This window comes from Sparus aurata, chromosome 18 (assembly GCF_900880675.1).
Source record: "Sparus aurata chromosome 18, fSpaAur1.1, whole genome shotgun sequence".
NCBI lineage: Eukaryota > Metazoa > Chordata > Actinopteri > Spariformes > Sparidae > Sparus > Sparus aurata.
In genome coordinates, this window is record NC_044204.1 from 30,230,049 (window position 1) to 30,290,996 (window position 60,948).

The window sequence follows — 60,948 nt, forward strand, 5'->3', positions numbered from 1 at the left end:
CATCTCTGGCTAACATTGCGTGTAAGGCTCGTAAACACAGACATCAGCAATATACAAAGCACACTGACCGCGGATGCCACCGGGAGACACAGTGGAGATGAGTCAGGAGGGCCGGAGGGCGGAGAAAATGATGAAGGGCCAGGAGGGTTAATGCTGAAAAAGAGCACACATTGCTTTTATATGAGATGCAATTACAATTTTCAGTGATGGTTCAATGCACTTCTAATAAGTTCTGGTTGCTAAATGAAGGTAACGCCATGGGATTTTATACCCCACTGTACCTTTGTGTTGTTTTTACCCAAAAAGAAGTAGGGCAACGTTCCTTTACATTTAGTTTAAACTGGCGAGAGAAAAGTTATTAGCTTTAATATATTATTATGAAGTAAATATACCTCACTTTCAGCTTCTGGGTACAAATTCCCCCAGTAAAATTAGGGCTGACTGATCGAGTCAGACTGTCACCTTGGCTGCCCTGGATTTCTATCTGCTTCCACATCTCTATTATAGGCTGAATTAATAGATGAACTTAAAATACGTTACGTAGAGAGCTAGACAGCCATTCTTCAGCAACATAAATAGACGGAATAAATAGATCAATACACTTTGATAAACCTAGAGGGTAATTTACATTTATGGTACCATAAACGTACTCAATGACTCAATACTTAAAATAATCAGAGAGAAAAAATAATTATCCATCTATCAATGATGACAGCAGTTTCCAAAATGCGTAAATCTCTGACCCATTTCCATGAACGCTTCTCTCTGTGTTTAACATCAAGATACACTGATATCGCTTACAAGACATCTAAAATTAGCAAGATTATGTGATTTAATTTTCAGTCACTATCGTTGGTTTGGATTAAGATGCAATGTTTTAGAAAAGCAAATGCTTAACAGTTAGCTAACATTAGCTGTCTGTCTGCAGCACATTGATAATCATACATAACAACCTGCAGGTTGAGTCAGCTAATGACCAGAGAACACTTTACTGACACATTTAGTAAAACTTCATAAAATAACCTTTCTTACCACAGTGATACTTAGCTACAGTCACAATCTCTATCTGCATGGCTAATATTTTTGTGAGCTAGCTAACTTTAACATTTACATTTCGGTTGTGTTGGACTGTATAATAAACCACTTATACTTAAGTTACATGACTTACAAATCAATGTGTTATCATTCAAATCAACTAAACGTTTTTTCTTGTGTTTGGAAAGTTTATTTCAAAAAGTAAAGACTCTTACTAGTTAACATATACTCAGCCGTTAGCATCTGGTGTTAGTGAAAAATGTTTGTGATAGCTTTAATGTTTATAACTATTTTTAACAGCTATTGTAAGTGTCAGACATTGGTAATACGGAGACAATATTGCGTTACTAAAATACTCACTCAGTAGTAAAGTGTCCAGGTGTTCCTCAGTAGGTTATTCCTTCTTGTCGTATGCTCTTCATCCTTGCTAACGTTAGCTTTAACGGTTAGCAAGCGCGCAAGATGGCGTCCGTTTTTCCGTTTGTCTGAAAGTAGAGATTTCCGTTCTCCCTCAGAGGTTGACTGACTTAAAAAAGGTAACCTATTAAAACTCTGAAATAAAATACAGTAATTCAAGCAGGATCCATTCTGAAAAGCTGAAGACATCTTGTTCAGAGCAGAGAGAGGCGTTCAGGTGAGCTTCTTGACACACAGAGGAGATAATGGGGAGCATTCAAGCTAGCTTATCTGTAACGTTAACGTTAGCTTCTTTACAACTTCACCACCAGTGAGATTTGAAATTTGTATCTCATATGAATAATGTTGCAGAGAAAAACATCAAATAAATTAAAGAATGTATTTGATTTTTATGACAGAGTTTTTTTACATTTTATTTAGATAATAAAGATGTTGGCTAACTCTTTGTCTTTGTTCTGTATAAGTATAATATACATTGAAAAACAGCACTCCACATTATTATTGTACCTATAAAAATAACAGAAACAGAATGGGATGAGAATTGAAAAGACACTGCTGTGCTGAAGTCACACTGTATTATTTTACCTGATGACTGACAATACTGATAGATAACCATCATTGTTAAAGAAACACATACTGTAACCATACCAACCAAATATGAGAATAACTGTACCAAATGAAATGTTTGACATAGAAACTAAATGTAAATTATCGCAGAGGTGTTTATAAAAGGTTCTGTGATTGGACAGATCCAGGATCAGATTTTTGTAATGCTTTATTGACACGTTTAATGTACAATTAATAATCAGACTGTTACCAAATCAACTCCGAATCACTCCACTAAGGAAAAAGACTGAAACTGTGGCGTGTTAAATGAATCATGCAAGACTAAATTACTGTAAACATTGTGTAGTTGAAATCCGCCTGGCAACAACTAACTCAGAAGGGAAGAGACAGCTGTTGCGTGTGTTTCTTGCCTTGAACAAACTGCCATAAGAACACATTATAAATCCTCTGTCCTACATAATAATGAAAAATTCAAATTTAAACTTCATTGTCTCCACTACGTGACGGAACAGAGCACTGACATCCAGCCAGGACGTGTTCCTGCTTCGCCTGCAGCAGGTAAACATTACACACTGCATAGATCAACCCACAGCCAACCAATCACAGGGAGGGACAGCAGAGGGATATCCAGAGTACACATCCACTGATAAGGACGACACCGGATTAGGGATGATTTGACATGAGTCAGATCTCCAAAGGTTAGATGTGTGGGCGTGTACACACATTAGCGAACACACAATCCACAAAAAACGTACACGAGAATATTTCAGAAGTCTCTTTTACTAATGATATTCCCTCCTGAAACCATCCTATATATCACAATCAGGTCATTCCACAGTTATTGTTCAGTGTTATTTACAATGAAGGAGCTCTGGGGAGGCTGATGAAAAATAATGTATTTGATTTGGGCCGGTGACGTTCCAGACATGCAGCTCACACAGGGCCGTCCCTTCAACAGCTACTCCACTCATGTAAACATGACCTCAGTTAGACTAACAGCAGCCCGAAAAAAAAATGTAAAAGTAATCTCATTCCAAGAGGACCCGCTATAAAACCAGACCAGGCAGCCACTTTGAAAATCCCCAAGTATGTGTGCACCAAACACACGGCTTAGCAGCGATAGAGAAAATTCAGTGGCACATTCTCAGCTTAAAGATAAATCATTGGTCCGCGTGGATCAGCGGGCTGGAGGTGGACACCATGTGTTCCTGTCATCACGGGTTCAAAACCAGCTCATGACCTCTGCTAGACATCATCTGTTTCCTCCACCGAATTTCCTGTCATGTTCCACTGAGTACTATCTAGTGAAGCGGAGGTTTCCTGAGTGGATAGTACTGATGTTTCTCTTTGCATTATTCCTTCTGCTGCTGCCATGCATACCGTAACAGGAACAGATCCGCCATCAGTCATGGCACGGAAAACCTCAGCGACGCGACTCTGACAAGATACCTCAAGCTGAGCAATTTATCACAGGGAAAAAACATAATTTTTGTCAAAGTCTGTGTTTAATTTCATTCCCCTGTGAACGAGTCGAGTGTCTTCGTGTTAGTGTGAGCATTGTTGCTGTCAGCCACCTGAAGAAATGGAAGTGGCCTCCGGGAAAAAATCCCTCAAAAACACGTCAGTTTACAAACTTTGTCACGTTGATGTCTCCTCATTCGGGGAGTTATTGTTCTACAGCAGAGTACAGTTAGTTAATTTCAAGCTAGGCTGCAACAGTTTTAGTAAAATATTAAATATCTTGTACGACTGACTTTGTGAGGACGCGGCTGTGAGCATCATGAGCAGGAACTAAAGTCTTTAACTTTTTCATTATCAGACCAACTTTATGACCTTTCTCTGAACATAAACATGTGTTTTAAGTGTAATAACGTTAGCATTAATTAGCAATACGCATTAATCGTGCTACATGAAGGTATGGTTTTATATAAACACTTTATTTTTATCCAAGTGGAGAAAAACAACCTCGACCCCTCCCGGCAGTTCCAGGTAGTGTTATTGTTGGTGCCGCTGTCACAAAAAGAACTGGATCACTTTCGATTTCTACTACAACCACCAGCAACACCAGACAAAACACGAGTTTATTCATTAATTTAATCTATAATAAAGACGAGAGAGCAGAAATTGAGATTTCGTACCCAGTTGCAGATAGAGTAACATAATAAAAACAAGATTGATCTAAACGCATCTTCTTGTTAAAGGGGCACTATTGAGCTTTGGAGAGGTAATTATAACTCAGAATTGTAATATTACCATATTAACAAGGTAATAATACAAACTCAAAAGTATTTATCCTTTCTATAACTGAATAAACAAGCTGTTCTTCTCAAACTGTTTGAAGCTAGAAAGGTGGCAGGGTCAAAAAAATGTGATTCAAATTGAATTACATTCCTCTCGACCTGTATTTGCTTGGTAAATTAGTTGTATATATAAAGTAGTATATATATAAAACGGTTAATTCTCATGGTTGTGCTCAGTGGTCTGCTGTCACATGTCTGCTGAGGTTTGAACCCAGACCGAGGTTCAAAGTTCGATCATTCTTAGCCGCTGTTGAGTTAAAATATATTCAAATACACACAATGTTTTAGCTGCAGTCACACCTCCAGTCCAGACCACAGCAGAGGTCCTCACGTTGTTTGTCTGCTGTGTCCCGATTCTGTGAAAGTAACTTTTTGGTCTCAGCTTACTAGAAATTCACACTATAATGACCTCAGCCACTGGCAGCGCTCCACCTTTCACCGCATGCCAACAACTCAACTCAAAAGGCAACAAAAGGGAAACCCGAAACAAACCACCGGCTCTTTGACACAGTCAGCATCTCCTGAAAAACAGAGCAGCTCTGTTGCTCAAACTGGATATCTGACATGCTATTATCCTGTTAGGTATGCTTCACTTACAGTCCAGACAATATATGAACGCACATGCCAACAACTGCGGCTCAGAGGTCGAGATCAGCTGCTGCCGGCTGTGATTTCAACCAACCAGGGTTTGTTTCTCAGCTTGTAACATGTGGAATATTTTGTACGCCAACGGACATTTGAGGTTAGAAAAATACTAAATGTGTCTATCAGACTGTTGTGTCTTTAATGATGGGATTCACTGGCATAGATGTGTATTTGAATGGTTCAGTTTGCCTTGTAAATGAACTCTGGCCAGCAAAAACTACTTTAATCGTGTTTGTACGACCATCTACAGCACATTTCTCAGAACAAAGCCCGGTTCTTCTGTATTACTCTACAATTTAAAGTCCTCCTTGTCATTTGCACCACTTACATAGTTAATGGTGGTTGGCCATAAATCACATTGTCATAAATTATTTTTAAACTTTTTTGAATGAGGCCACTGCGTACATTTCCACGACCCCGAGGTCATTTCATTTTCAGCATGAGCAAACTCTTCCTCGTATGATGAATGTTTACGGACTCTTGTCAGCGTCGAGTCAGAAGGCGTGAGCTGGGAATGTAAAACACGTTGCAGAGTGCGGACGGCTCTTGGATGCCATGTATCAACACATTCCTGAAATTTGTTTTGACACAACTACAAGATGAGAGAAAGACGGGATCCTGGGTGTTACATGATGTTGGAAATGATAAATGACTGTAGAGTCTTGATTCAGGTCACTGGATACAAACATGACAGAATACAGAAGATATATTTGACATAAAGCAAGAAACATCTGTTTGGTTTGAGCTTATAAGTCACTCTATATAAAGGGTTTATAGCTTTATTAATAAATCAGTTATAGATCAGTTATAAGAAGAAGTATTTGGATACCAGGTTGTAAAATATCTCTTGGGCTGTTACCTGTTAATAATTTACTCTACTGTAGTCGCCTAAATGTAGCAGGAATCTTCCAGGTGAACAATTTTTTCAGTGTCAAGCAGTCGGCTGGACAGCTGAAAACACAAGGTGACGTGAGACGCTACAGGAGGATAAACTCCAGCAACAACCTGGCAACAGGAGAATTCTTCAAAAGTGGACCCATAAATCATTAGTTGGTCATTTATTGACCATTAATAAAGCCATTAGTTACAACTTATTAAGCCTTATAATGGGTTCCTTATCATAAACTGCTAATTATAGAGAAAAAACGATTATGTTTTCCATTTTAGCTGTTTCCCCAGTTCCCATAATTTATGTTAAGCTAAGCTAACCAGGTGCGGGCTGTACTATCAGATTTAACGTCCAAACACAAGATGTATTGACCCTCACATCTAACTCTCCAACACATCCTCGTACCTAAACGACTGAACAGGTTGATTGACAGTCACTCCCAAAATTACATAGATCACCGTTCCCAAAACAACGTGACTGTTGCAGCGACGGAACGACCAGACCTTCATCATACGTTTGCAGTTTGGTTAGGTCTAGGAAAAACATTGTGGTTTTGGGTTTATTATATCATCATGTTTGTGTATGTGACGTTAAATGTTCTCACTGTTGATGTCCGGTTTCATACTGGACTGCTGTCTTCTGGGTCAAAGTCATCTGCTTGTTCATGCCAGCCACCTTATACAGCCTTTATCACAGTTCATACTACACCTGACTTCCTCCTTTGCTGCCGTAATAATTAGTACAACCTCTAGAGGTCTCCACCTGACAAAAATACCTAAATATTGATCGTAAGGACAGTATGAACTCTTCACTAAACAACTACATTTGTCAGTTGAAAGCAGCTTTTTACAATCAATATTTGGGTATTTATGTCAGGTGGAGACCTCTAGTGGCTGGAGCAATTATTAAAGCATCAAAGGAGGAAGTCAGGTGTAGTATGAACTGTGCTAAAGGCTGAATAAGGTGGATGGCATGAACAAGCAAATGACAAACATCAACAGTGAGTAGAAGTCTCCACCTGACAAAAATACCTAAATATTGATCGTAATAAGCTGCTTTCAAAGCCGACTTATGTAGTTGTTTGCCTGATGAGGACAGTATGACCTCTCCACTAGACAACTGATAACCATATTTACCAAAATGTTGAACTTCACCTTAAAAAGCACATCATATACAGCTCCTACATACACAGTCTCTTTAATTCCCACATCAACACAAATATGAAATCTAAATTATCACATGTAGCTCTCTCGATCCTCGAAGCAGCACCACAGCCTCTCACACAGGCTGGATTTCTTCTTATATATAATAAATTGCGGCCTCATATATTCCCTCTGGAGCTTCTCTTGAATGGGCAGACAGATGTTTATGCAGTTACCATGGCGAGGGGCGTCCTTTAGCGAGAGAGCAGCAGAGGTGTCGCACGATCCACATCACCCTTTCAGAGAGTCATTAGACAGACATTGGCCCCGGTCGTGTCAGACGCTGAAATACCATCCTCTCACCAGGGTGGGCACGTTCTGTTGGGAACGAGGACACGCACTGCAAAATATAGACGGAATTTATTTTGATATAAAATGCCATTTCACCCCTGAAAGACTGAAGGGAGATACTGATATCTTCGGCACATGAGGGAAAGTAAATATTCCCACACACGAGAACTACAGTTGAACTTCAGTATTTTAAGTCCTGTGTATTATTGCTTGCATGTTAAGGTTTCCTTTCTCTTGAAGGTAATGTTTGTCCTACAAACCTAATATCCACTTGAATATATTTTCTCATAGAAACAAGCATAAACAGATAAATTTGGACTCAAGGAAGGAAGCTGGTATGAATTTCCTTTGTTTCTAAAGTTAGCAGCGCCTGGAATACATCCATAAAAATTCACAAGGACGTTGTGTGGCCATATTTAAGGAGGCTTAATTAACAATTAACTGGGTTATTACGCTCTCTTAACTCAGTCAGGCAGCACATATGTGTTGTTACGTATGCAGGATACATTGATTGCGGCTAATAAAAGACTTTTGAGTTCCACCATTCACAGGTAATTTCCTATAAAAGTTGCAATGCATGGTTTATTGTTCATTTCATGGTACACAGATTGTTGGATACACACACAGGGCTAATTAAAAACATATAATGTGCCCTTTATTGTTAATATCACGCTGGAGGCTACTGTCAAAAGTAGAAGAAAACATGAACCTTTGACATGTTGTTCTCAGAGTGGGCCAATAAAATCACAGGTTTGTTCGCTCTGAGATCTTTGAGGCGTAGATCTGGCGCTCTGTCGGGCGCCTTCTCCCGACATTTGTCTTCATCTTCAGGATGGCTGCTGGCTCTGGCCGCGCCGCCAGTTCCTCGCCGCTCGTTTGATGATTAAATACATTTTTAGTCATGTTGTAAACTTCCTGTGTGGTTGCACCGTCAGGTCTGTGTTCCACACCGCCGCTCCCCAAAGGCCTTGCATGAACACCATTATTATCCCTTGCAAATTAGCCCAGTTAACCCAGCCCTGCTCCAGCTCACTCTTTGTTAACCCCTCATTTTTCACCGTGTCTGGACCACGGACCAAAGGGTTGTAGGAGCTGGTCCCCCTCCTCCCAGCAGTCCCCCCAGTCCACCCCTGTCCCGGCAGATCCTAACCCCTGTGAATATTAAACAGCACAGACTGCAGGAATGCCTCAGCCAAATTGGCAGCAGATGTTGTTGAAGGGATTTTGGTTGTGAGGTGTTTTTGTCTGCAAACCGAGCCGTAAAACATCCAGTCCTGACATGTCCTCCGGTGAGCCTCGACGGTGAAATGGCACTGGGGCAATATTAGCTCTGAAGCAGCTCTACCGAGGCTCACCGGTGGTTGAACACTCAACCATCCATTTAATGGACACTTATGAAGAAAGGCTTCAGGAGACAAGCTGAACAAAGAGCCTACTTCAGAGTCGGAGTACGACAAAGATTAGAAGTATGTGAGCCGTCCTTCTCATTGTAAAGCACGTGGTAGAAGATTCCAAGATTTAACTGTTGGAAAACCTTCTTAGCGCCAAAACATAATCTCAGCTTGGTTCACATGTTGTTCTACTTTACATGACACTGACTGTTTTTTGTCAAACAAGACAGATTCAAGTTCAAGATGTGGGAATCATGTCAACGTACAAGCAGATTACATTTTAATGTATGCTAAAATATAATTTAAAATACATGCATGTGACCCAAGAGTGGAAAATGTTGCTTACCTGCAGGTCGTGTCAGTTTGAGAGGAAGCAGGCCTGAGATGTCTGGGTGTCTGGGAAAAAGATGAATGACTGCTGCGCAAAGAAAATGATTTCGTAGTTTGTTCCAAATTCTAAACCAGCCATCGCTCCGGGCTACGACTGCCGACATAAACTGTGACACATGTGATTTCTTACTCCCAGCCCAAATTATGATAGTTTGGACTACTGGTGCTCTGGCTCCGAGTCCTCTGAGGCACAGGAAGAGGAATTGGTTATGGGCCCAAATAAGTCAATGAGCGGTAACAGGACTCACAATTTCACAGGCAGAACTAAGTACATGACCTTCTTATTGATTCAACGCTCTGCTAATCAATATCTTTATACAAACAATGGATCAAATAACATGTGAAGTTGTTCTTAGTTACCAACGGACTCTGCAGTCACCCTCAGCTCCATTGAACACTTTAGAGTCCTTCAGCTCATTGTTTTAAGCTTTGACGAACCCGCTGTACGGTACCGGCTCAGCACCAAACAGTCCAAACCCCCAGAAACAGCACCGAGATTCGAATGTGATGCACACGGGCCCAAAACGACTTTTTCTCATGAGCTTACATTTCCAAAGAACTCTCTGTAAAATGGTGGATACATTTTATGGAGCACCACAACCCTGCGAAAGGACTCGTTTCACTATCAGAATTTGATCCATTTGATCCCAGAACCTTTGGAAAGTCCAGAAGACCCGCGGGATTAAATCGTTTTACAAGTTAGCAGAGGGCTGAACCAGAAGGTAGTCGCTTGGCCGGGGGAAGTCTCCAGTGAGATCACTGTATGGGCTGCACAAAGTCCAAGCGGGGTGTCAATACCCAATCAGAGTGGCACATGCAGGAGCGCGTCCACCATCTTGGACAGCATGGTACAGCAAACAAATCACAAGCAGCACTTCAAAACCACCAATTTAATGCCAGTAGAGTTTTGAATTTGTAGTTCTGTGTGTGGTTTAGACAAACAGGGTCATTTTAGAACCAGGAAGTCAAATCTTTTTGGGCTACATGAGCCACTGTCTTGGACGTAATCCCCACATAACAGATCCATTCAAACAGCTGATGGATGAAGTTAGAATCTAGCTTTTGAACAAAGTTGAGAATTTAGCTTTTATCGAGGAAGATATTTTCCTCAGGAGCTGGTGGAGACCAAAACAGAGGTAAAAAGACGAGTGAATATTGATCTTAGATTCCTAATAAGGACAGATAAATAACTCCAAATGAATGATAATGTTTGCAGAGAAGTTCACCTTATAAAAGATGCTGTTAGACTCTGAGAGGTCTCTGCCGGTGCAGTTGATATTCTGTGTTTTGAATCAGCAGCATTACAGGGTGAAATATCACGGCAGTCTCATCACGAAGTTAAATAGAGTGTGTTGTAGCTAAAAACATAAGGTTAGAAACTGAAGGAGTTAAACTATCGTCGACAGACAGCGATGCAGCTTCATGAGCACAAGCCGCCGCTCTCTCCCAGCCGTCATGTTTACATTTAAAATAGTGGCAGCAACTGCTTCCTGTCTGAAGACACCTTGAGTTGATAACATGTCAGTGTTGTGTTTACAGCCCCCAAAAAAAACTAATTAAATGCATGTTTGATAAATCATAAATAAGGCACATTTTTGGACCCATTTAGTTGATTGTAGTGCATTACGTGAAGCTGAAGGCCCTTCTGGTGGTCTGCAGAAGCACTTATGTGTCCTTCACTTTCTTAAACTCTATAAGAGAGATTAGTGTATACAGTACACTGTAATTCAATGAAATTCATTCTTATAGTGTATTTATGTGCACTCGCTGCTATTTCTCAAAACAGAAATGCCCGAAGAATAATCATTGTAAGTGCTGCGGTGGGTGGGAGGACCTGGAACTGATAAGAGACCATTACAACCAGCACATAAGTTCCAGTATGTAGGATAAGTGCAGGGGGCAGCACATTTACTGACAGGCCGAAGCTTAACATGAGAACTAAATTCAGGGGTGGCCAAGATCCACGCAGGCCATCTGCCAAGAATCCAATACAGCAAATGGTCGGATCCGTGTAAGCCCTAAGCTGACAATGAAGTCACTATGCTTAAAAAGATGCGAACATCCTTTAATGGGTATGAAAGCCACTGCAGCAGAATACAAATCCAGGCTGTTTTCTCCGGTGTTCCCTGTGGCCCAGACTTTTATCTGCTTCCCTCCAGCACGCCTTGTGAAGTTGATTAATTGAACAGTCTGGGACAAAAGAGAAACTTTTATCAACTTTGGCTGTGACTAACCCTCTTGTGTGGAGTTTGGGGAAATTAAAAAAAAAAAAAGAAAAGAAAAAAAAAAAAGCTGCTTTGCTTTATCTCCTCATCGCGAGACGAAGGCGCTGAAGTGTTTGCCAAGAAATAAAAGGTATCAAAATGTGAAGTTGTGGGGGGTGTTTGCCACCTGCTTCGGGACAGGCTTCGACGGGGGAGTGTGTCGGGGTAAACGCGGGGTCAGGCCTGTCAGCAGTCGCTCAGTTATACAGGCCGAGTGGGACTGCAGATATGAGGAGGGCAGCAACCACGGCGATGACATGATGAGGGACCCAGGGGTTATACTGTCACACCACCGCCATCTTCATTCAGCACAGCCTGGCATATAAACTGTGTGCGTGTAAACATTCCTTTAAGGAGTTTTTCTCTCAGGACTCCGAGATGCTCCCACAGTGGAAGCCTGTCCACGACCCCAATAAAAAAAGAGGGATGCCCACTTCCTGCTACCCCTCAGGCGTGCCAGTCCTGCCTCGGGGGAGAAGGGGGCCCCCATAATTTATTATTTGTTCCCCTCTTGTTAAGGAAATACTTTCTCAATAGCTCTCTCGCCTTTGTATATTTTTACTGTTCTTATTTTCTTCCTTGATCCAACCCCGTCCCCTCTTATTTATTTGCTTTCTAAACACCAGCTTGGCTCATTACGACCGAGCTGCCATGAAGAGACTTTTAAAAAAAATGACTCTTGTCCTCACTCAGGACAGTGTTTATTTGTCCGGGTGAACCCGAAGGGAGTTTTGGGGATACCTATGTGTAGGTGACAGCTGAGCCGAGTCGTACGAGCTGACCTGGACCACCATTACCTCAGGCCTTAATCAGATTCCTCTGCTGCAGATTGAAGATATGTAGAACGACACAACGAGCTCACATGTCATAATTTATCAGCCCCGGTCCTGCCACTCTTAATGTAAAGACATTCCTGCACCACGTGAAGTTAATTGGATGTTATGTCCACAGCATATGTTGGACGAAATGGTTTTCCTTTCAGCCACACTCTCATTCATTCCCAGCAGCGACTTTCTTTGTTTGTTGGTGTTGGTTTCGGTTTTTGGCTGCTTTCTCAACCCCCTCCTCCGTCCACAGAAACCATCAAGGCGAAAAAGAAAAGAAAAAAAGAAAAAGGGGGATGAAAAGGCCAATCCACTGGCTGACCACTGATCCATGACTCAGCTTTGAAATTCTCTGCCTTCAAATCAAATTGTCCGGCTTCAAGGAGCAAGAAGTGCCACAGTCCTGCCCCGGGCCACTCAGTGTCACCGGCCAGCTTTGAGGGGTTAACGCGCATTTTTCTCAGTTGTCAAGGACGTGTGATGGGGGCAAAGGAAAACAGAGGCGTTCAGAGGTCACCACACTCACAAATATCACCGGGCTGTGCAACACTTAATTGGGTTATAAAAGAAGCTGCAGAGGCCGGAACGACCAAAGCAACAAATCCAAACACATCATTAACATTTAAGTCTCTTGAATAGTTTGTTGATTTGTCTCATAGTTTTATCACTTATTTTGTTTTTGTAGAGAGTTTATATAAAGCTCATTGCTTTGTTTTACCCAGAGAACATTTTCCCACTGTTGGAAGAGTTTCTTATATCCTGTTGTAAACTTTTAATAGATTATAGACCTTTATTTTGTTGTCGTTAGAAGAATTTGTGTTTTTCTAAAATGCTGTGTTGGCAGCATTGTTCTATGGGTGGCATTTACTGGTCAACAACTTTGGTTCTTACTTTAAACCGTCATTAACTATCTGACTGACTGTTTGTACAGACTTTCGTGCTCCCCAGAGGATGAATCCTGACGACTTGGTGATCCCCTGTCTGTTGATCCGAAGCCACCATGGATCTGTAACGTGTGTGTTTTGGTGAAATGTTGTAAATGTAAATAAAAGAAGAATGCAGAGTTTTGCCTTTTTGGCAGGTAAAATCACGCAATACAACACAATTTTTCTGATGACTGAATATGTGAAAAAGTAATGACAGTCCCATCAACATTAGCTTTACTTTGTGTTCAGCGCTAATTCATGTTAGCTAAGATGCTAAAGGAAGATTGTTTACATGACAAACATCACACATTCTACACATGCTAACATTAGCATTCAGCACAAGACGTGTCAGACTACGTCCTCACGGAGCTTTCTAATGTGGCTCAGTTGAAGTCATTTTTGTATATTTACACTTTTTTATATTCATTCTGCATTATTCTGGTGCCTTTATAGCTAAGAACAGCCTTACTCTGCCTCTGATTGGTTGCCTTTGCTGTTTGGGTTCGTTAGCTTTAGGTATGATGATAGAGATTTACAAGTCAGAATATAAGAGCCAATCAGAAGTAGAGTGAAGACTACGTGGGATCCATAATGAGGCGACCTTTATGTGAGTTTAGATGTTTATTGTCGAGGCTGTCGATCATGTTTTCTTATTGTTTGGCATTTGCTGACTACTATTACCTGCACTAGTACAAAATAAGTAGGATGCAATAAAAATGCAAATGTTAAACCTGCGCCTGTTCCCGGGTATTATTAGAGTTTACTTCGCTGGATATTTGAATGCTTAGTCACAGGGATTAGTTGCTGTCAAACTAATCTTTTAAACTAAACTTCAATTCTCTCGCACAGCTGTCTGAAGAACACACTTCCTGCGCAGAAACACGTCTACAAAAGCAGGATGGATGATGAATTTCCTGGAAGTCTAAACTTTACTTTTCTTGTCCGGTCTTTTTTTTTTTTTTTTTTGATGGATTTCCTTGATTTCCATACAGTGAACTGACTTTTTCCCAAGAGGCACGGCAGCAGAAGATAAAAGCAGGGGAGCCGAACTCTTAGAGGAAGATGATTTTCTTAGATATTTTGAAATTTAACCACAAGGCAAAGACAGAGCAGCCCCATGAGATCAGGAACTTATTTTGTGGTTTGTTGCTGATTTTTTTTCTCTGAGAGATATAGAAAGAAAGCAACGTCTTGATTGAGCTCTGCGGTTCTGGGAAAACAGACACAGCGGCCTCGTCCTGAGCCGGCCATGTTTCACGTCAGGACAATTAAACAAGTCGCCGCGGCCACCCGTTCTCCAGACACTGAGCTCAATTATTACAGAGGCTAACTCCTCATCACCGCGAGTGCACCGAGTGTGGCTAATCTTATCTGATCCGTTATTAGCTGCATTTTTCATCTTTATGGCAGAGCCTAACAAGCCTTTGAGATCGTTAATAGCTGGGAATGTTCAAATCTCATGTTAAGCGTGAAGATGAATGAAAGAAGGATCACAGAACATAAATCACTCCGCATAGTTTTACAGTGCGGGGGGGGGGAGAAAGTCTTAAGCCGAAGGATTCACAAGCAGTTCTCATGAGACAGATTTTCACAAAAGACATCACACAGCGTGAGGCGATCTCTCAAGCAACTAGTTTTATTTAATTCAATCTGAAGAACATTCTCGTGCAGAAGCAGGAACCCAAAAATGATTTATCACACGCAGCTCCGAAGTCGCGTAGGAAATAAGGAAAAGATTACAGAAGAATGTATTACCGAATGCTTATTTCTGAAACGACATTGCTTTTCAAAAGGAGAAAAAAAAAAAAAATAATGGATCACCGAGGCCTTTTTTTCTTGTGGAGAGATCCAGGTGCTCGAGCTGCAGGAAACTTCATGAGCCATTTGAAAAGCAAACACCGCGCTGCATACTCGACGCTCAGTGTCGTACGCAGAGCCGACGCGAAGGCACGACTGTAAAAGCAAAAGGGAAGGTGAGATGCTTTTAGTTACCAAAGAGAGGGCTGTCAATATGTTTGCCGACAGCGAAGGGGGTCAAAGGTTAAGAGCTGGTAATCAGACGAGGTTTGAGTGACGGACGAGGTGCACAGCGTGCGTCGGTGGTTCGACAAAGCGCGAGCAAAACATTTATGAATCGTATCAGCGCGCCAGTGGAGATAAAACCCACTTAAGGAAATTTCCCCCGCCAGACACTGAATGGATACACACTCCCGTCCTCCCACCACTTTTAGACAGCTCCATCTTTCTTGGAGTCTCGGGGTCATCTGCCAGCGGCCTGTTATCAATGACCCGGCTTAGGCCTCCAGACGGCGTTCATCTGTCATGATAAGTTTACATCTGCTTGAATTGCTGCGTCGGTTACCTAAAGCTTCATCCCGGTGCAGATTTAAGTGTTTTTCTTGTTTCTCTTTTGTCTGTTTTCTAATCCATATGTGTGTGTGTGTGGGAGGGGGGCATCCAGACACACTTTCAGCCAGCCAGTCGGACTCTCCGGCCTCAGTTCACAGGCTGCACAGCCTCTCCTCCTCCTCCTCCACCAGACTCCTGAATCACACAAACACACAAACACACAAAGTGCAGGTGAACAACTGGAAGAACTTGCAGGTAGCACTGCGGATTTGTTGTAGCTGTTGCTGGAAAATAGTAATTTATTGAGGTTCAAAGATGATTCATGATCTTGAACTACACCAACCGGCCGCGTCACCACTGAGCTAGCTAACGTTACCGCTCAGCCGAGGAGGACGGGATGAATTAACTCCTTCTGTGCATTGATACAGCTGGCTGGTGTAGTTTGGCAGAAAGAAAATGAAACTGCTCACAAAAAGGACAGCAGGTTATCCTGAGTAACCGGGTCGTTTCTGGAGAGACACATTGCTCAAGCCGAGTGCCGTCTATTTCCATTATGTTTTTGTGAAATCTCCACAACTCTGACACTCTCATCAAAACAATGTACTTGGATAAACAGAACTACATGTAAGAAGAAGAAAATACAAGTTTCTGATTCTTTCATCTACAGTAGATCTCATTTACTCAATGAACTATCCAGGTTTGATTTAATAAAGTCTGGGGAAAATTGTCTCATTGTCACAATTTCTCAAGAATGGGTCGTTATACTAATATCTTCCAGTTCGTGTTCATTTAGCAGCTGATCTGGAGCTTTTCCATTATACAGCTTGAACAGGTGAGATTTTTTTGTCAAGTTTCCGGGACCAAGAAGGAACTTTGAAACTTTTAAGCCAACATCAACGAGAAGTTGTCAAAGTGTTTCGAGAAAAAAAAAGGTAAACATGATATTTGGCAGACTATGGAAAGCTTCGGAGCAGCTACTTTATTGACCTGTTGTTCATTGCAATCAATGTCTCTATCAAAAACACAAGTTGATATCATCATGAACATGTTTGTCATGATATATTAGTAAACTGCTGTTTCATAAGCTAATTCAAACCTGCAATTACTGATTTTTTTTGCTACAACGACGACACATCAGCACCACCTAGCAAACGGCTTCAGTCTCTAAGTTTTTGTGTTCTGAGGTGAATATCTGTGTCTGTCAGCTGTATGATGCTGGACAGCTGCTGTGCTCTTGGTCTATGATGATAGTTCACTGCTACCTGCCACATCTGGAAAAAGAGATTATAGCAGCTTTAAGATCTGACCTACAGTCCCGTCATCCCCTGCAAAATGTTCAGTTAACTAAAGAAGATCTTATCCTAGTTGAGCCACTTGTTGCTGTGTCGTGGAGGAGTGCGAACAGCCCACAACGAGCAGCAGAATGAAGTACAGTCTAATATGGTTCACATTAGCAGCGAGCATCTGCCTGGAGATGCTTTCACAGGCGATAAGCCACCCGGTAATGGCAGCCTGGGGTCATTAGGGTCTGTTGTGCAGACAGTTTGCCACGGCGCGCAGAGAATAAACAACCGCCATTTTCATTTCTTATTCATGGTTTTAATCACGGATGACAAAACATCCAGGAAATATAAAAAAAAAAAAAAGAGAGAGGAGGGGGAAAAGTTGGCGTTAAGCGTTCGCCTCAAATGTCTTTGTGAGAGTCTGTTGGGTAACGAGGGGGAGTTAAAACTGTGGCGAATTTGCAAATGTGTGCGAGGGGAGGGCTGACATTAACAGGCTGGCATGGACAAGAGCTGGCAGAGGCCCAGCACTCTTTGCCCATTCTAATGAGGCATTGTGAGGGTCTGAGCTCAGGTCTGCAGCGGGGCCCCCTGGGGGTCAGATGCAGCCGGAGAGGGGCGATGGAGGAACGGGGGAGGAAGTCCGTGGCAGCAGGATGAGATGGGCTGAAGAGCGCCGGTCCACGTAGCAGGATGGCAGATGGTTAAACAACCTCAGCGGACGGACGGGGTGACATGAAACGTCTTCAAGGTCACACACAGGAAGCTGCATCATCGCCAGGAGCTGTTTCCTGCGACCCCAGCCGGCCCGTCATGTCAAGAAATAACTTATCAATGACAATGCGGATGTCCAGGTGACATGCTTGGACGATACTGGAAATACTTCTTGTATTATTCACGCTGATGCATAAACAGAAACTTCTTGTTGTTGTTGAGGAAAAAATGGTGACAATGGACACGTCACGTTTCCACGTGTTTTCTTGCGTGCTTTGCTTTTGCTCATACATAATGTAAAGAATGTCAAAAGTAAACAGAGAATCGAGTTAATTCAAAATCAAGTGAAATCATCCCCGGGTCATTATGTGCGGTTCCTTCTCCTCGACAGGTTTGAATAATGCCTATCGAGCACCGCGGGGGGTCGTCTGTTTTCATTTGACCCCCCGCCGCAGGGATGGGAGTCTACGAGACGTGTCGGGGGAAGGCTGCACATTTTAATTGCAATCAGAAACTAAGGCGGTTGATTTTTTTTTTTTTTTTTTTTACGACTCGAACACCTTAAACAGGAGAAGACAAACTAATCAGTGGAACCGCCGGGCGCGGTGTTTTTGTTGGAACGAAAACACGTCCTCCAGCAGACGCGGCTGTCCATCCCTGTCCCGGGCCGCTGGTTCACTCGGACCACACTGTCCCAGCGTCTCCTCGTCTGTAAACGTTGGGGCTCCCATTTAAGAATAACAACCCGGAGCTTTGTTGAGGAGGGGAATGAGATTTGTGTGGGTGTGGGTGTCCAACTGTGATTGCTGTATTTATGGCAGCTCATCATTACAGAATGGGTCAGCGAGTACATTACGGTCCGTTACAGCACGTCAGGTCGTTAAGTTAAACTGTAATTAACGCTATAAAGTCAAGACTCCCCACATCCCTCATACAAATGTGTCATTTGTAGCTCTCAACGTTCACATTATTTGCCTGTTACTGAACTCTATGAGCTAACCAGGAACAAAAGGTTTAAGGCCATGTTCTTGTTTGCGTTTTTACCCACGTATCTGTTATTCACACAAACAGATTTGTTACGCCGGACCGTCCTCACCTGTAGGCGGTGATCTCCATGTCTCTGGCCATCTTCTCACTCAGCAGCTCCTTGTAGTCTTCAACCTGCTCCTGCATCTGCACTTGGAAGTCGGCGTCCTGGTGCCGCATTTCATCTATGGTACACTGGATAACACACACACACAAATACACAAATGTGCTGGGATTAGAGGGTGGGATTAAATGACAGAATTGGTCCAAACCACCGGTCCTTCACAGCCTGTGATTACACTAATCAGTTCACTCTCAGACCTCCAGCTCGGCGATCTCGTCCATGTACGCAGCCGTCTTCACGTCGACCTCGTCCTCCAGCTCCTCGTTACACTGCTCCAGCTCAGCGAGCTCCTTTTGTAGCTCTGAAATCTACAAGCAATGGTTATTCATTCAGTGTATAGTTACAAAATCATCTTGTTAGTAATAGTGTTTTGATGCAGGACCACATCTTTACGCTCCCTTCATGGTCGTTTTCGGTTCGAGGGCAGCGGCCCTGCAGTTGGCAGGCGTTCAGAAAACACTTGAGCACAGTAGATGATTGTCAACAGAGGACTTTGACCGAGGTGCTCTGGTTTTAACGAGAGCCCAGATTTCTGCCTAAACCTAAATCTTGGCTGACAACATTAAACTTCTTATGGTGTTAGCTAAGAGTGAGTAAACAGGCGCCTGCTTTTACACATCCAGCAGTCACAGAGCGACATTAGCATCTGAGCTGCTGGTTCTGGTCACCTGACAACTAAATCTCATCTCAGAAATATAAATCTGTCTGGGTTTTTATCTGCTCCTCACCAGGCAGTCGTTTACCGTATCTGTCTGCGCTTTGATGCTCGGCAGGTCGTCAGTTTATTGGAGCTTTTAGCTAAGATAGCGGCGTGGATATGTTGGTAATGCCACATTTCTGGTCCAGACAGAAAAACTGAGATTTGGTTCAGGAACATTTATTTCTTTTTTTTTTTTTATCATTTAACTTTTTATTGGCAGCCATAGTGGACAGCAGACAGCAAAACCTATACTTTTATGCCTGTTTCTATTCTCTGAAGGAAGAAGCGTGTACATAGTAACCCAAAAGACCAATGAGATCAAATGAATTTCCATAGGTTCATCTTCAACATATACATTAGTGAAAATCAAACTCAAAGTTGCACTCTGACTCATTGAGTCATTAACAAATCGATTCCATCATTTTGAAAGTAAAACTGTATCTTTCCGCATTAGTCACAATTCACAGACATTATTATTGGTACTGAACTATGGACACCGAACTAAGAATGTGAAAATGAAATAAAAAACAAATAAATAACATAGGAACATTTATCTTTAAATGTACTTTGTGTTTTGTGGAGATCCTCAGAACATCCAATAACATGTAAATTGTCATGTTGATATCGTCTTTATGTCGATAAACCAAAAAATGTAAAATACATCTACGGAGCTTGCAGAGAGGTGCAAAATAAAGAAAATCTATTTTCCTTAAAAACATTATTATGATTATGAATGAATGAATTTAAAAATGTTGTTATGTTTATCTGTGTGTGAGAATTCAGACTGTTGCTTCCAGCTGACAGGTGACGTGCAGCAAAGGGAGGACGTGGCCTCTGCACATTGGTCGAGTACTCAATGAATTGAGCTACTGGGGCGACGAAAACCAAGTTATTTTAACCCAAAACGATGATGTCTGTCTCTTTTCCATCAATCTGAAATATCCCACAATTCTCAGGAAGGAAAAAGGAAACAAAATGAATCTGCCGACACTAAAGCGATCTGTTGTACACGTTCTGGCCCTCGAACGCAGACACGACCACACCTTATTTTTTGCTTATTAGAAAATGTTGGCATGTTAACCAAGAATGTGTAGGCTAAACATTACACTGGCTGATAATTTCATTGTGAGCATGCTAAGGTTTAACAAAAGACTTAAGCATGGCTAGAGTGCCGCCCCGTTGCAGGAAACAGTGATGAGTGCAGGATTTATAGACAGTACAACCAAAACAATGAGCTAAAAGAGAGAGAGGGGCTCATTCTCTCTGGATTTCACATCACGCACAATGTAGAAATTTGGCTCTAACGAACTGAAACTCAAAGACATCAATCGACCGGACCTGCACAGATAATAAAACAGGTTGGTTTACTTCCACCACGATCCTCCCCCGCGTCTGATGGTGGTGTCCTGCCACGAGTAATTACACCAATCACACAAGTTCAACAATTAGCTGTCACAGCCAGATGGGGATCCGGGCGGCCGCGCTCGTCTTTCGGTGAGATCATGTGAGCGGAGGAAGACCTTGGTTACAACTCACAGGCTGACGACGACTCGCTTACTCACACTCTCCTCCGTTCTCCCTGGCATGATAAGTGAGGCCTGGCGCACAACCACCATCAGAGCCGACTCTTTTATATACTTTTCTCTGCGTCAGGGCTGATTTCACCGCAATCTGTTTGTTTGGCCATGTTGTGTCTCAGTGAGAAACCAGACCCGAGGCGTCCATCAGGAGGCGAGATAGGAAACAGAGCAGATCAGGCCGAGCTGTCCATCCGTCAGGCTGCACCGAGCAGACCTGGGGAGTGTGTGCTGCATATTAGAGAGGAGGAGATGATGTCGGGAGACGTCTGCGGTGTGGTTCACAGAGGCCCGCTGTTTATTTAAAGAGCTGGAGGTAGAGCGGCAGTAATGAGAACCAAACCACCGTGTTTGTTACAGATGTGGTCGGGTGTTCGGCTGTGGCCCCGACCGCGGATGGATGTGAACCAAGAGGAAGGTGGTTTCTTGCTTCCTGGAGTCACCTGGTGATTTCACCTGAGTCATTGTTTCCTGGTGCACTCGTTCAAAAACCTCCTTTTTCGCCTTCTCTGGCATTTTTCCACCGTCTGAGACGAGAAACATCCGACGGAGGTTTAATTCCTCCCTTCCATTTCTAGACGCAGTCTCTGGTCAGTGTGTGTGTGTGTGTGTGTGAAGTTTTAAGACGTTTATGACACTGCAGGCGCTCTGAAAGACTGTACTTAATAACCGAGGACACGGAGGGCAATAAATCCTGTCTGAGCTGAAGCCGAGCCCTTCACATCTCCTGCTGAAAGTGTCCGCAGAGTAAACACTCTGGTCAGCAGGATCTCCCACACTGTTGCTCTGCTGTCACTCAGCCGCTCCACACTCCCCTCGCCCGCTGTGGGAAACCATTCATTTTCACCATTACGCCTGATTTAGGAGCTGATGGGGGACGCAGAGCCAGTTGTGGGTTGTACGGCTTCTCTTTTTCTTTGTCAGTAAAGAGGTGGGAAATGTGTTATTATGGGAAGATTTGAATCAGTAGGTAGCAGCAGAAGGATTTAAATGGCCCCTAAACATGAGACTCACAGGATGGGGGTCACCTCCAAAATATACACATGTTCTTGGAAAGTAGACGCGCAGACAGTTTGGGTTTGATTTGAAGGTGTTTATGAATATCAGTTTCTGGCGTTTATACTTCCAGCAGATGTGGAGGAAGAGCGGTGCACGTAGCATCGAGAAATTACATCTAAATAATTCAGCCGCGACATTTTCTTTCCAGAAACAATGTTGATTAATACTCTGGATAATCCTCAGAACATGCAGGCGAGTTTGACTATTTCTTGAAGCAGTAGTTCAGAGTTCATTAGCTTCGTGCCGAGGGCTCGATGAGAAGATCAATACCACTCTTATGTCTGTACGGTAAATATGAAGCTACTGTAACAGCAGTCTGCTAACTTAGCTTAGCATAAAGGCTGCAAACAGGGAAAAAATAGTCTGGGATCCTCCTCATCCTGCATCCAGCCAAGAAATAGTCAAGCACAAAACCACACGACTGACTTTTACACTTTGGTTTTGTATGGATTAAAAAAAAAAACAGTCAGAGTCGAGGGCGCTGAAGGGTCAGTCTGTATAATGACGTCACTGTAAATGTTGCTCCACACTAATGATTTCTGTTTCAATTTGAATGATCAGAATAACCTAAATAGTAATTAACAATTTTGCACTGCAGCAGAGGGCAAACTTGAACATCAGAATCAACTACAGCCCACAAAAGCAAGGATATAAACGGGGAGAGAAAATCCCCAGACTCCCTTAAAAAATAATGAGATTTGTGAGTCGTTGAGGAAGGAGAGGATTTACAAACTTTGTGAAACGCTGTCTGTAACAAATTCTTAATCATTTGGACCTTGTTGTAAATTCGGCACATAAAAACAGTGTGTCTGTTTGTGAAATATCACAACCGGGCACACGAGATGCACATCGAGACGCCTGATGTCTCAGTGCTGCAGCCCCAGAAGCACCTCTAGTCTCCGCTCCATGCTTTACACAGAGCCAGGATAATCTTTTCACCATGATGCTGCAGACCTAAAAATGTCTTACTAGAAAAAGTAGAATGGAGGAATAATCAGAATTGAAGTTCCTACTTATACTCTTGGGGCAAATCCATCCACGTTGATTTAGTGCAGGAGCAGTTGTCGGACGTCATAAAACAACGGCAGTGATGGTGAAGGGGTAGCTTTGATTTGTATTAGGCCAGTGAATGTGGAATATTTAGATACATTTCCAAGTATTTATATGCAGTAAAAGAATCTGTATGATGGTGTAGTGGTAGTTTTTATATATGGAAGAAGGCTGCGCTGCTGAGGGTTTATTTATGTGAACCCATCAGATTGTCATGGTCAGCTAGTTTTAGCGTTGTACACCTGGAATGCTGAGATACTGGAATTTAAAAAGCCAATTCCAGTATTTGTGCTAAGCTAGCTTCATATTTAGGATGTAAACATTGGACTGGTATGAATCTTTTAATCCAACTCTCAGCGAGGAGGCTGATAAGAGACGAACAATTGATGATGAAATATTCCTTTCAGTCTGAAAGGAGCCTCTGTACATGTCTGTACCTATACAGCACTGTATTTTTATTTATTGTATTGTATTTGTAACCGTATTCTATTTCTATTCTTCCTTTTGATTTGCTTTTTGTCTCTAGCTTTGAAAAGCCTCCTGTGGGCAGGTGTTGTAAATGAACATCTTGATGTAAACACTGAGCGCGGTGCATCTGGGGCTTGTACAATGTTAATGTCAAATAAATAAACTAAACTAATTAAAACTAAATGTTCACAGGTTCATTTGGAGGCGTCTGCACGGCTGTTTCTATCTTACTTGTGCACGCAGCTACTTCTTCTTTCGTCTCTTTTTTTTTGGGGGGGGGGTTGTAATTTGGGTGAACTGACCCTTTAAAAAAAACTGATGAAAAAAAAAAAGAGCGTCCACTCACCAGCGCCTTCATCTCACGGGGGTCCTTAATCTCTGACAGGTCTTTGACTGTTGACCCTGCAGCTCCGCCCACTTCCAGTTGTTTTCCATCACCGCTGCGGACCTCAGCAGACGACGCTGCACCCAGATCGTACTGCAGAGACAGAAGATGAAACAGAAGATGAGGAATAAGGGAAGAAGAAACCATCTGACCTTTAGGTTTGAAATGCACAAAACCACGGAGGATAGTGCTTTTCCTTGGGGCAGTTAAGTGCACTCTGACGGGGGAGCAAAGAGCAATCAGAGCCTCTTTTACCGGCTGATGGTTAAACCTCTCCTCCTTGTGTACACCACATTCCTGATTAGATGGAACAAACGCGGCCGAAAAAACGAGCAACATGAGGGTGCACAGGTGTGTGGGAGTCAGCCAGCAATCACCATTACTGTTCAAACCCAATAGCAATCATTTCAACATCGAGACAATTGCGTCTGGTAATCGAGGCCAGGCACAGACAGGACGGTGTCCAGCTGGCGAGAGACGAGACCGAGTGGGAGGGAGAGGGAGTGAATAGACGACAGGATTCAGGGGGAACGAGAGACACACACCTACGCAACTAGACAGACACGCAAATATATAAATACGGCAGATAGCCGTCAGCCCTGCCTCCAAATAAAGGACACACACACACACACACACACACACACACACACACACACACACACACACACACACACACACACACACACCAGCGTCCACTCCAATGCCGCAGAGGAGCCTGGGAAGGCGGCCAGCAGTCTGATTACAGCCCTGACCTCTGAACCGGGCAGACATCCTCGCCCCAGAGGGGGTCAGCCCCACCGGAGCTATAGTCTGACCCCAGTGCAGCACCTCTTCACTTGGCCTACACACACACACACACACACACACATATGCATAGGTAGACAAAGGCATTCTGTTCGGGTCCAGAACTGCACCTCTGATTCTCAAGTTCTTCCCTGGTGTTGTGTTAAGAGGGAAAGAAAACAAGTGGGAGTATCGTCGTGCGATTTGTGAAAGCTGAGATTTACGTCTGGAGCTGACCGCTTCAGAGGGAGCGAGGAGGTGAAGTGGTGAAAAAAGGAGGGTTCAAGTGGTCAGTAGGAGGATGAGGATGGCAGCTGGTCGGAGGTTCTGGAGTTGTAGAAAGTCGTGCTCAGTTAAGAAGAATTCAAGAATTATTATTAGGAACAAAATGCACTTGAAGCATCAAATGTAAAAGTTGTGGTTCTGCAGGAATACAGTCCCTGTAACTGACGTGTTATCATGTTTGATGTGACTACTTTGTTCTGCTCCTGTAACAACCTCATTAGCTCCAGATGTAAATCTCAACTCTCACATATCACACAACGATACTCCCACTTGTTTTCTTTCCTCTCTTAAAACATCACCAGGGAAGAACCTGAGAATCAAGTTCATAACACCGTTGCATCTATACATATATATATATATATATATAAGTGGTATTTTACAGTTGTAGCGAGTCGAGGTGGAGCTATAGAGTTTCTTCAAATACAGTTTAGGAGCAGTTCAGTCCGGTGGGTTCCTAACCTCGGGGTCGGGTCCTCTTCAGAGGGTCACGAGATAAATGTGAGAGGTTGTGAGATGATTAATGGGAGAAGAAGGAAGAAAAAAGTCCTGGTACATGAGTTTATATTCACTGTCTTGGGCTTCTGTTCTTAATAAATATTGGGTGATGTATCCATGTGAAGAGTTAAGAGTGTTTTAGTTTCTTTGGTGCAACTAAAGACTCATTAAAAGCGTTTCCATTCACCGGTTTTTAAATGCATTGTCAATTTTCACATAAAAAAAACCTGAGTGGTCGTGACCAAGACCAGAGTCAAGACTCAGACCAGACCAGGACTCTAAAAAGGATCCACGTTCACATGAAAACAAACACAGAACACGCATGAAAATTCCTCTTCATTCACCTTTTTTCTTGCCCTTTTCAATGTTTTATCATCGACGTCACACAGTACAATGTTTCTGTACAGGCATCAGGGTTTCAGTGTGACTCTTGTCTTTCAGTACAAACCATCATGTCACAGTCTTTACTGCATCGAGCGATCATTCAGTGCAGCGTTATCCCTGCAGTCGGGGTCTTGAGATAAATTCCAGAGAACCTCTTTTTCCCAGACTGAGATAAGTACAAATTCAGTCGATTCCGAGAAGAGACCATCTCTTATCTGGAGTACAACAAACCTACTTTGCTCAGGTGGAAAAACTGATGCAAAGGAAACAGACTTAGCGAATTAACATGTGAAGCATTTGACTTCAGCGCCAACTAAAGGGAAGCGAGTCAGATGTAAGTGGGCTGATGAAACTGCGATGATCTTCAAATTAACATCTTCTAACATCATCTTAACATCGTCTCCTTGCACTCTCTTCTTCTGCAGTGTTTGACAGCACCTGGCTGGAGGATTACTGCCATCAGGTGATCATCTCATCCTCATATTTTGCTTTTTCTTTTGCTTATTTTCAGGAGATTCTGCGAAAATCTGTGCTTCATTATGACAGAACCCAAACTACCGACGTCTGAAACGTGTAAATTGTTCAAACAAGACACTGCTTTAATCTTTAAATTGTATTTTATAAGCTTATCATGCGTTCAAGTAAATGTCCTGGTGTGTGTGAGGTTTGTTTGAGGTCGTTCATGTGCAGAAATAGGAGCGTGAGTCTAAAGATGAACACAAGAATGCTTCAGTAAAACCTTTGGCACAAGGAGGCGACATGACATGTTGATGTGTTTTATGTTACACAGTGTGTGTGTGTGTGTGTGTGTGTGTGTGTGTGTGTGTGTGTGTGTGTGTGTGTGTGTGTGTGCGGTACCTGGAGGCCCTCGGCCAGCTGGCAGTAGTACTCCTTTACATCCAAGGCCGGAGTGATGTCGGGGCTGCCAAATCTAATGGCTGCCACCGCCCCTGTAGCCCCTTCAGCTGGATCCAGCAGAGTCTCCACCTCCTGTGAAGTGGCATGAAATTCAAATACTCATGTCCATATATACCTCCAATGTGTACTAAACCACAGTGCTGACTAAATAACCCTCTGTGAATTAAAACACACATTTTGATGCATCCACACAAGCATCAAAGACCTCAGTGTTTTGTCTCCAGCCTCCGACACGCAGCCCTCCTTTAGTAAAAAAAAAAAAAGCCCAGATCCATTACAGAGAAAATGAACTGTTACAGAGCCGCAGTGGCAGTCGAACGTTTTTCTCCCGTTCCCCTCCACCTAAATAACGACATGGCCGCCGATTTGTCAGGGGAATATGGGGTATCTGGAAGTGCTGATAATAACAACAGTTAATAAAACAAAGGGAACTTCTGTTTTCATTTGGTATTCAGCCGCATTTCCCGGACTGTGAGTTATCGAGCGTGTCCCTGAGGGAGTGTGTTAAACGCCGGGCAGCCCGGCTTTGCAGAGAAAAACACAGTGTGATGGAGTTGCTCCTGCTTTCAGCTGCCTCCCTCTCCTCCCTGCCTACAGCCCCTCCATCTGATACTGGGCCGCGTCTGTCATCTCCTGGCGAGGTGGAGAATATTGTGGAAGGTGGAGGGAGCTGGGTGGATGTGATACGTGAAACATCTGCCTGTGTTAGAGCAATAGTTTGACGTTTTCTTTCGAGATTTGCTTATTTGCTTTCTTGCCAAGAGTTGCATAAGAAGATTGATATCTTTCTGTTGATTATAAAGGTGTTCAGAGAGGAAATGAGGAGAATTTTCACCTGGTGTCAATCATTTAAATTTGACGGCGAAACCATGTTTATTCATCCAAACAGCCAGTGTGCTGACAGGATTCATACATCTGTTTTACAAACTAACATTTCTGTTACTTACCTGTCAACAGTTCGTTATCTTTGCCTTGTTAAGTTGTTCACCTCACATTTCTACAGTTAGCTTTGTAGCTACATATTGTTAATAGTATTTAACGCTAATTTTTGTACAATATATAGTGTTTTTAATCACCTCAGTGTCTTGGATTAACATTAGAGACGTTAACTAGTTAGCCTTATTCTCAGAGCTTAGCCAACGTCAGGTTGTTATGGCTCATTTTACGCTAAATGCTTTGAAGGGCTGCCAAAACTTAAAGCAACTGACGTACACTGTCTTGAAAAAGTCAGCAGTAAAGCTCCGAATTCACTGCTCATAAACTTGACAGTGATTTTCTTCACAGTAGTCGTTAGCTCAGCTAGCTGCTAGTCTCGCTAGTGAGGTGTAATCATAGTGATCAAAAACAGTGAAAACACTGTTAACAAAAACAAATGGTTGATAGCCTACTGCTAACAATATGCACCAAGCTAGCTCTGAAAAGAGGATAAACTAACATTAAGTTGAGTTATTTTTCTTTTCACATTTAGCTTTATAGGCTACAAAATGTTAATAGTATTTACCGTCCATTTCTGTACAATAAACACTTTACAGTTGTTAATCACCTCAGTGTCTTAGATAACCATTAGCGATGTTAGCTAGTCTCATTGTGTAGCATTAATGTTAGCCCAGTTTCAGAGCTTAGCAAACATTCGGTTGCTATGGCTAGTTATTTACACTTTTTCTTCTAGTCTGTGTGTGTTTAAGACATTTTTTGCTCAGGTTGAAAGATTTTTTTAATTTCGCACAGATGCATCCTCACGTCAGTTAGCATCTTTGCATTGATTTGCCTTTGTATACAGTTGTGCCATACCTCAAATTTGCAGCTAATTAATGGCTAATTAGCTTAGCACAAAAACCTGAAACCGGGAAACAGCTAGCCTGGCTCTGTGCAAAGAAAACAAAATCTACCAACTAGCACTTCTTAAGTTTACTGTTTAACATGTTATATCCAAATTGTTTAATGCAGAGAAAACTACACCAATGTCTGAAAAACAACAAGTTGTGGTTATATGTCAGGTTATGTGCTGGACTGTTTCTTGACCTAATCCAGCACATAACCCCCCGTTAAACTGCTAATTTTCATCCAGATTAAACAAACAAGATAAACATTTATTTGCGAGACTTAAAGATGCTTGCATGCAGATTTTCTTGCCCGTTGACTTTTTGTAGTCTTGGTGCTGATCTCAGCTGAATGGCTGCTGGTTGCAGAGTCATATATTCGGCAGACAGACCTGAGATGGTGTTTATCCTCAAACTCTCAGGGGAAATATGCTTACTTGCTTCTTGCCTAACTACTTCTTTAACTCTTCTTTAACAGATTGGAATAAAGACTAAAATGAGTAAGAATTTAACGATGGCCTTAATTTCGACTTGTTGATTACACGTTTTGTGTGTCTGATCCTCTCCTGATATGTTTCTGTCGACTGGGCTGTTCTGGCCTCGTCAGCAAGGTGAGCCGGGTCATCACAGCTGTGTTTGTCACCACGGGTCTGGGCGTTTCTCCAACACGCCTGTCCGACCTAAGTGCTCCATTTTGAGTCATTTTCATGGCCATAAAACCCTCCCTGCTTCATCACACCGCAGCCACACATCCTCACCGTCTTGTGCTGGGCCTCCATGTTGGCCAGCTGCTCCTCGTAGATAGCCACTTGCTCCCTCAGCGCCAAACATCCTGCTGTCACGGCGTCCACTTCCTGCAGAGAAAATCACGTTAACAAAGAAACAACAAGGCTGGAAGTACAGAAGTTTAATTTCTGGAGGAGTCTGAGAGGAACACTGCAGTCTGGGAAGTTAATCACACCACAGGTTGGAGGAAAGTAGAAAAAGTGCTTCCTTTTGTTTCCACCCCGAACAACCATTTAAAGAACCATCAGCACATCCACCTGTTTCACTGAACAGCAAGTCGACACCGCAATGCAGAGGAAAAGAAGGGGAGGAGGAGGAGGAGGAAGAGGAGGAGGAGGAAGATCAGAAGGAGGCTAACTAGACACAAAAGCCTCGTCCACCAATCCATTCACCAGCGGGGGCTCCGAGCTCATCTACTCTTTTTAAAGAGCAAGATTAATTTGTGTGGGATGCAATTACTGTGGGTGCCTGCGTTTACATCGGGACACATGCTGAGAGGGTTTGGTGGGGAAGTTCTGGAGCCTCGCTGGGAGGGCGGCGGGGTCCATGATGGACAGCAGCGAGCAGAGGAAGTCTGGTCCCTGTTGCTGCTGCTGCTGCCTGCGTTCAGATATCAGACAGCAGCTGGAGGGAAACTTGTTTATCACATTCTGTGAAACTTTAAATTACTTAGGAGGAACTTTCTGTTTTTGTTGCTTCAAGTGAGCCCCGTGGAAAAAAAGCCCCCACCACCACCACCGACACCTATCATGAATATCTTGATCTGGCTGGCTTGTCTGTTTGTCTCTCATTCAAGTTGGTCGTTGGTCGGTTGCTTGGTCATTTGTTTGTGGTTGCTCGGTTGGTTGGTTAGTTAGTTGATTGGTCTGTCTGTCATTTGTTCGATCATTTGGTCGGTCAGTTGGTGAGGCCTGTCGTTTTGGTCTGTGTATCATTCGGTCTGTCGTTTGGTTAATTGGTTGGTTGGTTGTTTGGTTGGTCGGTCAGTTGGTGAGGCCTGTCGTTTTGGTCTGTGTATCGTTTGGTTGATTGGTTGGTTGGTTGTTTGGTTGGTTGGATTGCTTAGTTAGTCATTTCATTGGTCGTTTGGTTAGCTGGTTTGTTTGGCAGCAGGATTATAAAAAAAATTACTGAATGAGTTTCCAGGAAAACTTGGATGGAGGTTCGGTCTCGCTGAGAATAGACCTAATTAACTTTTGGTGTGCTACGTAAAAAGGGACAGATCCAAGAATTTTCTCTCACATTCTTAAACATTGGAGATACATGAATATCCTGATTGGTTTTTAGATGTATGTGAAATCACCTCTTTCCAACAAATGTAGAAGAGCGAGGAGATGAACAGAAAAATAGAAATCTGTCACGTAAAATAACCAAAACGGTTCTAACTTCAGCAGAAGATTGTGTTTTTGTGAAGGACTCGGTCAGACACAGTACGATCCTGACGTGACACGTGTCCTTTATGTTTCTTTGCACTTATTACTTCTTAAACAGCGTTTGGCCTCCACATTCATCCGGCATCTTGTGTTTGTATGTTACGTGAATATTGTTGAACTTGTTTCACTTGTGCGACTGCGTTTTACCGCTGCCCACGATGTCTGGTGATTCGAGACATTACTGAAACAAAACGTCCCGTGTAAAAATAACTGTGAGACAATGAAGAGGGGGGAATTGTGGGCCGTGAAAATGGAGCAGAATTGTCAGGGGAGAGGCAACACAATAGCCAGTAGTATTACTTTAAAACAAAATGAAACGCGTCTTGCTTCATCACTGTCAGTCGACCATTATGTTGAGAGAGCTGCAGCTCGTTGTGGGTTGAGCTGTGTAGTATTCGCTCCTCTCCTCCGCATCCCTGCTCTTCTTCTACCTCCCTGCCGATTTCCCACCAAAGTCTTGTCGCCCTGCAGCTGCTTCCAATTCAGAACCAGAGAACGAAGCCAGCAGGAACATTACAGCACCGTATTACAGCCTGCGTTACATCTGTAAGGGAGAAATTAAAGCCTCCCTCGCATCTGGCCCGGCTGGGAGGAGATGGGGCTCTGGCATGTGTGAGGGAGAAGGGGGGGCGGCGGCGGAGGAAAAGTTGGTGGCTCGGGTTGCAGTCGGCCACCAGCCCAGATTGTGTGACTGCTGGTGATCAACACCCGTCGGGCAGAGGAGCAGCTGTGGAGGGTTTCAGCTGATTCACCAGGAGGGAGGAGAGGAGGAGAGGAGGAGGGGCAGGGAGACGCTTGACAACACTGCCATCTAGTGCTGGAGGAACATTATCACAACGAAGGTCTGATGATGTATGAAAGAGTACAAGAGCAGTCACAAATGAGCCAAATCTAACATTAATTAACTGTTTTCTATCATTATTATCATCATTATACTGACCTAATCGTCTCAGCTTCAAATGTGCAAAAGAAAGTCTGCATTTACCTTCTGAGAATTTGGATTTGAAATGGGTATTTTACAATCTAATGGAAGGTGTCAACCGTTGCATTATGGGAAATGTAGGATTGTGTGTTTTTTGATGGTATTTCAGCGTCTTTTGCGTCAATTTTGGCTTTTAGTTTCCCATCAAGCTCACTGAAGTGCAGTGAGACATTCCTGGAGTTTTTCTTTCACCAAAATATGAGCACTCCTAACTTGACTCTTAAAAAAGTTAAAGTCACACTATGCAGGAATTGCCAGTTGTTTTTTTTTAAACATGCCGGATGTCGTAAGCCATCCTGCAGGAGGATGGTAGATTTTGGAGTCTCATTTTCAGTCTCCACTTACTCACAGGTGTTGCTGTGCTGACAAACATTACCTCTGCAACATCGTGCCGCTCCTGCTGTAAGAAGATCCTCTGCTGCGCCGCCACCTCGTACTCTCGCATCAGACGCTCGAGCTCCTTCTGCAGCTCCTCGGTGTCGCACAGAATCTCATCCTGCAGAGGGAGACGCAGTGAAGACAGTGATGGATGATGACAAGGTTACAGATCAGGCATGCTGTCACTGTACAAACTGAAGGGAAATTGATGTGATGGCATGAGACGTGCGGTGGAGCATCCATGAGAAAGCTCAGGAATGTGGCACACAGAGAGAAGCATGCAGCAGACACACCCTACCCTCTCCCTGCGCAGTCTTTCCACCACCGCATCCAGGCTGTAGTCAGGCACCACCACGGCGGAGGTGATGCCGGAGGAGGAGGTGGAGGCCTGACGACTCTTCAGCTTCTCCTCCAGTTCAGCAATCTGCCATTCCAGAGACTCGTTCTGCTCCTCGAAACAATGAGCCTAAAGGGCATAAAGTCAGAACAGGTCTGTGCTGTGTGTGCATACGGATCCACTGCTTCACAGCAGAGGGAACATGAAGGGCTGATGTGTCACTGGGAGCAGAAACAGTGTTTGTCCTCACCAGTTCAATCAGCCGGACCAGGCGGTCGTTGAGGGCAGCGATGACGGTGCGGTCCTGGACAAACCGGGTCAGACCCTCCTTGTTGAGCTCCTTGGCAGCGACAAAGTCCAACTTGTCACAGTCGCACTTGTCAACAGCCGCACCCCTGAGAGGACACACAGAACCAGAGACCGGACTGAACTCAGAACGATCCGACAGAAGATCATCGGACTGACTTGAGCTGAAAGTTGTTGACTGAAAGAAATAACTTACCTAAAACAGACACTTTGATTATTGTAACTACCTGTACAAGTTTTCACTTAACTCCATCAAGCAAGTTTAACGCAAATGCAAATTAAATAATGTTTTATTTATTAGTGGAGACAAAATAACTAATTTGAAATGTCATGCTTTTATGTCTAACACTTAAAAAACACTTTTATATGTAATAATTGAATAAAAACACAAGGTTTATGTATAAACCTACAATCATTTAATTTAACTAGATCAGGATATTTGATTTATCCACATTCAATTCAACATGATTGACAACATGACACTTTGATATTGAACTTTTATGATAAAATAAGAAGGAAAATGTGTATGTAATAAAATACTTGGTCATCACTGTTATATGCAGATCATTTGTTGCGTGTACGGTAAAGAAAAGAAACACAAACAAGTTCTGCTACACAGAACAGCAGCTTCCTCTGAATGCGTCAGCGTGTATTTTAGCCCGACCCGTCCCAGTACATGAACCCGATATGATGTCATTTCTTCCATGAACACATTTCTCGTCACCGTTCAGAACAATCCAAAAGAATCACAACACCCGCATTCATGAACTTGAATCACAAACATTTGTCTCCGAGCCGTTAAGATCGAACTATTTTGATCATCAGTAAATTGGGTCGGGTCAGAGTTCTCCAACTCAAGCTTCTTTAATGAGACTCTTTACTGGTTTCTTTACTCTTCAGCGTGGTTACAGCTTTACATTACTTATTTTACTAATGAGCTTATATAACGACTCCTGTAACCTCTGATGTAAGTCGTATAAACTGAACAATGAGCTCTTTTCAACCACCTGAGAGTTTTTGCACACATACAGTACAGAAACATTTCACATCCCACTGATTACAGCCTGGAGCAAGCTACCTTTGCTCAAACTCATCAGAATCAGTTTGAACAGCCGACCACAAATCCAAATAACCAACAACCCCGCAATGTGTAAGATGAGTGAAAATGTCTGAATCTTGAAATCAGAATAAATCTGTCACAAGTCCAGAGGCTGAAGAACTGGGTCCTGGACCAGTAACAGTAAACTGAGTATCTTTGGGTCATGAGCCGAACAAGACATTTGAGGACGTCGTGTTGGGCTTTAGAAAACACCGATTGACATGTTTTTGACCAAACATCCAAGTAAGATTAATCAAGAAAATAACTGACGGATTAATTGACAAGGAAGATAATCATTAGCTCGTTTAAGAGTCCTTGATTTGATTTAAAGAGCACTGATACGCCCTTTTCCTTTGTAGTTTGTCTCATTTGTTTTGTTGGTTAAAACAGTTTTTGAGCTCCTTTCAAATAATTAACTTTGCTTTAACAAAAACATCTGGTTGTGTGTTGTTGGGTTGTTATACAGACCTATATTTCTCATCACAATTGAGGAAAACCCTAAAGAATCACCACATACATGAACTTCACCCTAAAACATTCACTTTTGATTTAAAACTGTATATATTTTTAAGCTTAACACCACATCAGCCTGTTACTTATATCCTAATATCTCAAAAAATGGTTAAGTGCGGCCTACAGACTCACACTGACCTGACGGAGGCACTCAACCCTCCATTTCGACTCCAGCTTTCCTCCTCGAACAGCTTGCGGTAAGAAGACACTCTGAGCACGGCCATGGCTGAGGCTGGATCCGATACTGGGAGACAACACAACAGCCCAAAAGGTGGCTGCGAGTCCAAACTGGGGGTTTTATTCTTCACGGGGAACGAGAATGTGGCAGCGAGGTGAGGGATCTCTCGTCGGTCACGGAGTCGGCTAAGTATAGCGTGAACATCAGCCAGTAATGATTTCACATGAACGTGGAGAGCGAGCCCCAAAACCCAGAGAGGAAGTGTTGTTTTGAACAAGACAATGGAAAAACAAAGCGGCTTTATACAGTTTTATTTCTGTTAAATAAATTAAAAGCACCAAAAAAATCTGAAAAGTTGAAAACAGGTGCGAGTGTTTCCTTGCGTACCTTTAAAACGTACCTCAAGTTTCATGAACAGATTGTGACAGAACCGAAGACAAAAAGCACAACGAATCCATACAAATACATCAGTTGGTATAGTGGCATAAAGACGACACAGACAATCAGAACAGGGTTTTTGATTATATTGATTCTGTGTCTGACGCAGTGATGGTGGTGCCAAATGGCTAATAAATCCCCAAATCTGAATCACCAGGGAATACTCTTTTTAGGCCCAAGCCACATTTTTGGCAAAGCTAGGCTTGATTGAGAAGAATCTGGTGCTTTGATGGCAATAAGGCAGAAGAAACTACACAAGGATAGAGCCATGATTGTCGGTGTTGTCACATTGTCTCCTAACATGAAATCTTCTGAAGTCTCCGGCGTCGCAGGAGATACTGAATAAGGGGAAATTAATGCCATAAATGTGAGTGTTTTTTAGTCTTGTGGGAAAGCTATCGCTGACATCTCTTGGGTAAAACTGTTAAAAGGGGAAACACTGTTCATTATACACAGCAGAGCGGTTCCTTATTTCAATAACCATGACATGTTATGCAACAGTGACTGCAGAGCAAAAACAAAACCCTTCTCTGTGGCACAAAGACAAAGACGGACTGTAGCCTGCAGAGTGATGAGCCTTTAAATCTTTCCAAACCTGCACCCAGAAAATGCTGCATTACTTTAAAACGGGAAAATGACTCATCTGCTTTCACCAGGAGGAAAAATGTGGCCTTCAACATCAGACAATGAGGCAGAAGTGTGGAAAAGGACATGTAAACAAACACAGACATCAACAGTACCACCGTCATGACAAACAGCAGACACCATCACAGATACGCACCACCATACCCACAATCGAAACGATAAGTATTTACACGATTTAAGACATCGAGAACCACAGAGGGCGACTCTTCACTCGATACCGGTGGACCAGGAAGTTAGTGTGTGTTAACAGACTTGTTTTATAACTCAAGAGGAACTGGCAGATGTAAGGCTCAAGGCTGAAGTTACACAAAAACACCGCAAACATTCACGTTTTTTTTTTTTTGTTTAACAAGACGGTAAAAACGAGCTATGAATATTTCCATTGACATATTTTACAACCATTGAAGAGCGGAAAATAAAACTGTAGTAGGAATGAAAAAACTGGTGCAAACTGGAAAATGAAAAACAATATAAATAACAGGTAAAATACGATGATTATGAGTAATGGTTGTTTTTAATATTCCCCCCTCAGTTAAAATGCTGCAGAATGGATGATTGTCGTGATTTATCTTAAGCTTAAACATTCTTAATATATATACTTCCACAATTATCCCATTCCGATCTATTTAATTCTTTAAACCATATACTAGTATTCAGTCTACTTCTTAAAACTTAAGGAAGTCTTCCTTTTCTTTAGTGTAATCGAGTGTCTCTCTCTTAGCATCTACAGGATACATAGTGTTTCACATTCATACCACTCACGGTTATTTTGGCATGAGCATCTACAATAAGAAGGGCCAGCTGAGGACGACTGTAGTCCGGAGGCTCGGGGCCTTCACGTCATCAGAAAGTGCGTAGGCATCAGTTCAAACCGCTCCCGAGTGCTTCCAGGTGCAGCGAGCGGTCGTTCTGTGAATGAACTGAAGATATGACACTTGGTAACATCATCACAGTTCTAGTGGAAGTCTTCCTCTAACGTGAGAGTTTGTGAACGGTGGGGGTGCAAAACTGCTGCACTGGTCTCCAAATAGATGACAAAATACCAAGTGGATCATGTTAAACAGTCTCCTGCAGGTCCAGGTTCTCTGCCAGCAGGACGTCAGGTCGGGAATCGACTCCAACCCCGACTGACGTCACGAAAAACTGTTGATCTCGGTTACTCCTCGTCTCCTGCCATGAGGAAACCCAGAACGAAGTCGATGGTTTTCTGCCGGTCGTTTGGTGTCTGCCTGCCCACCATGTTGGGAGGCGGTCGGATGAGGAGGCTCGCAAAGAGCGTTGCTGAAACACAGGAACAGGACAGAGGTTTTATTTTACTTTACAAGATCTGTATAATCAGCAGTGCCAAGACAATGTATAAAAACTGAAACCATTGACCGTTTAAAGAGATATATTACATGACAGCTCCCCAACATTTAAAGCCGAAACATCTCCACTGCCCCCTGGTGGCCAGCTGCAGTGACATGATAGGCACCTCCCTCTCCATAAAAACTCAACACGTACACGTCAACTACATTTTTCATTTGACAAAACATTCGGATGTTTGGTTTTAATTAGTTATTTGATGCTACAAAATGGGGGTGTGATGCCAAGATTGACACCTAAAGTCAGGAAGAGATATTAAGTCACTAAATCTCACTTTGGGGTCAGACTGTAGTGAAAGCTGTATTGAAGTCAATAGTAGAGGGATGAAGAAACACAGCACACCTCATGTTTCTGTCGGTTGTTTCTGTATAGCTTCTGTTGCTGTAGCCTCACATACAAACCAGTTTACACTACATTTTTTCCTTCATTGCTATGCTATCCAATTAAAAAGGGATTGATAAACTGGGAAACATATCAAACATGCTGCTCAATGAGCTACAAAGCACAATAAACATTCACTCTGGATGTCCATTTCATACCTATGAGGCTGGCTGTTAGGTTGTTGTTGTGTGAGTGCTTGAGAAGTTCCTTCAGAAAGGCCATTAAGTAGCGAAACACGTTGCGGTGAGCCCGGGGCAGCTGGGAGATCAACTGTCAAATGTCAAAAGTAAAGATTAGTCTGACAGCAGAGTCTTTCTTCACAGATCACACTTCAAAATTCCTCAAAGAAAACAGGTCACGCTGTCGAGTTAAACTTCACACAGTAAATCACAGAGTGAGCAGATAACTTTGTGGTATTTTCGGTGTCGTCACTGCACCTGTTTGCAGAGGCGGCTGTCATGAGCGCAGTCTAGGCACCGTTGGTAGAGTTCATAACACACCACTGGTTCCGGCAAAGCCTCCAAGAAGATCAACAGAGCCTCGGCTACAGAGTGGTTACAACCAGCTACAGCAACAGTCAAGGAAGAACAAGCAAACCAGAGTCCAGTGTGGTTCTGTTGATTTATATGGATCTTAATATAACAGACAGGAGTGATCCAGGTGGATCCACCTTCTCTGCCTGTTCCTGTGATCTGTAAACATTCAGAAATCTCACTTAGATTTTAGCAGTTAGGTAAGAAATTAACCCTCCTCACTCTGACAACCCACCGGTATCATTACCATGATAATACTAACATACCCGTAATTATGTGCCCCCAGTCGATGTGTTAACTGAGTTAGTAAGCTATCATGTATCTTAATGCTGCTCATGGGACCGGCTTTGTAAACAAGGATACAGACGGAGTCGGGGATGCTGGTGTCCAGACAGTCAATGATGCTCTGCAGCTCCTCCTGGAGGCCCGGTGTCTGGAACAAATCCTCCTGAGAGACGTTCAGAGACAAATATGGAATATTTAAAACAGTTCCCCAAAACCTCTGAGTTCAATTAGCATCACTGCAGCTCCTTTGTTAGTTATTGTGTCATACACACAAGTATGCAGCCCACATGGGACTTCAGAGACACCACAAGCAATACTGTTGCACCTGTGACACATTTTTCAGACATTAACATGACTGATGCATTACTTTGCAAACAAAGGATCTATTCTCCCGTCAGAAACTTGAAATAAAATCCTCCTTCTTCCAGAACACAGCTCAGGTTTCTCATAATCCTTCATCTTTAAAAACTAATCAGAAATGAAGGATGCTTATTGAAAAGTGTGGAACTTAAATAATCATACAATGATCAACAACATAAAATTGATTTTAGATTCACTCTCACCTCCAGAAAACAAACATCTTATGTCTTAAGGGAGACCAAAAACCTGCCTGTTTCTAAATCTACTGATAATGAGTTAACGTTTTTTTTCCCCAATCAGACAATTTGCTTATTATTTAGGTTTGTTCCGAACATTAACAGACCATCTTTCTTGTAGATTAAGGATAATTTGCACTGACTTTCATGAACATTTCATGAATACACTGCCTTTTGTTTTTGGAAAATAAAAGATTGAAAAGAATGCAACGCCAAAAAACTGAGAACAGGGAATTTTCTCAGCTCATGAAAACTCGATGTGTTGTAGATATATGATTTCACAGGAAACGCTAAATGAAATGGATAATATGATTTGAAAATAAAGCTGTTACGTCCTGTTACAGACTGTTTATCTTGTCTTGGTCTTTCACGGTAGATTACATGAAAATTAGACAGTTTAGTGAAGTCAGAAGTGCTTGTTTGTATCATCTTATCATTCATATCAAGGTACTATTTTTTTAAAAATAAAATTTTGTCAACATCAACTGTACACTTATTAGTTAACAGACATTTTTTCCAAGCCTTTCTATGTATTAATCCTCTGAATGATTTTCAGTAAATTTCATACACAGTCAATTTTATTGTTGTGAAGCAAGCGTTCACATATCTGAGTTCTCTAACTCACATTTCAGAAGTCTCATCAGTTCTCAGCTATAATCATCCTTTGTTGTAGAAGTTGTGGGCGTCTCACCTGATCACAGGACTTGGTGAAGAGATGGTTGACAAGAATCCACACTTCTTTGGGGATCTTTAGAGGTTTGTCCTCTGTCCCTGCACCATCCATCAGGAAGCTCACCTTTGACTTTTCCTGATGAAAGATGACCGAGTCAAGTTTCACACTGACAAACTGAAGTAGAGACAAGAATAATATGCCGATTCATTACACGAACAACATCATGACATCATTCTCATACTATGTGATTGAGAGATTACTATAAATGACTGTAAGTGACACGTCTGATCAATTAGTGATGGAGCCGGAGCAGCAGTGAGAGCTAGATTATCTCTGAGGTCTGGAAACTTGAAGGAGGGTCATTTAAGAAAGCGCTGGATATCAAATTCTTTTTGTCTCTGCAAATGGATCCCAGAGACTCACAAGAGACGTCCAAAAATAACCTCAGCTAGTGAGGCTGCACATAAATGCAGAAGGAAACTGGAGTGGGCCTTCAATGAGGAGTGATGCTAAGCTAACATGCAGAACTAATGTGATATTCTGTGAAATGTTTCAACACCCGGAGCTTTGACTGTGAACCCTCACAGTATTTACAGCGTGGTGAATCTTGTAGAGGGCATTCAAGACCAAGAAAGCTTTCACATAAAATGTGTAACTGTGACATTGAAACGTTGCCCAATTTATATTTAAATGGGGATATCGGTTTACTCATGCAGCTATGCAGTTTCACTGATCACTAACAAGTTATGAAATGGAAGACGAGTTGTCGTTTGAACTCGGCTGAACAGACCCCAATATGTCTTCTCATTAGCTTTAATCACGCGTGTGAGGGAGCTGTGCAGCGAGGGTGACCTGCTGTGAAATGAGATTTAGTGTGTTAGTGTGTGCCTAACTTTCATTGAATGGGTGTACCCGGTCCTCAGTGGGCCAGGGGAGATTTAATGGATGACTGATCAGCACACAGATTATAACTAAGCTGGTCTGGTCTGTGGGGGCCTGTGGGTTACCCGTTGTTGCCCTTGTCAGCTTTCTGAAGAGCGGGAATGCTGATTCTATTTTCTGATTGGTTAGTTAAGCCAATTTGAATCAAACTTGACAATGTATTTTAACTGTACACTAAAGGAATAGTCCAACATTACAGGAGGGACACTTTGTTTCTTACTTTCTGTGAGCACCTGTAAGATAGAAGTACCTGTACCTGTAGCAACGAGTCTCGGTGTGGTTGGCCACTGAGAGCTTGGGCTCGTTCTTTCCGGCAGTCTATACTCTGTAAGCTAGGCTATCCGACTCACATGTCCAGCCTCCATACTTATTGTAAAGACATGAAATTAGTATTACATTTACAGTCTGATTTTCTATAAGAAGTACATAAGAGCATTTTAGAAATGTCAGAATTATTCCTTCCTTATTCCTATTCTAAAATTAATGGGCCTAAGTTACTAACTAAATTTAGGGTAAAAGAAGTTCTAAAAAGTTTGTGCATCTTAAATAAAGACTAATGTGTGAGATTTAGGGGCAGAGATGTCATACAATATTTATAATCATGTTTTCATACGTGTACAATGTACTTAAACTGGAAATCATTCTATTTTTGTTACCATGTCAAACATGTTGCAGCACCTTTGGCTCACTGGCTCTACAGATGGCCTTTTTTGTTTTTAGCGGACAACGTAGGAAAGGATGATTTGAGGTGTATCAAGTTGTTTTAAGTGTATAACCTTACTGCCAGATGCCACTTAATGCTACACACTGGACCTTTGAGGTTACACATTAACAGGGTGTAGCCTATACTGGCAATATATATACTATACTTTGTTGACGTTATATCCTGATACGAGCGTCTTAGAAGATCCTTGACCAGTTTCCCTTTATGACATGATATTGAGGAAGGTCAATTAAGAGTCATAAAGGCTTGTAACTCAGGGGTTTGCCTTTACTGACCCTGATTTGCCAGATAGCTGATCAGGATCGGTGTTAATATTTTACCTTTTCCATGAAGCTGTCCTCCCCCTGAGCAAGAAGTCAGACCACACCCACAGTGAAGAGTTGGAAAGGAATGATCAAGGCAAGCAGAGGCGATGAAGGGAAACACAAGAAGAGAAGTAGAAAGAAGTGGTATGCATAAACACAGAATCAGAAGAGAAGATAGATTACTGATTGTTGTTGCATAAATCATTGATCAAGTACACCAGGCAAGTGGGAAAATGGAATAGTTCAAATAGAAATAAAGGAGGACTGATGATAGTAGCACTATAATCCAAAAGCCAAATCAGATAAAGTCAAAAAAAGCTAAATGGAAACAGACAGAGGTGAATGTGTTGAGACCAGAGGAGGCTATTTATAAAAAAGCACTAATATGGGCCTAACCTGAGTCAGTTCTCCCTGTTTTTAGGAGCTCCCTCCCCATGTTTCTGCCACTTCCTCGTTCCCTTGGCCCCTCTTGGCCAGAAATATACAGGTTGAGACATTTTAAGCACTCCAAATATAGGCTCGCTGTGTGACTGAGTTTCCCCTGAGGGAGTGAACAAGCCCTCACGCGTTCCCGCTCAGGTTTCAGGTAGTGAATAGCTACAGAGTGAGGAGCAGCCATCAGATTACAATCTCAGCTAAACTGCTGTGTACAGAAAGGTTTACACAATCAGAGTTCCAACTAATCTGAGGAAAATATGTCTCGCTAATCCTTTCACTGTGGTCTGACCGGATTTCACTTTCCCTGTCCCTCACCAGGTCAATGAGCTTGGTGATGGGGATCTCTCTGATGGGCTTCTTCATGCGGCACAGAGTCTCCAGCGAGGTACCAAAGCAGCTAGGCAGGTAGTTGCCAGAGATGGTGATGAAGTAGTCTTTGCCACGGTCCAGATGGAGCACCAGAATGTCCTCTATGGCGTCCTCTCCGGAGTTCAGCAGCGTGACGGAGTCTTTACTGACGTAGACCTCCAGATAGATCTCCAGCGTCTCATCTGTACAGGAAGACGAGAAAGAGGTTCAACCCCAACCATAAACCGACTTTCCAATGAGAACATTGTCAGAGGAATTCAGGAGAGATGCACCAATCCACTTCAATCCACCAATCTGCTGATACCAAGACTGATACCAGAACACTTTATTTCCTTTTCTCAAATCAATCAGACTTTGGAAATCTGGATCAGCACGTGGACCAAGTTTCTGAAGCAATTTAACTGCATCTATAATCTCCCTTTTACATTTCATCATCAATAATCTAAATACTACATGATCACAGGTGTATAATTCAAGTAGACGAGCCTAAGGATAATCAAAAAAGAAAAGGGAGTTATCAGGATTAAGAGGACTTACTTGGCTCTAAGAATCCATCGCTTGGCTCGGCACGGAGCCAAGCTTTGCAGTACTGCGAGTCATTGAGTTTGGGGATGAAGGCGAAGTGACAGGGGACCTGACCGTCGTTTGTTATTTGGAAACGCTTCTTTTGAAGCTGCCGGAATTTCACATTCTCAAATGTGAACTGCAGGACAGAGAAAGAGAGGCGACATTAATCACAGATTCTTCTTGACTTTAACCTACAAATTGTATGAAAACATTTCAATATGCTACTCTTTTTTAAAAAGGTTATTAGAGATTAGCGGATGTTTATTTGAGGTTTTTATTTTTACCTCTCTTCCGCTCAGAGATACAGATGGAAGGAAATCATTCTCCATTCTGTCCATCGCCCGCACAATCTCCTCAAACACCTTTTTGTGGCGCTCCTCATTCACCACTTTAACCTGTTACAGAAACACACAGAGTAAAGTATTTATTACAACCACGTCATACACTTTGTTAACACTAAAAGCAGGACCGTGCATGGGTCAGTTTAGGGGTTTTTGTTTGATATCATAGCTTCTTACCCCAATGCTGAAGAGGGAGCTGACAGGCTTGTGGTCACTAGTTTGCAGCTCCATGTGACTCCGGTATTTGAGCTGCTTGACGTTGTTGCCTCTCCACAAGATTCTGTCACACCAGGCCGGGACACGACACTTCCCACTGCAGGAAACAGTCACAGTTTCAGAGCCAAAACTACGGGTCAGACATCAGACACGCATGCAGTACTGCTGACTCTGTATTAGTGTAGCGATAAGGCCGGGAAATGTTTCCGCACAAGCAAAATGTTATCAGGATTAAAAAGAAGAGAAACCGAAACGGAGAATGAATTGGCAATAACAATAAAATAGCAAGTCCTGGAGCGATTTTCTGTATTTAATGATTTCTAAAAGAAGATACAGGGATATGTTTTTACCTTGAGTCCCATCGATCAGTTTTGGGGTCGTACTTATAAGTGGGAATGAAGTTGATGTCTCCCTCCATGAAGTCTGTGAAGGCTCTCTTCGTCTGTCTCTGAATGTTCAGCTACACATAAAAGAGGCAACGTTTGGGTGTAATTATTTAGTGAAATGATGACAGATTACAAACAACTTCTACAACAGAACTTATTTTGCCATTATTACACATTTGTCTAACCTTGTCATGCATTTATACAAGAATTGCAAAAGGACATAAACGGTTTAGTATACAAGCAGGTATATATTTTAAAAGGAGACTGAGCAGAAACATTACAGTTTTATCTTATCTTATATCTTAAATTCTCTTATTTCATGTCAAAATGACTAACACACAACAAATTATTCAATAAATACTTTAAGAGCTACTAAAGAGGGAAACTGTGGTCAATTATAGAAACAGAAGTCGTTCTGTCTTGTTTCCGTTCCTTAATTTGAAAGTAAGTTTTGTTTTCGCTGCTTGTAATCAGTGCAGAACCATAATATTTAGAAGAAAAAGAAACCGTGCCAGGTAACAGTCTTTTACCTGATCAACCTCCTGAAGCTTTTTAAGCTCGCTCTTAGCAATGAGCTGTTTGACCTCAGAAGCATCGTACATGAACAGACGATAGTTTAAATCCCCGAGCCAGATTACGACACTGAAACACAAGACACGGATAAATCTTTAAAAACTTTGAAGTGATCATGATTATACTTAAAAACTGAAGTGTTTTAAGCAATAAGCTAAAGATAAATGAGAATAAATAGAAATACAAAAGTAAAATAAAATAAAAAAAACTGAAAAAAAACAAGAATTGTGTTCCAACAAGTGAAGAAAACACAACTAATGAGTGTAAAATCAGACTTCACTCATCAACTCAGAGCCACATTCTGACTCTGGACATGAACAAGGAACTCACTCGTGCTTGACGATACTGAGAGGGGGGTAGTCCAGTAAGTGGAAGGTCATCCGGGCGCAGATGTCTTTATAGTCCTGGTTGCGGCGCTCAAAGTCTTCCACGTGCGCTGCTAGATGGGAGTTGACGATGCAGAAACTAGTGTTGTGGAAAACAAACCTCACTGCCACGCCTCCTTTGTTCCCCTGGAAACAAAAAACAATTAAACCTTGAAAGATCAAGCTACTGCACTTGAAGGAACAGAAACATGTTATATTTGTGTCATGGCTGTCTATTAATTTGTGTATTTTGAGGAACGTGGTCCGAGTTTAGTGCGTACAAACCATTTTTCCCATGATCCCCGTCCCCACATGCTCTGCGGATATTTCTTTTATGTGACTCTTGAGTGTCTTTTTGACAAAGACCACGAGCATCATCCCAACTAGTCGTATGATCCGAATCTGGAGACACACACACAAAAAAGGGAAAAAGCAAGTTAGTACCTTTAACAATGCATCAACACGGCAGGTCCCAAATGGCTGCATGATGATTACTCACCCTCTTGTACTTGGCTTTTGGGTGCAGGCTCCTCTCGACAGCTTCCACCCACAGCTGCTCCTTAGACGAGTCCATGTAGAAGAAAGCTTCAGTGCTCAGGTCCAATTCTTGAAAACTACAGCCAAAAAAAAAACAAATCCCCTGTATTAGATATTATTGAAATAAGAAAAGAACGACACCTCTTTCTCATGTTTAGAAAAGTTCTGTATGATAAGTTCTCACTGACCCCAGAGCATACATATCAGGAGGTTCTGCGTCACAGCAGAGCCACGGCTCGAGGGTGCTGTCTGGAGACTGGCCGTTCACGTTCCATGTTCCTGTGAAAATCCTGAAGAAACAGAAAGCAAAGTTATTGCACAGTGGAGGGTTCATGTGTGCAGGACAAAACCAAACGTATACCGCATAAAGAAGCTCTTCTTACTTGAAGTTCTGGATGTCCACATACTCGCTCTCCTTCTTACCCAGGCGGTGTTTGATCAGGTATTCTCTTTGACTTGCCTGGCTGGAGAACATAGCCTGTCTCATGCTGTTGGTGGAGGGACTGTCGCTCCAAGACATCTGTCTGTCCACACGGTCAAAACCTGACCTGTAACTACTGTAACGGAAAAAGTAGACATTATTCAAACACCAGTCATATTTTAGACAGCTTCCATACGACACTGTGCCATCAGCCAAAAAGTGCCAGTTTCCAATGTTTCGATGTCAAGAAAGGTTAACTTACTCTGGTTTGGAAGCGTCTTTGGCCTGTAGGGAGAGAGCTCTGTCTTTAGGGACTGGTGGAGGAGGCAGAGGGTTGGATGGGTTGTAGGAGGCTTTGCGAGGAGGTAGAGGAGGGACAGGAGGAGGCTCCCTAGAGGCCACTATCCGATTCTGATGGTTCTTCTTTTCCTCCACTTTGAGAGCATGGTTGAAGTTGTCCTCAAAGCCAAAGTCTGAGACAAGTGACTGAGCTGGATCTTCAGAAACAGCATATTCAAAAAAAGAAGATTAGTTTAAAACCAACAGAAACTAATATGGAAAAACAAATACTCAAGATGATAATGAAACATATGGCAACTCAGTGTATCAGTACGTTACCTCTGTTAGTCTGATTTGATGACATGCTATTGTTGAGGTTGAGAGGCAATGCAGTGGTAGATTTGGGTGGGTTGCCTCCAGAGCCCACAGAGTGAGCAGTCTTGTTTGCTCTTTGCGGTGGGATGGGGACCGGTCCTCTCAGGGCTGTCGGTGTAATGGGCTCCATCGCTTTTTGTGTCTTGAGTTTGGATTGAGCTGCAAACATTAAACAGCATTGTCAGAAGGAAGCATTAGATAATCCAGATTCAACACAACCTCACTCAGGCTGAGGGGACCATCTTTATAGGCACCATTTTAAATTGTGTGAAAATAATAATAATAGTGCTGCAGTTTGATCGAAACAGAAGCTAATTCGCCTCATAAATGCTTTAACCTTAAATCATTTCACATCCTGGTTCAACTGACTTTTCTAAATGTAAATATGAACAAAGATACAAATAGGCCAACACCCAGAAGAGCAATGTTGTCGCAACAGGAAGTAGAGGACAGCGGTTAACAAGTGGCCTCATGATGACAAGGCAGAAGACGGCACAGTTCCTCTGTAGTACTACTGTTTACTTTGTCATGATTAACTAGAACATCAATGAAAATACAGTGGTAATCGTAGAAACTGTAGTACAAGTAGGAACTGGATGAACAGGTTGTCAGAGTAGACACTGTATTTACAACTGTCTGCCTGCCTACTGACCCTGCTTCAAAATCTATTATTTCACAGAGTGAGGAAACAGAAAAGTAGTAAACGTCTGCACAGCTCAAAGTTCACCAAATATCACTTGTATTTTCATTTTTTTGGTAAACTGAGCAAAGATGAAGACACAAGTTTTCCTTTTAACATAATCACGGTTCTCTGTGAAAAGAGTTTCCAGTGTAAGTGCCGGAACATCATTTTAAGCCCAAACAAGCTTTTCCTATAATTACGACGAACCAAACACACAGACACGCACAGTTATGGACCATGTGAAATAAAATAAAACAAATAGGATGAAAACACAGCGCTCCTCTGCATAGACAATATATTAGACAATACTTGTTCTTCATGTGGGAAATTTTGAATTGTGGCATCTTTCAGACTGCAGATGACTCATCATATATTCCAGCCTGTTAAGTCTACAGAATATCTTAAATACAATGATTATAAACATTAAAAAGAAGAACAGATGGTAAATACAAAGGCAGAGCTCATAATATTGCTCAAAATGCAAAAAAAAAAACACTGCTTTGTAAAAAATGTTGACACTACACAGTGATCCATGCATTTACTGGCAAAAAAACAATCCTGCACAAAGATAAAACATCAATTTAAGAATGAAAGCATACTCGCGTCAGCTTTACTCCTCTCTGGCTGCACTCACAGAGGTGGGCTGGCACCTTTAAAGGTGGATCTGATTTCAAAAACTGCCAAGTGAGTCTCTCCACCAGTATGTGTGTGAGGTAAGAATACACAGGAAATCAGCGAGCGGTGTAATCCACCCTCACTGAATAAATCTTAGATGAGTGATTAAATAATTAATCATCCGACTGCTATAGACTGCTGACAGACAGTGGAGTCTTACCTTGTTGCTGAGCACTCTTCACCTGAGTGAGGAAAGTCTGAGTCCGGTCATCATCCTGGAGTTCCAACAGCAGCTCAGGGGATTTTTCTCCTTTGATTCGTAATCTAACACGAGCTGACGAGGGGTGAAGAAAAACACACACACATTCACACACATGTTTAGACTCTGCAAACATCAGAAATGCAGACTGCCTTGAAAACAAAGCAAAGTGATTTAATAGGGAGACAATTGAGCATTCTTTCAGAAAGCCCTGGTAACTCATGACCAGCATCTGCTGCTAAATAAAGGACACAGGCGCTTGGCTAAAGGCATGCTCTAAAAATGTAGTATGCCTGGATAGGGGCTGTGTGCACTAAATGCCAAGGTCTAGCTCTCGTTTGTTCCCACAGTAAATCATTCTTTCCAGCTTGCTTGAAAGACCAAAACAACATATTTTCTACATAATGTCTGTTTGAAAACAAAGCTCAACAATAGCACAATAGAATTTGAGGTAAAAAAAAGTACTTACAATCTACTGAGAAGCTGATAAGAAGAGCCTCTTCGGCCTCTGAAATGAAAGAGGAAAGAGTTGAGACGGTGAGCGTGCAGTCCAAAGGTCTGTTGTGAGAATTTACCAGAGGTGTTGTAAATTATTTCAACAGACTCCGGTTGCTGTCTGTTGATTTTCAAATTCTGTCATGCACAGAGGAAGTGACCCCTGGACTTTCATTTTTACACCACTGTGATGTTACCTGAGTAAACATCACACTACTATAAATGTACTTTCAATTTATCAACATGCAGCCGTTGGAAAAAATATCAAATATCCCATATTTTGACTAAAGTTAGCAAACCCAAAAAAAAGGAGCTCTGTGCAACAACATATAGAAAATGACATGTATTTATCTTTTTCATTATATGCGAGTGGATTGTAACTTGACATGACAAATGAGACCTTCCCCGTCTCTCTTCGTTGCCTATACAAGCCTTGTTTAATGCTGCTGGCTGTGGATTTCTCTCTGAAGGACTCAATTTTCCACAACAGTCTAAAGAAGTGACTTTAAGCACATTCAGCTAGCAGAACGCAACAGTAGCTAACAATACTTTAGAAATGGAGTCCGCCAGCATGAACTTACGACTGGCTTCCAGCACAACACAGAGTCCCTTTAATATTGTGAATCTGAAATAGGACAAAACAAAAATAAGACATACCTCGCACAACTTCAAAATTACCGTTGATAGGTATGGACAGCTGAGCCACTGGACGAGCCACAACCACGTCAGGGGTGGCCAAAACACCCAGTCTGTGTGAGAACAGCACACAGACCTTCTTAACATCAGCTCTGTGAGGTTTCCAGATCATTCAAGATTATCAATACAATTATCAAAAACAAAGCATTTACAGACAATCTGCTTCAGCCATTATCTTGCAATTAAAATTGTGTTTCATGCAAAGAATTCAGGGTGAAAACATTAGAATAACTGAACACTTGAGATGCAATATGGGTACACGTACTGTTAGGATTAGATCATAATTATAAAGTGATCAAAATGTGAATTAAAAGATTTACAAAAAATGTGACATGCACATGCAAACATGCAAATATCTCTGTTAGGTTATCTGCTGAGATGCTTAATGGAATAAACGCACGATGACACAACATTAGCTCGTAAACCTTCTGCCTCCATCAAGTTTTATTGTCTGCTGTGGCAAACAGGAGCACATTAAGAGGAGCTACGCCCCGATTCATTAGAAAGTCAATACCAGCAGCTTCAAATCTGTGATGTGGGTAAATGTAGGTGGGGTTATATTTCACTCTCTGACAATGGCTGACTAAGAACCAGGGTCAGAGCAGCACGCTGGGCACCTCCCACGCTTCCCGTCCACTTCGTAATAACTGATTACTGCTGAGGAGAGGAAAGTGATTCAGCACTACTCAACTGAATATGTCAGAAGGACTGGCAATTCTCCTGAATCAGCAGAGGCCCCTCATGTTGTAAGCTACATGACAAACAAATACCGAGAACAAACCCCCCTTGGGCCTCAAGGGTGTAGACGAAATATAAGAAACATGTAACAATACAGCAGCCCTGAAAGGAGCATGAATATTGTGGTAAAGCTCATGATGTCTGGCTTTTAATGAGACTGTAAGATGTTTATTTTTTTAAGGTTATCTGTTCCCTTTTACCCTCAGTAGGTTGCCTTATGTCATCTTTAAAAATAACTTTAAAACAGTCATTTTGACACCTCTTACATAGCTGCAAAGAGGCAGTGGTGCAGTTTGCAAAAGTGTGAACTGTGACAAGCAGAAACATAAGTCTAGAGCTGCAACTAATCAATAAACTGTCCAGCATTAGTGTTTGGTCTGTATAAAATCTCAGAAAATTGTGAAAAATGTCTGTCAAGCCCAAGAGGACGTCCTGAATGTCTTGTTTTTGTCTAAGAGGAGAAAGAAACAAGAAAATATTCACATTCGAGAAGCTGGAATTACAGATTTTTTTACTCAAATTAATTAATCTATTAACAAAATATCTTCGGATTAATTAAATAGTTGATCACTTAATCACTGCAGCTTTACAGAAGACTGTGCCAACAGAGACGACAGGTAGTCATGACTAGATCCTTGCAAACGCTGACCAGAGGTTGCTTAATGAGATCTTTGATTAACACTACAGCCACAACATAAACACTAAATTAAGAAAAACACACTTTTAAGTTCAGATTTACATTGATATTTACCAACAACTAAACAAATCGGATTTGAAAAATTGTCGACAATACGTCATGCAAACGAAAACCCTGGCTGACAGCACCTGATCTTCTTGACTCTTCAACATTTCTCCCTATCGGGAGTGGAATTCAGTCTGTGTGGTTTTAACGCAGTCAGCTGAGGACGGAGCTTGTGTGCCCATGTGAGTCTCATTACAGTTCAGGACTAAGTGGAGGAATTCTGGATAATGCGAAGTGAGCTGGCAGCTGGTAGGTGTAATTGCCTTCTCCTTCACTCCAACTTACGCCACAACCTGCTACAAACACAACAACACTGACGATTTAACACAACCACAACATCCCCTTTCACAAAGGACAATGCTGAAGCTGCTGAGACGCAGGTTAAAAATCCTGCTAATAAACACTAAACCACATCATTATAGCTCCAAAGGCAGCTCTGTCCTGTAGCTGACTTTCTGACCTCAAGAGTCACTCATCTATTCAGCAATCAACTGCAAGACAACTGAGACTGACAACATCTGTGGCTATAACAATCAACAATTGTTTATGATGATAAGGTGTGAAAAACTTCCCTTTTCTCCTGAAAAATGCTAAACATGCACGTAGTTTCAGATAGTTCACCTGACCTGTTTAATTTAGCCAAACAAACTTCCTCCAGCAATATGCTCATATAATGTTATTCCCAATAAATATGTTAGATAAGACAAGATGACCAACCCCTAAACACAATAATCAAACTGTACGATATAAATCATATTGTTTATTGCTCACTGTGAGGCTATCGTGGCGCACACCTTTTTGATAAAAAGGGACTGTATACTAAACCACTGTGATATAAAATAATTTGCAGGTTAGAAGGCTTAAAAAAGATACACAGCTATTTAGTGCACGTGGATCAAAGGCAGCAGAAAAGACAAAGTAGACCAGTAATTTCAGATATACAACAGCTAGTATCTATCTTCAAAGATGGAAAAAAGCTGGTAAAAACTTTTTTTATTTGATTCCAGCAACAATGAGCAAATTCACACACGTCCTCATTAAAAAAGGTCGAAGTTTCAGTGACAAAGACCTGTCTTGGTGTCTCGTGAGGGAGACATCAACCTTTTTTTAATCAATCTATCAATGCAGAGGTGAAAAGTGTGTGTGTGAAGTTATTCTTTTTTGCTGGGATTTCATTCCTGCACCACATAAAGACAAAAAGCAAGTGGTGCTCGTGTTGCCTGATGATTGCAATGAAGCACAAGGTACTTACAAACATCTAAATGAGCTGCTTCAAACTTCAGACGTGACCCGTGAGATCTCACTAAACGTACCTACTGCCTGACAGAAAATACATACATTTTCAGCCACCAGGATCTCATACTTACACAAACTCTCCACCTCGCTCAATTAGTGACAGTAGTCTGGGCTCCTTCTGGCCAGCCCTCAGCTCCTGAGCTCTTACAGTGTGAGCATCACAATCAAGGAATTATTCTGACTGAGGATGATGATGATGAGAGACACTGAGCTGTTGTTATTACTAATCACAGCCAGGGCTTTGATTTTTTTAGGGAGTGTGCCCAATTAGGTATGAGTGAAAGCAAACACAAGTTACAAACACTGTGAGAAAAAGCCATGCTTAGTGAAAATTAGGAGACAAATTAACGTGACGAATGACAAGTCATAAGGCACTGACAGAGGAGAAAGCAGCTGAGTGGCTGAGGTGGTTAGTGGCAGCCATTATAACTTAAAGAAACGTGGTGGCTAACGTTCATCTAATCAAGACTAGGTGAGTTTAATTAGCTAATTCCCTAGCTAACCATAATAAGCTGGTCATACTGTTATGACATACTGCTAGTAGTGAGCTGAACTGAGAGTCAACCGTATCCATCAAAAGAGCAAGGTGAAAATCTCACAGCTAGAAACTAAAATGTTTTTAACCTTCTAGTTGTCAAACGGCCTTTAATAAGTTTAGCTAACCGACGTGCTAACTGACAAAATGATTCAGTCAAGCTAACGTTAGCCAACAAGCTAAACAAAAAAAAAAAAACACACACAAAAAAAAGGTTGTAACTTAAAAAAGGATATTGCCAAGCACTCCTCGTCGCATATCCCCAAGGAGGACATTCTTACCGATGTAGGATAAACAGCGTTTTATCATTGAGTTTGGACTTTGTGTTGGTTCGGTCCAGACACGGGCAGAGAAAGTTAAATCCCCACCCGGTGCGGCAGCTGCGGCGGCGGTTGTTGCTGCTGCTGCTGCTGCTGCTGTTGCTGCGGCGGCCTTCCGGGGTGACAGTTGTCCGGTTGCTAATGCTAACCGCTCTTAGCTTGTTAGCCAGATGTTTTTGTTGCTGCTGGATGGGGTCACAAATGTTCAACACAGCCGAGGAGTGGAAATATCCCGGTCAGTGTGCGCCATTGTGTGGAGAAAAAACGCCTTGAAATATCCGGTTTGTGTTCGGTTTGTGGGGCAGGCAGGCCGGTCGGACTACATGGCTGGCAGTTTGTGTCAGATTTAGCTAGTTGGGCTCCAGCAGAGTTTTAGCTATGTGGACTCTCCCTCTTCCCTCCTCCCTCCTTCTCCTGCTGCTCCTCTCCTCTCCTCCTCCCTGCCTTCTTCTTCTTCGTGGTTTTTAACCGCAGCTGACGTCATGTGTGCGGCTCACAGCGCCACCTGGTGCCTCTGAGTGTGAACCACAGCCTGCCTGCAGCCTGTCAGCACACAGGCTGTCTGTGATGGTAAACAAATACATCTGTGTGTTTTCTTTGACATTTTGCATTTACAGTGCTGCATTTGAAACCAGTGGTGGAATGTGAATATGTACATTTACTCAAACACTGTCGCCTACTTCATTCTGAGGTGCTTGTAATATACATATGCATATTAAATACAGGTTATTTTATAATGGCACTTCACTACATTTCAGAGGGAAATATGTTACTTTTACTTCTCTACATTTATTTAACAGCTACAGTTTCTTTTATTTTACATGCAAATTATATGTTGACATTATATTTTCCAGGACTCCTTTGAAAAAGCAGTTTTTAATCTCAATGGGACATTCCTGGTTAAATAAAGGTTAAAAATTAATGAATGTGATGCATTGTTCTGATTTAAAGCCACACAAACCCTCATTTGTTTTGCCTGGTTGCACACAATAATATGTGTGTTTTAACTCTTTGCATAAAACAACTATTATCTTTTGAAAACCTGAAATAAAAAATGATAATTGTTAGTGCAGCCAGATGAATATAATTTTTATATTATAGTAATATACCTTTTTGTTCTATTATGTGAGAATGATTAAGATATGCTGTCATATATCTATATATTGACTATAAACTATAACTGTATTTATTATTTAATATAAACTATACTATCATCATACTATATTGATTTTCTTTGTTATATTACACGTTGCTAATATTTTTCCTTATGTCTAAAACCCATACTATGTTATTATGCACCATATTATGTCAGTATGTTAATATATTATACCGTTTAATTACATCATAAACTATATCACATTTCTTTATTGATACTAACAAACACAAGTATTATTTCAAATTCTATATTAATCTGGTGTACAGATGGTGTAAAATGATTAATCACATCACACCACTGTCACTTTTGCCTCTTTATTTTGTCTCCAGTCGTGCTTGTTTAATTTCTCTGTGTACTTTCATTCTCATCTACTTTTATATATGACATAGTTTTTATTCTTTACTTTCTCTTTTTGTCTGTACTAACTTCTGTCCTCTGAATTTGTTCTCTGGGGATCAAAACATTCTCTGATCTTATTTTGCCTGCAAGTACCGCTTTTGATCCTGTAATTACATCTGGCTGGTGTTTGTTTTACTCAAGCAAGTAAAGGCTCTGAGTATTCCACCACTAACAACCTACCATGACTGTTTGTCGTCCCAATTTAAGACAAAGATGTGAATTAATAACCAAGTTCCCACCAAGTTCTTGCCCTGGACGTCATCTCCTGTGGTTCTCGGTTCACTGTGAATTACTTCTTTAACTTCTCAGGTTTGGTTGTGCAGCATTCAACAGAGACGTCACTGAAAACAAACCATATTTATTATATAGAATAACTTGAATTGTAGTGTACATAGTGGTACATAGTGGTTTCAACACTTTAACATCCTAAAACCAAAAACATTTAGGCAGATAATTAATTAAATCGACTGCGGCTGAATCTTTGCCCCTTAGTGTCATTTCAGGAAAAAAAAACTACAAGTTTGAAACAAATTTAAAGAGCAAATCTGCTGATGTTAATCTTTGATTTGATTAATGATTGTGATTAGACTTGTACATTAAGACTTTGTGTATTTCATTCTTATTTAGAGCCACATGAAAAATGAGGCACAGTTAAGTTCTTTTAAAAGTAAAAAATATGTGTAATTACAGTCGACATCTTAAACATCATGACAGAAGGATTCTTCAGCTGTAGTTTCACTCGTACGTGTGACCTCCCTCAGTTGTTGTATAGGTTTTAATCTTATGAATGGCGTAAGGGCTGGAGTCTCGGTGTGGCCAGATGTCTCCGTTGGGCAGGGCTCTGTTGGGATGTTCCACCTCTCGGTCGACCATCTCCACTGTCAGAGTGGAGGGGCTGAGGATGTCGTTTGTCCTGTACGACTGTGTGAGCCGACGGAAGGACGAGGTGTCTGAGATGTCGTCGTCAAAGAGGTCCTCCATGAGCTCCTTGCGCCGCCTGCGAGATGCTTTCAGCTCCTCGTTCACCTCAGACACCAGCTCTTTAACGTCCCTCACGATGGTGGAGCGCAGACCGAACAGGCAGAGCAGGAAAACCAGACCAGCACAGATCCCAGAGACGAAGTACAGAGCCACTCGCTCCGGGAGACCTGCAGGACATCAGACTGAATGTAACATGTGCTGGTGTAAGACTCATCCTGTCCCCCGTGCAACAAATTACTCCTGAACTGACTGTACCGGTGTTTTTTATGTGTGTCATACAAGTTACAGCAAATGTCTTACACTTTGCATCACTGCTGGCATTTACAGACGTGTGCAGTGGCTTTTTGTGCTCCAGTTTATTTGGGTTGTACTGAAAAAATGTCCATTGTCCCGGCAAGATTCGTGTTTTGGGTGATTTATTTTCCATCCCTCATGTTTCTCCTGCTCTGGTATAAAAACATGTTCCATCCTGGTGCATCATAAGACACTAACACTCCCTGTACCTTCATCTTGAACCTGTGACCTGCTGCTTGGTGCCCCTAATGCCCAAACTATACACAAAAAATAAATATATATGGGTGAACCTTTTGATCCTAAATCCTATGAATGAAAAAACAAATTCTTATGATAATGAAAATAGGAAAATGACTTTTACAATGTGCTTTTCAGTCCCTCAATTATCAAATATATTTTGGCCTCATATACTGTCGTAACCTGCAGGGGTTGAAGTAACTAATAACAACCACTCAAATTACTGCAATAGTAATATTTTGTCTGTCATATAACTCCACATATTTGTGCACTACACCGTGTAATCTACGTAGCTAATTTACAAATTATAATTGAGTACTGAGTACAATTTAAAGTATAATCTAAGCTTTTCTTCTGCATGTTTGTAGGTAAGAAGTCTATCTGATCCTAAACGGGTCAATGAAATACCTGACATATGGACAACAGACACAAAACTGGGGAGGAAATAATTAAGACTGAAGATTCGGAGAAATTTTGAATATCTGCAACTGACACTGCATTAAACACCAACGGTTAAAAAGAACTAATACTCTTATTGTTTGGGAATAATACTTTGTACTTTTACTCATGTATTATTTGAGTACCAGTAGTTTCTGTAATGTAATTGAGTGATATTTCAGGGAAGTAACTGTAGTTACAGTTGAGCACAGACTGACAGAACTCTGTCCACCACTGATTAACTAAATGGGAACGAAAATCTGAAATCAAGGGGAAAATAGTGCCCATTGATTAAAAAACAGTCAGCAGTAATGCAAAGTGATCATGCAAATTCAGTATTACATATCAAATGTAGCGGAGCCATTATTTTATCTTTAATCTGCTCAGTTTGTGTGACACACACAGGCTTTGACATGTAACTTCTCATAACTAGCTGTGATGTTCTATAAATGTGCTTGAGCTCAACAACATATAAAAACACCTGAATGGCCCTTTAAATATGACCAACAGTGATAAGAGCTGCACATGCCACCCTGAGCTCTACAGGCATCAGTGCACATACCCAATATTTTTTCAATGATCTCCAGAGAGTTGGTTAAGAGCACGTTTTGAGGCCTGTAGGTGGGGCCAGTGTACCATCCACCTGCAGGCGAGAGGGGTCTGAGCTCAGACGCCAGTCAAAGTCTGCAGCATGCAACAAAAACCTGAGGCTTCCCTCAGCCTTACTCTCACCGTGAGTGAAGTCTGAGATCAGGAAAGGGTCTGTTGATCCTCGACCCACATCTTCCAGAAGATACCGCGGCACTGAGGAGAAAATGAAAGTTGTGTTTTTTTACATGATGCAGCAAACCATGTCAATCAGAATCTGCAACATCCGGTCCGTCGCGCACCACAAGTGAAGGACACCCGCAGGTGTTTCCTGGTGCCGGGGAAGCAGGGGTCCCCAAAGGTCTGAGTATCAGCCAGGACTGAGCAGTTCGCTCTGCCATGACACCTGCGTGACACCTTCCTCAGAGCCGATGGCGACAAACACTCTGCAGTAAAAATAAGATTAGTTACATTAATAACTTGAACGGTTTGATATTGAACCATATGCTCTGATTAGAAACATATAGTGGGGTCAAATAGTTAATAGTCTAACTGAAAATGCACCAGTGAACATTTCTATGCATAGTTCATTGTTAAATAAACAGGGCACACCAACTTTTCTCCACTGTGTCTATAGAACTGACATTTGTTCCACTATAGATGACAGTAAATGTTCTGTTTCAGACCCATGTCAACGTGTGATCCAGGTTCCTGAGGACAGTAGGGACTGCCGTGCAGCAGGTGTCCGAATGAGGCTGAGTAGATGGCGAGGACGGTCGCGTTCTTACACGTCAGCCTCAGACGCTCATTTTCACACACCAGCCTGGTGCGGTGGTGCTCTGAAAAACACACGAGACACATAAATACACAAACACAGAAAAGAGTAATCCTGTGAATCTCTACTGGAGAAACTAAATTAGCACATTATACTATTGTTTTTGCTGTTTTTCCATGAATGATAACAGATTCAAATCTACTGCCGAGCTGAATTCAGCCAGTCGAGTTGTACTTCCATTACATTATTGATGCTGCTTTAAAATTTGACTCCATAAATTAAAAATATTGTTCTCATTACAATTACCAGATGCTTTTGTCCAAAGAGAAATGCATACACTGATGAAGGAGGCTGCCATGCAACGTGCCGACCAGCACATCAGGAGCAGTTTGGGGGTTCAGTATCTTGCCCAAGGACACTTTGACATGCAGACCAGGGGAATCGAACCAGCAACCTTCCAATAACAAGACGCTGACTCTACCCCTCAATCAGCCACCCGCGCTCTTTGCTCCTCTACATTTATTGGGCAGCTTTACTTACTTTTTAATTTGTAGACTTTCAATTATAAATACACACTATGAACTAGTAGATTATAATGTACAACTATAGGTTAAGTCAGCAGTATATAAAGTAATAAAAGTAGCTCCACTTTTACCAGCTGCAACATTAAAGTCATGAACACATTAATGCATCAATAATCATAATGCAGTAATATCCATCAGTCTGAAATGGATCATTCTGGATGAGTGCTTTCACTTCTGGTGCTTAAATTATATATATTAATGACACTTCTTCTTAATTAGTAAGTATTTTGTATCAAAGTATTTCAACATTACAGTAAATGTTAAAAATCAAACACAGAGGCCTGAGCAGTTTACCTGGTCTGCACTTGTAGGCCACTAGAAGGTACTTGGTGGTGAGAGGACAGGGGTCCTGACCGAACACCGGACTGAAGACGGGGATGTGACAGGACCGGCGATCCTGACACTCTGACACCACCTTCTGCAAGGAGCAGAAAACATGGTTTCACTGCTTTAATCTGCTGTGTGGCTCCTAAAAACATTCACAGACTTGACATTCGTCCCTTTATATACCTCGACAGCAACTGGAGAAGTGCACTCTGTGTCCTCCTCACCGGTTGTGTTTGAGTTTGCAGAGGGACACAGATGTTGATTAGGAACACGTCGTCCATAGAAAGCCGACAGGACGCTGACAGACGTCCTGGAGGGACACTCGATGACCAGCGTCTCTCCTTCACAAGCGTGAGCCGTGTGGTTCTTCAGGATGGTGTGAAGATACACTGAGAGGGAACACAAGAAGATGCTGATTTAACTTGATTTAATTGTAGCAGCAGCATTCTCATTCAGTCATCGTACATGAAACACAAACAGAGTCAGCAGTCTGTGTGTGAGGGGGCGACTGAACAGGCAGACGAACAACAGACACTCGTTCACACCTCAAAAAAAGCTATGCAAAGGTGAATTCCACATTTTTTAATCTATATTCGCATCAGTCCATAATTCCATAATTTAAACCAAATACATCTTTTTTTAATCTCTTGTTTTGTGTCGCTTTTTGTGCGAGTGGAGTTGTGCCAGTGGAGTTGTGCGAGTTTAATAATCAGCCTACATTTGGCCCATTTTTGTAGTAATTTATAGTTGATTTAAAGGTCGACCCCCACAATTCAACACAGTAATCATGTAAGGAAGAATAAAATGAGCAATAGATTATATGTTATTATTAATTTATCATCAATCACAACCCTGAGGATTTTTTTTTTTAGTTCTCGTGCAGCTGGAACAAAACAAAGATATGCAGTGAATATGAACGGTGCGATCATGTGCTTGTTAGAACACAGGCTGATACCTAATCTCTAACACAGTGGTGTCACTTTCATCTCATTTGAATACTTATATAACTCCTGTTTGACTCTCAGGTTTCAGTTTTTATTCATTTGTAACAAGACAGCTGTTTTCCCTCGATAATAAAGCAGAAATGACTCCTCGCCTGGGTCATTTTTACCTAATAATACATCCTTATAAAATGCTCCATTGTCCATAATTTGCAAGTCAATAGTGTGACTTAATAGATTCTTTTTTTAGTAGTTGCTCAGCCATTGCTGACGGCTGGGTGGTGTCCCGGTCTCTGGGTGTAGCTCTCCCAGACAGTATTTGGACCATGACTGCACACACAAATATACAAGACGACAGAGCACAGACACACAAGTGAAGCCTCCCCTCCCAAGTGTGCTTCCCGTTGTTGGTCCCCTGCGTTTTGTGTGCAAGGGTGTGTGTGTGTGTGTGTGTGTGTGTGGTCTTAACCTTTTTGTCCATCAGTCTTGTGTCTGATGATGTTTATCACAATTATGAGTCTGAAGATGTTTATCACAAAATATTTAGCTTTTCTCTTAAAAGGAAATGTCAAAATATCTTTAAAATGCCAAATTTAATCCACCAGCATGTTTATATTTGTGTGTGTGTGTGTGTGTGTGTGTGTGTGTGTGTGTGTGTGTGTGTGTGCGCGTGCACCACAGAGGCAGTTTGAAGCGTCAGGGAGCAGAGAGGGAGGCAGTACCAGGCACTCGCTCACAATGAACTATTATTAGGCCCGCAGCCGCACAAAAAATGGAAATATCTGCCGAGGTCAGATAGAGAGAAAGGCTGCGATGCTGACTATTTGTCACCATTGCCACCAACAATATTTCATCGCCAGGAGTTTCCAAAACAATTCCACTGTAGATAATTAAATGCTTCGGGAGTATCTGGTCCCAGAAAGTTCAGGACCCTGATTCTGGTCTCTCAGCACGAGTCGCGCCAGCTGTTTGGAAAGCAGGATGTGCGTTAAAGACGAGGGGACGCTGAAGAAGCTTCCTTTGCAAAACCCTTTCACATCTGAACAAAAATTAACCAGTCAGCATTGGGCTTTCTTCCCGAAAAAGCAAAAACCCGATGCACTTACGAGAGAAATCAGGAGCCGAGTGTGTCGTGCGGATCTTCAGAGCCAGAAGAAGAGGTAGGAGGAGGTGATGGAGCTCCATGGTGCTGTCATGGTGTGCAAACCCCACACAGCAGACCCCGGGGTTTTCTTGCAATGAGCTTGTGTGCTGCTGACTGCCTGGGAGAGAGCGGTCAGTAGGTCAATGATGCCATTGTGTTTACAACAAACAGCCTCCCCTCCTTCAGCAGTAAAAAAAAAAATCACAGCTGACTGCTGACAGAGCTGATGGATGAGCTCCAGTGTTGCTTTGTCTGAGTTTGGGATGACGTGTGTGTGGATGCATGCAGGTTTAATGTGTATTCTTAATGTCTAGCGCTCACCTGGCGGACAGGTGCGAAGGAGAATGAAGAGCTGCAAATAAAAACAAGCAACGTCCCT

General features: G+C 42.1%; 3 protein-coding genes and 2 long non-coding RNA genes across 9 annotated transcripts in view; 1 reads left to right on the forward strand and 4 right to left on the reverse strand.

Annotated features, from left to right (window-relative positions):
• The window catches only part of LOC115568550 (uncharacterized), an 83,061-nt gene extending 81,293 nt beyond the window's left edge, over positions 1–1,768 (reverse strand). Inside the window, exons 1-2 of the long non-coding RNA XR_003981423.1 lie at positions 1,396–1,768; positions 69–153 (exon numbers count right to left, since the gene is read on the reverse strand). This is a non-coding gene — a long non-coding RNA (uncharacterized LOC115568550). The remainder of the gene's footprint in view (positions 1–68; positions 154–1,395) is intronic.
• Positions 1,296–13,802, forward strand: LOC115568551 (uncharacterized). The gene is made up of 3 exons (XR_003981424.1): positions 1,296–1,669; positions 2,532–2,577; positions 12,469–13,802. It is a non-coding gene; the product is annotated as an uncharacterized LOC115568551 (long non-coding RNA).
• A 949-nt stretch (positions 13,803–14,751) lies between these two features.
• On the reverse strand, positions 14,752–34,764 carry vimr2 (vimentin-related 2). The gene is made up of 10 exons (XM_030395952.1): positions 34,534–34,764; positions 32,728–32,872; positions 32,439–32,606; positions 32,139–32,258; positions 29,320–29,415; positions 26,682–26,813; positions 23,838–23,969; positions 18,835–18,945; positions 18,584–18,708; positions 14,752–15,685 (listed from the first exon to the last, which is right to left on the reverse strand). Exons 1-10 carry the CDS (start codon positions 34,617–34,619, stop codon positions 15,643–15,645), a joined length of 1,158 nt encoding a protein of 385 aa, XP_030251812.1. The 5' UTR covers positions 34,620–34,764; the 3' UTR covers positions 14,752–15,642.
• A 105-nt stretch (positions 34,765–34,869) lies between these two features.
• ocrl (OCRL inositol polyphosphate-5-phosphatase) lies at positions 34,870–53,163 on the reverse strand. 4 transcript variants are annotated; one of them, XM_030395946.1, is made up of 24 exons: positions 52,622–53,163; positions 51,922–52,001; positions 49,036–49,127; positions 48,353–48,391; positions 47,845–47,958; positions 46,292–46,486; positions 45,936–46,170; positions 45,636–45,809; positions 45,441–45,542; positions 45,215–45,329; positions 45,001–45,117; positions 44,681–44,862; positions 44,308–44,419; positions 43,742–43,851; positions 43,353–43,488; positions 43,119–43,229; positions 42,805–42,970; positions 42,214–42,449; positions 41,476–41,499; positions 39,508–39,624; positions 38,299–38,383; positions 37,840–37,967; positions 37,561–37,672; positions 34,870–36,937 (listed from the first exon to the last, which is right to left on the reverse strand). In XM_030395946.1, the coding sequence occupies exons 1-24, from the start codon at positions 52,658–52,660 to the stop codon at positions 36,813–36,815; spliced, it is 2,946 nt and encodes a 981-aa protein (XP_030251806.1). In that variant the 5' UTR covers positions 52,661–53,163; the 3' UTR covers positions 34,870–36,812. The 4 variants fall into 4 exon arrangements, with proteins under 4 accessions (XP_030251806.1, XP_030251807.1, XP_030251805.1 ...); XM_030395947.1 differs by lacking the exon at positions 41,476–41,499; XM_030395945.1 differs by lacking the exon at positions 41,476–41,499 and having other exon boundaries at positions 39,508–39,663.
• A 1,439-nt stretch (positions 53,164–54,602) lies between these two features.
• LOC115568569 (protein eva-1 homolog C) lies at positions 54,603–60,728 on the reverse strand. Of its 2 annotated transcripts, XM_030395950.1 has the most exons (8): positions 60,532–60,728; positions 58,668–58,873; positions 58,452–58,575; positions 57,485–57,637; positions 57,101–57,244; positions 56,943–57,014; positions 56,773–56,853; positions 54,603–55,408 (listed from the first exon to the last, which is right to left on the reverse strand). In XM_030395950.1, exons 1-8 carry the CDS (start codon positions 60,608–60,610, stop codon positions 54,996–54,998), a joined length of 1,272 nt encoding a protein of 423 aa, XP_030251810.1. In that variant the 5' UTR covers positions 60,611–60,728; the 3' UTR covers positions 54,603–54,995. The 2 variants fall into 2 exon arrangements, with proteins under 2 accessions (XP_030251810.1, XP_030251811.1); XM_030395951.1 differs by lacking the exon at positions 56,773–56,853 and having other exon boundaries at positions 60,532–60,726.
• Positions 60,729–60,948: the final 220 nt, after the last annotated feature.

Excerpts from the sequence above, each read along its gene's own strand:
- vimr2 (XM_030395952.1), bottom strand. The coding sequence starts at position 34,619 with ATGGCCGTGCTCAGAGTGTCTTCTTACCGCAAGCTGTTCGAGGAGGAA. Across the intron at positions 29,416-32,138 it reads AGCGGCACGATGTTGCAGAG|GAAGTGGACGCCGTGACAGC; the intron begins GTAATGTTTGTC and ends TTTTCTCTGCAG. Across the intron at positions 26,814-29,319 it reads TGGAGGCCCAGCACAAGACG|GAGGTGGAGACTCTGCTGGA; the intron begins GTGAGGATGTGT and ends GCCACTTCACAG.
- ocrl (XM_030395945.1), bottom strand. The coding sequence starts at position 52,660 with ATGTCCTCCTTGGGGATATGCGACGAGGAGTGCTTGGCA. Across the intron at positions 45,330-45,440 it reads CCTGATATGTATGCTCTGGG|TTTTCAAGAATTGGACCTGA; the intron begins GTCAGTGAGAAC and ends TTTTGGCTGTAG. Across the intron at positions 38,384-39,507 it reads TCACCAAGTCCTGTGATCAG|GAGGATTTGTTCCAGACACC; the intron begins GTGAGACGCCCA and ends AACGTCTCTCAG.
- LOC115568569 (XM_030395950.1), bottom strand. The coding sequence starts at position 60,610 with ATGGAGCTCCATCACCTCCTCCTACCTCTTCTTCTGGCTCTGAAGATC. Across the intron at positions 57,638-58,451 it reads GGCCTACAAGTGCAGACCAG|AGCACCACCGCACCAGGCTG; the intron begins GTAAACTGCTCA and ends TGTGTTTTTCAG. Across the intron at positions 57,245-57,484 it reads TGGATCACACGTTGACATGG|AGTGTTTGTCGCCATCGGCT; the intron begins GTCTGAAACAGA and ends TTTTTACTGCAG.